The 72,089-nt window shown below is 33.1% G+C and overlaps 3 protein-coding genes across 4 annotated transcripts; 2 read left to right on the top strand and 1 right to left on the bottom strand.

The window, feature by feature from the left end:
• Positions 1-19,673: 19,673 nt before the first annotated feature.
• LOC120073282 (protein DMP2-like) lies at positions 19,674-20,240 on the top strand. Its single transcript, XM_039026031.1, has one exon. The coding sequence runs from the start codon at positions 19,674-19,676 to the stop codon at positions 20,238-20,240; it is 567 nt and encodes a 188-aa protein (XP_038881959.1).
• Positions 20,241-25,898: 5,658 nt separating this feature from the next.
• LOC120090398 (protein DMP2-like) lies at positions 25,899-26,969 on the bottom strand. The gene has a single exon (XM_039048036.1). The coding sequence runs from the start codon at positions 26,871-26,873 to the stop codon at positions 26,196-26,198; it is 678 nt and encodes a 225-aa protein (XP_038903964.1). The 5' UTR covers positions 26,874-26,969; the 3' UTR covers positions 25,899-26,195.
• A 24,229-nt stretch (positions 26,970-51,198) lies between these two features.
• Positions 51,199-54,849, top strand: LOC120071941 (uncharacterized protein At4g15545-like). 2 transcript variants are annotated; one of them, XM_039024383.1, is made up of 10 exons: positions 51,199-51,705; positions 51,780-51,848; positions 51,967-52,023; positions 52,156-52,225; positions 52,474-52,575; positions 52,926-53,165; positions 53,329-53,371; positions 53,564-53,642; positions 54,187-54,305; positions 54,593-54,849. In XM_039024383.1, exons 1-9 carry the CDS (start codon positions 51,427-51,429, stop codon positions 54,277-54,279), a joined length of 1,032 nt encoding a protein of 343 aa, XP_038880311.1. In that variant the 5' UTR covers positions 51,199-51,426; the 3' UTR covers positions 54,280-54,305; positions 54,593-54,849. The 2 variants fall into 2 exon arrangements, with proteins under 2 accessions (XP_038880311.1, XP_038880309.1); XM_039024381.1 differs by lacking the exon at positions 54,593-54,849 and having other exon boundaries at positions 54,187-54,374.
• Positions 54,850-72,089: the final 17,240 nt, after the last annotated feature.

The following is a 72,089-nucleotide window of genomic DNA, read 5'->3' as shown; positions in this document are numbered from 1 at the left end:
TTCATCTCCATATTGGTGTGACTCTGCTTCATCTGCAAAATATTGGTGCGAGTTCATTTCTCCATCTTCAATCAAGTGCGTTTTTTAAGTTGAAGTTGAAATAATGATAAAGTTGGGGTGCAATTGTTCTAACTCTCATAAAGAAAAAGAAAATGAGTTACTGTCACACCTCGCCTCAGACTACTCTCTGAGCCTAAGAAAGGACATGACTGCAGTAGTTATCAATTCTTTTGTTGACATTTACTGCCTAATAACTCTTGCGGAAATAACTCTGATACCAATGAACAAAATCAACAATCAACTGATTAAGTAAGCCTATTTTATTACAACAATGTAATGTTTATACAACTCCAAGACTAACAACAAAGTTTACAATAAAAACTCTTTAAAACCTTTTGGAAGTGTAACTTGTGGCTGGCAAATCTTGACCTTAGTAGCACCCTGGAACTCCTCACCTTTCGCTACCTGGGAAGAAAACATTTGAAAAACGGGATGAGCTTGATAGCCTAGTGAGTGACCAGAAAACTGATTCTTATCAAAAGAAGTACCCCATGCCTTGGGTACTTTTGCTCAGATACCTTCTCAAAACTGTGTCCTTCAGTATCGAGCTACTCGGATACCTTCTCAACTGTCCTTCGGTATCAAGTTTCAAGCAAAACTAGTCATACAATGACTTTCTTTAATAAAACATAGAAAACATGTCTTTATCTGAAAGATCTTTCTTTAGCACATAGTTTATTAAAAACATTGTAAATATTTTAGTCAAACATTTTAGTCACTCACCTTGATCGTTTAGGAACCTTTCTCTCTAGAAGTTCCTTGGTCACCTCGGGCTCCCTTTTGGATCCTACGATTCAGAATCAATTTAAATCTTAGATTACTCATAGTTATATGCTTTACCTCGAGATACTAGTTATATGCTTTATCTTGAGATACTTTCTTCTACAAATATGCTCTAAAATGTCTCAAGAAGCTTACCTCAAAATCTTAGCTCATAAATTCTCGTGGTTTGGCCGAAAACATCAAAACATCAAGACTGGCTTAGCTTACCCGACAGCTCGACCCCTCTGTCTTGTCCTCATTTTCCAGCCCAATTCCTTGGAGTTTATTCTTCAGAAGCCACATCATGAAAACTAGACTCTCATAGCTTTCAGGTGGCTTTGAAATCATATCAAACGCACGAGTATTTTGGGAGAACTCTTCGTTCCAATTTGATGCTACTTCATGTCTTTTTTGTCCGACAGCATCTCCCCTCTTAGAACCTCTTGACCAACGCATGGTCTTGCTACCAACGCATAGTATCCTCCCAATACACTCTTCTTTATGTCCTTTGAAGAGAATTTGAGTTCTCATCTGAAGTCCTTAGCCCTATTTATAGGTGTCTAAGATTTCTCTAAGGCCGACACCTCCTACTTAGCCGCATGTCCAAGTGTCTTTTCCTTACACTATTACCGCAATCTTGAATTAGCACAACCCAAGGTGTTTTGCTCCCCTTTTATCAACGCATAGTCCTCAACTTTTCATGTCTTCTTATGTATCCACCTCATTTTCTTAAGGCTTAAAGATGTCTTCCCAACAAGCCACATGTCCAGATGACGTCCTTAAATGCGTTCATCCAACCACAAATATGCCCACATGCCCTCGGACGTCCATCGCATAGCAAATCACCAACGTATAATAACCTTTGGGTTGACTTGGTTCTCAACTCAAAACCTCAAGGCATAACTCACCATCACCTAGGTTCTTGCTAACACATCCCTTATGACCAACGCAACCAATCCTCATGTCCTTATTACCGCAAGCCTTAACAATGCAAGGACAAATCATCATGCGTCCACCTTAGCTCGTTCCATCGCCTAGCTTATATCTTAGCAAGGCCGCCGCATCCATCGTATCCATAGCATCCATCGTCGCATGCCATCGCATGCCATCGTGCAGCATCACTGCATGCCATCGCGTAGCACTGCCACATCCATCGTATCCATCGCATCCATCGCTGCATGCCATTGCATACTACCAACACATTCCTTCGGTCGCATATGCGCATAACATAGGCCCCATCACCGCATGCCCTCGGCCGCACACTCTCGCATAGCAAGGCCGCTGCAATGCCCCCAACGCATAGCACCACCCCATGACGCACAACACATAGCACCGTCGCAAGATGCCAACGCATCCCTTCGGCCACAACCCATCGGCCGCATTGTAGTACCACCAGAACCATCGCGTCCATCGCGTCCATCGCGCCACATACACACATACCATCGTGTTTAACGTTCAACGCCTTTGGATGCGCAACTTGAGGCTACTGCATACCCGATCAATGCGTGTGCGTGCCTCCATGCCTTGCGCCCATGTCCACAAAACTTAAGGCTGCCACATGCGTTTTCTAACCTCTTCAAGACCTTGGCTGCTGCATGCACTACTAACCTCCCAAATAATCTCTCAAATCTAATGACCAACGCATGGCACACACTAACGCATTGTCAAATACTTGGTCATTTTTTCTCCTTGGCTTCCAACGCATGGTTACTCTGGTAATGCCTCTTGCCAAAACTTCGGTCAATCATGCGTCCAACCTTACAAACGCATGGTTGACTTTTTAACTTATGTGTTAATGTCTCCTAACTCTGTCCTTTTAACCTTACACTTAGCCAAATTTCATCAATCAAAACTTAACTCAAAACTACTCCAGGAAATCTATTCAATACTTAGAAATTTCTATCACTTCAACATAGGATTTAACTTTCACTTAGTTAATTTTCTTAACACCTGCTTAAGCAGGAAAAATGAAAATCTGGGTTTCACAGTTACTATTAAAAAAAAAAAAAAAAGAGTATAAAAAAGTGATGCAAACAAAGAGCTGGTAAAAGAAAGAAAAAAGTTGTAAAAAAAATTGTGAAAGAAAGCAAAAATAAAAAAAAAAAAATGAAAAAGAAGTTAAAAAAATAAAGAAATCAGGAAAAAAATTAAAAAGTTCAAAAAATATATATAATAAACGTTGTTGGAAAAAAAAAAACCTCAAAGAATCACCATCTCTCCCCCATAATCTGTCTCTCAATTTCTTTCATTTCCAAAAATCTTCGCCAAAAAAAAAATCTCTCAATTCTCTTCCTTTCTCACACATTATCTTGGCACCAAGAGAAACATGCGGTAAAAGAAATTTGGTCAAAACAAAAGTTGATATCGCCAGCGACCACACATCAAGTGCAATGTAATGCTAATGAGTCTTGAAGGAGATGATCAACCATTGAAGCGTAAAAAAAGATGAAGAAGAAGCAAAAAAAAAACAAAAAAAAAACAAAAAACAAAACAAAGGGGTGAGCTCCACTTTCAGTAAAGAAACCAAAGAAGACTCTAAAACAAAAAGAAAAGGTTGCACGTTGATGCGGAAGAAGAAGAAAAAAATTTGAAAGGTGACTGAGTTTCTCAGCAACAAGCTTCGAAGCTATAAAGAAAAGAAAAAGAAAATATTGACCCAAAGCGGCAACAAAAAGGGAGGAATTTTTTTTAACAATGATCAAATATTTCAACTGCTTGAAGAATTGAAGAATTTTGATTGTGTCCATTCCTATTTATAGATGGTGGATATGAAATGATGAAATGATAGAAATGACAACCAAAAGAGAGTTCAATTCTAGACAGAGACCAAATCTTTCTTAACCAAAATCTCCAAAATTTAAACAAGCCATAACCTCTGTGAAATTTTGCTCAAATTAAACAACATTCAAAGATCGATGAAAAGCCTTCTTGAAACAAAAAGAAAAGATGATGAAGAAAAAAATGGGTTGAAAGCTCGTTGATGAAATCGAAAAAAGCAGTGGAAGAAGTTCAAAAACAAAAGAATTGAAAAAAAAAAAAAAATGCTTGTGGGCTGAACTAAATAAAATGGTTGAAGGACTTCCTTTTCATTTGAGGTGTCGGTTCTAATAAAATTGTTGGACTAGATTTGTTTAGCCAAATCTTCTAAATTTTGGTTGGTTGAGATCATATTTGAGTTAAAATTGTGATTCTACTACCAAGTCAAATGTTCAAGATTAAAAGTTTAATATTTTTTTATTTACTTCAAGCCAAAATTTGGGGGAAATGTCAAATTATCCCACCTCACTAGGTCACAAATTTCACTCATTTTAGAGTAAAATTCAAATTAAATCCAAGTCAAAATTTGGGTTGAATTCTTTATCTCAGCTCAAGGCAAAATGGAGATATATTACAACATCTCAAATGTTCATGGAGTTTAATTCAAATTAAAACCATTTTTTTTATTAAATTCAAATTATATTCAAAATTAAATATTCTCAAGTCAAAATTTGACAATGTCAAGTTAAAATTGGAATAATACAAAAACTACCATTCCAAATCCAAGCTTAAGATATGGGTACCAACAAAATTTTAGCCTATTGTCAAAATCTTGACGTAATTTAAATGTTTTCTCAAATTAAAGTATGGAAACACTCTAAGAATTTTCCAAATTCAGAGTTGGAGTGAAATTCCTGTCTCTTATACACATCTAGATGTGTATAAGAGACAGATATGAAATTAAATTCATTATAGTAATGTGTTTTATTAATTTAATATTAGATATTAAATTAACAAAATTAATTAAAAGGTTTAATTAATTAGTTTTATCTAAAATTAATTAATTGAATTAATTTTTATAAAACTAAAAAACAAATAAATTAGTTTATTTATTAAATTGATTTTAGAACTCGATTGTTGAAAATACAATTTGAAAAACAAAAGGAAAATTTCCAAAAGTTAGAAATCTCCACTAAAGATGCAAGCACCTTATTCATCCAATTCTACTTAATTCATGAAGAAGGAGTTGGCCTTCATGCAAGCTTTGACATTGCATGTTGAAAGTTTTATAAATTAGAGTGTTAGGCTGAAAGATTAACGAGACATTCATAATTTCTACAAAAAAATTCTGCAGAATTTGAAACCCTCAGCACCCTTTTCAATTCTATTAAAACCAGCTTAATTTACTGTTTCCACCACACAATCCTTACAAGAGAATAATAGAAAAGATCTTTGTGATGGTCTACTTGAAGATTGAAGCATCTTTTGGTGGAGCTCAACTGGTTTTGAAGAAGATTCATTAAAGGTATTGTGTTTAGCAAACCCTCTTGTGAAATAGTTTTTCTAAACCATGTTTTAAACTAAAATTAAGTGTGATTAGAGTGTTTATTGATTTTGATTTTCTCCACTGAGTTTACTCCATCAAAATCTTCATCTTACTCTTTCCACAGATGGGTCAATCCACATGGAGATCATAGTAGTAGATATAGTTGTTGGCTAGTGATGTTAGTGATGTACAATCTACCTCCATGGCTGAACATGAAGTGAAAATTTTTTGTGTTGACTGCACTAATATCTGGTTCTAAACACCGAAAAATGATATAGATGTTTATTAGCTCCATTAGTAGATGATTTGAAAAAAAAAATTTTGGAAAGATGGGGTGGAATGTTACACATATGAAGAACAACGTTTCCCGCTTAAAACTATTTTATTTTGGACCATTAATGATTTTTCTGCATATGGAAATTTATGTGGTTGTATGGTTAAAGGATACCATGCATGTCCAATTTGTGGAGAGAAAACATCATCCACTTACTTATTGAAAGAGAAGAAGATAGCATATCTCAGGCATCGCAAGTTTCTACCACGTCATCATTCATATAGGAAACAAAAGAAAGCTTTTAATGGTGCATAAGAATTAGAATTTGCTCCAGAACCATTTAGTGGGTAAGGAATTCTTGCAAAAACAAATAAGTATCAGTATTCATTTAGTAAGAAAACTATCAAGGAAAAGAACAGTGGAGACAGTCCTTTAACTTATTGGAAGAAAAAATTTATTCTTTTGGAGTTAAAATACTGGAAGTATCTTGACGCGCGACGATATTGTTTAGAGGTGATGCACATTGAAAAGAATGTGTGTGCAAATCTTATTGGCACATTGCTTGATATTCTTGGTAAAACGAAGGATGGAATAAAAATTGAATTTGTTGTGACCTTTAAATTTTAATCATGGTGTGCATAACCATGCATCACATTTATTCTTTTAAATTTGTCAAGGGAACACCATGCCATTTGACTATAGGATCTCTAGATAACATTGTTACAGTAGCCACAGTATTTGATGATTATGTGGCATGTTCTACTGTTAAAGTACTTATAGACATTGTCATGAGAGAAGATTTGTCAATACCAATTCTTGTAAAGGGAAAAATAGAGACTTTAAATCAAGCAATGGAAAACTTCATAACACGGCCTTGTGAACTTGTAATTATGGCTGACAAGAAAAAAGTAGGCATCTTTTTCGCTCTATATATGAGTTTGGTTATTTATTATTTTTTGTATTTTGAATTTGTAACTTTGGTTATGGTAGGAACATTCAATAATTAAGAGTGTCGGGTGTTCCTCCAAATATACGTATTCCAATGGCACCATCAAGCTTTTGAATGGATATGTCATACACAACATGAACGATGTAAACATGATTCATATCAATTTGAACGAGCATATATTTGGAAAGGATAAATTTGTTTATTTAGATCGTGATGATCTGATCCATTATTATAGTATAGTTGAAATTGGTTATATGTGTGTACTAATATATATTGGATAATTATCACACTTCTTGATTCAAAATCTTTATGTATATTTTTTTTCCATGTTTAAATAATAACTTTTGCTTTGTTTAGATATCTTTGGGATGAATGTGGTCGTGATATTACCAATATATATATATATTTTTTTAATGATTGACCAAGCAAAAATATTGTCACATGTAAAGTCTCTAGATCTTCGATCTAGAAATTTAGCCAACCAACTAGAATTGACTAATTTAGACCAATTCGTTCTTATTCCATATAACACAAGACAAGTAAATGACAATTTCTTTAGTTATTTTTAATTTGTATTATACGTGTATTAATATTTCAAAATTGTTGCTTATTATAGTTATATTGATTGTAATCAATCTTTAAGAAAATTGTGTTTATGTTTTGGACTCTATTTAAAGTAAGGTTCAAGAGGATTTTCATGCAGTTATAAATATGTAAGTGTAATTGAACTTTATTAGCTCTTAATTCAAGTATTTATGTTTGGTTAGTGTTTTCAAATTCTTTAGTGGATTGAAAACATGGGAAGTCAAGCATGATCACTAATACCATCGGTCTTCTCCAAAATAGTGCATAATCTTAGTTCTCCCATTACTAGTCTCGTACATAAATTATTTATCTTTTATGTGCTAGATATAATTTAATAAATGATGTAAACTTATGTTGAATTTATTTATTTTTTCCTTTTTTGTAATTCAATACAAAAAATGCATATACCCAAGAAGAGATTAACGTAATTTGAATACAGTGAGCAAGTCTTGTTGGCCGATTTGTGTAAGGATGCACTTATTGTTTTTTTTGTCTTAGTAGAATGTAAATGCTAGTTTAGAATGAATCTTGACGAGTTTTGAGTAAAAGATGCAAGTTTAGAATGAATCTGAAGTACTAATCGTTGTTTGTGGATAGACAAATTATTATCGAACCATGATCTTTTTATTGGAAGATTTGTGTATAGTTTTTTTGTTTATGGGTATTTAGTGTAAGTACTCATGGAAGTACTAATTGATGTTTGCAAAGGGAGAAATGATTATAATATTAGAGAAGTGTTTGGTATTTCTAATTATAGTTTTGGAGAGGCAAGTGGTTCCATATGAGTGTTGGATATGATAATTTTAATTATTATTCTATGGAAGTGTATTATCGATATACAAGTGTTGGTTAGTGTGTTTATCCATATTTGATAAGTACTTATAGAATGGATTTGAAGTACTAATTATTGTTTGTGGATGGACAAATTATTATTTATAAGAAGTGTGCTTTATTGTAGTTCTATGGAAGTGTATTATTGTATTTTAGGTAACTTTGTATTTAGTTTTGTGGTAGAGTATATTGTTGTGTCGATTGTTTTATTTTAGGTTTCGGTTCTGTATATTTAAAGGTAGCAGAGAAATATTGTTGGCTTGTCATGTAGAACAGTAAACATGCATATAATATAATAGACACATATTACCACGACACATATTACCACAAACTATTTTTTTTATATATTTTTTAATAAAATATGATGAGGGACATTTACTGACCCAAAATGGGACATTTAATGTCTTTTTTAACTCTTTGACCGACATTAAAAATGGATTGGACAATTTAGAAAATGTGGCATTAAAAAATATCGGACAATGAAAAAAAAAATGGTAAAAAATCGACATAGAAGATAGTGTACAATGTCAATTTTCAACTGACATTGAAGATGGTGTACAATATCAGTTTTCAACTGACATTGAAGATGGTATACAATGTCCATTTTCAATTGACATTAAAGATGACATTGAAATTTCTATCAGCTATAATGTCGGTTTTACCGACATTAAAGACCTTTTATAACACGGTCTTCAATGTCGATTTTCAACTGACATTGTACCCCTATAATGTCAGTTTTAAACCAACATTAAAACTCAGTTTGGTAGTAACATCTCTTCCATGAAGTTGAAGGTCTAATGAATGTGTTAAAACTATATTAGGTAATAATTCCTTCTATAAATTAAACATAAACATAAATTTGTTTATTTGAGATTTTGATAATATTTTTCTGTACAATTAAATACAAAAATCTTATTTAAATATATATATTATTTTCCAGCATTTTTCGTCCACGAATATCTTGAACTAACAGAAATTTTTACTCGTCGTCAAAGTTTATGGATAAAACTTAATTTTTTTCCAATAAATAATTAAAATTCATTTATATATATGAGATTACTTCCAACTCAATATTTCTTTTTCCCTTTTTTTTTTTTTAGAATACCAAGAGAAAAAACAACTTAACAGCAGTGAGAATAAGTGGCTAACAACGAATCCGACCCTGGGAAATTATCAAGTCAAATCAACGAAACAACTTCGTGAGCCACAACATTAGGTGACGCTTAACAAAGAAGAACTCCTTAATGATACCTAAACATTGTAAATTATGCAGAGAATCCATGAAAAATTGAATCCCGTCTGAATCTCATAAAATCAACCAACCTTTTATTTAAGTCTAGGCACTAAATCCTAAAACCATAAATTAAAATTTTTAAATATTAATCAATTTACAAAATTACATATAATTTAGACATTTAAATATTAATCAATTTACAAAATTACATATCATACTCATATCATGTCAAGGAAAAGCTCAGCACTCAGGTCGTTGGTTGAGCCATGGCGCCGGAAGTTGCAGATGAGTCCATAGTACCTTGCCACGGTGAGTATTAGGGAACAGCATACTGCTCTGGTGTACGACAGCATAACCTTAACACTTACTCCTTTTTTATGTCAGAGGGTTGAAATTTTCATATCAATAAGAATATAGATCATATTTAAACATCTTACCATAAAAAGAGTATGTTACCGTATCTATCCTTTACAAATATATATATATATATATATATATATATATATCCCTGCCTTCTTTTAATAGTCCAATAGCATATATATATATATATATATAGTACCTACATAATTTTAAGTTACTAAAATCTTGTAATTAAAATGTGGAGTACCTACATAATTTTAAGTTACTAAAATCTTGTAATTAAAATGTGGAGGAATCGAACCTCAAACCACGAGATCGATAGTATAAACAGTATATCAGTTGAGCTATAAAAAATAATAGACCATTTGCTTATTAAAGTTATGAAAAATACTTAGATTAATTATAAAGCATCATATTTATATATGAGTCTCTCATTAAATTATTCGATCATAATTTGTTATATGATAAACACTTCTTATTAATTTTTTAATATTTTGTGATTGGAGTATGATGCACAAAGATGGGTGATCTAAATGGCTCTAAAGTTATTAACTATTAATTCTTATATATATGTTTAAGCTATATAACAAAATGATGATTCTTACATCAACTTTTTTTGGGCTAGATTTATAATATTTTAATAATTAAAGTTATAAATTTAGTCTCAAGCTTTAAGATCCTTTTTATTTGATTTCAATATTTTAAAATGTACGAACTTTAAGATATAGTGTGTCTAGCTATTTAGTTCTTGTATTTTTTTTATTTTTTTTTTATTTTAAAAAAGTTCTAACAAATTTATCAGGTACAGTTTCAAATTAAATTTGTGCCTAATTAGTTTCAAAATTTTTCTCAATCCACAACAAACTTTATGCTAGCGGAGTTATATATGCTGTTGTGGCTAATTTTTCACATCATTATGTAAAATATCTTATAAACTTTGTTCAAACTTAGCTCAATTATATTATAAATATTATAGAAAATAGATATCTATTAGATACTCATGCTTAGCGTCCATCAACCATGTGTCATGTCCTCATTTTCCAAAGGATTATCTATGTGTTTTGTAAATACTCATTCTTAGTGTCCATGTAATCCACCTCCTATTTGCCAAATTGTCTATAAATAGTGGCCTTTGGTGGATTTTGAAAAATACACATCGGGGAGTTCCGTACAAATTGGAGAAAGTGGAGAAATTTGAGAATTTTCTCATTTCTTACTTTGTTATTTTATTTTATTATTATATTATGTTTATTTTAATATTATATTTTATTATTATATGTGTTCCCATTGTTCTCCTCAAATTCACAATACGTTATCAGCACGAGCTCTTGTCGTTTTCCCCACTAAAAGTAGGTCCTAAAGGTATGTCGATTTTTCCATCTTCGTTATAATCAATAAATTTAATGTTATTTTGCATATTCAATATCTAATAAATTTCTAACATAAGTACAATATTTTATGATAGTGTTGCCATGACAAATCTCACAAAATTAGAATTTGCGTCTTGATATTAACGACAATAATTATTTGTCATGGGTACTTGATGTTGAAATCCACCTGGATGCTATGAATCTTGGGAAGACTATTAAAAAAGGAAATATGACATATAGTCAGGACAAAGCAAATGCTATGACTTTCCTTCGTCATCATCACCACAAGGGATTGAAAATGGAGTATCTTACAATAAAAAGTTCTTCGTATCTTGTGGAAAAATTTATAAGAAAGGTATGATCATCAAAAAACAGTTATTCTTCCTAAAGCCCGTTATGAGTTGATGCACTTGAGGCTACAAGATTTCAAATCAGTAAGTGATTACAACTCCGTATTTTTTAAAATCAGTTCGAAATTGTAGCTATGCAAAGAGAAAATTAATGATGTTGATATATTAGAGAAGATATTTTCTACATTTCATGTCTCGAATATGCTTCTGCAGTAATATCGAGAGAAAGGTTTTAAACAGTATTATGAATTAATTTCATGTTTTCTCGTGGCCAAACAAAATAACGAGTTATTGATGAAAACTCATGAATCTCGACCAACCGGAACGATATCATTCCCTAAAGTGAATGTTGTGAATGTTAATAATCGTAGTCGAGGTCGTGGTCAAGGTCATGACTGTGGTAGAGGAAGAAATAATTATTATTTTCGTGGTGGTCGCTCTAATCATTCAAATGTCAAAAGAACCATGCAAAATGATGATCACAAAGGAAAAGTACCACAAGATAAGAGTTCATAGAGTGTTGAAAATAAATGCTGATGCGGAATGACTGGGTATTGGTCACGTACCTGTCGTACGTCAAAACACTTAGTTGACCTCTATCAAGCCTCCCTGAAGGAAGAAGGAAAAAATGTGGAAGCAAATTTTGCATACCAGGATAATGATATATTTGACCCATCCCATATGACAAATTTGGACGTGGCAGACTTCTTTGAATATCCTGAAGAGAAGATTGACGTAGTTGATAGAACATCAAGTGTTTCTTTTAATTTTGAGAATATCTAGACTTAATGTTTTTTTTTTTTTTTTTTATCTATCTTCATGTTTTTTTTTAGTAACTTTTGTATATTTTAAGTGTTGTTTTCTTATTGTAATTATTTTTATTTAATGAAGAAACCTGGATCATTTCCATATGTTGGGTGACTAAAAAATGAGTAAAAAAGATATATGTCTAGCAGACAGTGCAACTAGACATACAATACTTACAAGTAAAAAATATTTTTCTAAACTGACAATGCTGGAAGCAAAAGTTAATACGATATCAGGTTCTACAAACCTGATTAAAGGTTTTGGAAAAGCAAATATTATTTTGCCTAGAGAAACAAAATTTATAATTGACAATGCATTGTTCTCTAGTCAATAAAAAAAGAAATCTTCTAAGTTTTAAAGATATACGTTGCAATGGTTATCATATTGAGTCTGATAGTAAGAATAATGTGGAATATATACATATCATATCCACTGTCTTCAATGAAAAACATATAGTGGAAGAATTGTCTGCTTTATCTTCTAGATTATATTATACTCATATACGAGTAATTGAAACATACGTAACAATGAACCTGAAGTTCATGAATCCAGACATATTTACAATTTGGTATAACCGATTGGGTCATCCAGAATCTATAATGATGAGAAGAATTATTGAGAATTCAAAAGGACATCCATTGAAGAGCCAGAGGATTATTCAACTTAATGAATTATCATGTGATGCTTGCTCTCAAGAAAAATTGATAATTAGACCATCACCAGCTAAAATGGGGATTGAATCACCTGCATTTTTAGAACAAATTCATGATGATATATGTGAACCTATTAACCCACCTAGTGGACTATTTAGATATTTTATGGTATTAATATATGCATCCAGTAGATGATCACACATTTGCTTATTGTCAAGTCGAAATCTTGCATTTGCAAGATTACTTGCTCAAATAATTAAGTTAAGAGCAAAATTTCCTGATTATACAATTAAGACCATTCGTCTTGATAATATTATGATGAATTTACATCCCAAGCTTTTGATAATTATTGTATGTCAATTGAGATAAGTGTTGAACATCATGTACCTCATGTTCATATACAAAATGGTTTAGTAGAATCATTTATAAAACGTTTGCAGTTAATTGCAAGACCATTACTTATGAGAGCTAAGTTTCATTCATCTATTGGGGACATGCTATTTTGCATACAGCGTCATTTGTATGCATTAGGTCAGTAGCTTATCATAAGTACTCGCTATTATAATTAGCTTATGGTCATGAACCAAATATTTTCTAACTGAGATTTTTTAGATGTGTAGTATATGTTCCAATTGTTCCACCACAATGCACTAAGATGATTCCTCAAAGGAGGTTAGGAACATATGTTGGATATGATTCCTCATCAATTATTAAATATCTTAAACCCTTGACGGATGATGTATTTATTGCACGATTTGTTGATTGTCAATTTAATGAAACAATTTTTCCAACATTAGGGGGAGGAATTAAGAAATTGGAAAAAGAAATTACATGGAATGCGTTGTTATTGTCTCGTTTAGATCCCCCTATAGATCATTGTGAACTCATTCCAAAAGTAATTCATTTGCAAAAAATAGCAAATCAATTACCAGATTCATTTATAGATGCAAAGAAAGTAACTAAGTTACATATATTAGCTATAAATGTTTCATAAAAAATTGATAGCTCAACACAACAAGTTGTCACTAATGAGTCTGAAACATACCAATAGCGTGGTAGACCAGTGGATTCCAAAAATAAAAATCCTTGAAAACGAAAAATAATTAATAATGAATAAGGGTTGGTTGATGATGTAAACCTATGAAGAAATCCTCGACATGACTAGTGAGAAAAGTGAAATACCTAAAGATAATAATGAGATTTCAATAAACTATGTCATGACAAAAAAAAATAAAAATAGAATCGAATTAATGTAATTATTGACAACATTTTTGCGTATAATGTAGCTCTTGATATTATATTTGAAAATGAGGATCTTGAACCAAAATCTATTAAAGAATTTTGACATAGAAAAGATTGGCTTCAGTGGAAAGAAACAATCGAGGAAGAATAGGTAGAATTGAACTCACTTTCAAGACGTCGGGTTTTTGGATCAATAGTCCCAACACCAGAAGGTGTTAAACCTATGGGATACAAATGGGTATTTGTGAGGAAAAGAAATGAAAATAATGAGGTCACAAGATATAATGCAAGAATAGTTGCACAAGGTTTTACATAAAGATTTGGTATTGATTTTGAGGAGATGTATTCTTCGGTGGTGGATGCAATTACATTAAGATATTTAATTAGTTTGACTTTGTATGAAAGTCTGGATATGCATCTTATGGATGTAGTACAACATATTTATATGGATTTCTTGATAATCATATTTATATGAAAATCCCAGAAGGATTTAAGGTACCTGAAACATATACATCAAATTTTCGAGAATGGTATTCAATAAAGTTACAGAGATCATTATATGGATTGAAACAATCAGAACGGATGTAATACAATTGCTTAAGTGGATATTTATTGAAAGAAAGATATCAAAATAATCCAATATGTCAGTGTATTTTTATAAAGAAATCACAATCAAGATTTGTTATTAGAACTGTATATGTTGATGATTTGAATATAGTTGGAACTCCTGAAGAGCTTTCAAAGGCAATAGAATATCTTAAGAAAGAATTTGAGATGAAAGATCTCGGAAAAACAAAATTTTGATTTAGTTTGCAAATTGAGCATTTAGCAGATGGAATATTTATTCATCAGTCAATTTACAGTAAAATTTTTGAAAAGATTTTATATGGACAAAGCACATCCATTAAATGGAAGTCCATTCATTGGATACAAGGAAAGATATATTTCGACCTCGAGAAGGTAATGAAGAACTTCTTGGTTCTGAAGTATCATATCTTAGTGCAATTGGTGCACTTATTTGTATCTTGCGAATAATACAAAGACCAGATATTGCATTTTTAGTAAATTTATTAGCAAGATATAGTTCTTCTCCAACAAAAAGACACTGGAACGGAATTAAGTGTATACTTCGTTATCTTAAAGGAATGATTAATATGGGTTTATTTTATTCAAATAAATCAAATTTTGATCTAGCTGGTTATGCATATTCTGGATATTTATCTGATCCACACAAAACTAGATCTCAAATAGATTATCTATTCACATATGGAGGAACTACTATATAATGGTTGTTGAGTTTTATGTCCTAAAACTCGTGGTATGTAAACAATTGAACTTATTCTGGAAATTCAATAAAGATGTTATTCAATAAATCTATTGATTGAATAAAAATCCAATAAACTTAAAAGTCACTTGACTATTGGATGAGTACTTGAACTTTATGTGGAGACATAAAGGTGGATCAGGTTCAAGTAAATAGTCAAAATGATCTATAGTATATGGATAAGGTTGGGTACCTTATTCTGGTAACACTATTAGATGCGGCTTGCTCTGTAGTTGTTACAAGGAGTTGTAAAGTGCTACAAACAAAGTGATCCTAATTCGTTCATGTTGGACATGAGGAGTGGGGGTGTCCTTGTGCAAAAGAGTTTGTACAAGATCGGACCACGAAATGAGTCACTCTTACTTTATAACGTTGTTTATTGTTTAAGACTGACTATTTCAAAGCGATGACCTAGGTAACTTGACCTTAATTCTGAGCTAACAATGAACTCCTGTTTATTCGAGATCGCCCTTAGATTTGCATAGGTGAGGGTTGGCTCAACAGTGCCGGCTCAATAAGACTGTCATTTCAAGGGTAAGACTGGATAGATAGCTGGGGACATAGGATTCAAGAGGGAATTCACTCCTACCCGTTTTAGGGATAGTAGAGAGATTGTTCCCTTAAGTGCTAATTCTAGGGTCTTAACAAGGGATCTCGCCCTCTCATTTGATATGAATGGGACTCAGTTTTGTGATTTGATCACAAAACAATTGTTCATTAGAGGATCAGTGGGGACTTAAGGAACAAGAGGTAATTTTGTGGGTAAAACAGAGATTTGACCCAGCCGTTATTACGAATAACCTGTGAAGGGTTAATTTACTAATCATGGTTATATCGAGTCAACATAATATATCTACAGTGAGGGAAGTTCAACTATGGGTTTTAGTGAAGTGACCCATTAGTTAAGAATGAGGGTTAGATCGGTCTAATTAGTTTAGTCGATTAATCTCAGATCGTTGGAGCCCATGATCTGTAGGTCCATGAAGTTCCTCTACTAGCTCATAAATGAATTAGCTCTAGAGTAATGTGATAAGTTAATTTGAAACGTTCAAATTAGAATCAAATGAAATTGGAGAAAATATATTTAAATAAGATTTAAATATTTGAAGATGAATTTATGTAAAAATTAATTTAATATTGGATATTAAATTAATTAGAATTATTTAAATTATTTAAATAATTATTTATTAATTTTATTAGAAAATTTAATTTATGAAATTAATTTGTAAAAATTAATAAATTTTTATTTTAGAAATAAAATATGATTTAAAAATCAATTTGGATTTTTGAAATTGAAAAATTACATTAAACTTGAAAAATGGGTTTTTCAAGTTCATCTTTAACTCATCTCTTCCTTGATTTACTCCAAGCATGAGCTGCATCCCATGCAGCACATCTCTTTGCATGATAGTCTGTAATATATTGAAGAGATTGGAGTAAAGTGAACATTGATGAAACCGAATGAATTTTCTGAAAATTCAGATGAAGAAGGTGTTCTTCATTTTTGGTTGTTGCAGTGAGCTATCTTCATATTCCCTTTGATTCCGACTTATTTTGAGTCCTACAATTCAATCTAGAGCACCAAAAGGATAGTAGGGAAGATCTTGTGGTGGTCTACACAAGGATTTGGAGGATTTTTGCAGTTGAAAATAGAGATTTCAATGATTCGGGCAGGTATGTTCTTGAAACCCATTAAACTCTGTTTTTAGCATGTTTCTTTTTAGCCAAAATTAATGAATTAGAGTACTTATGGATCTTGAACTCTTCTGCTGTGTGCTAGTGTTGATCCAACAATTGGTATCAGAGCATCTTATAAGCATTCAATTCGGATTAATTCTGGTTTGGTGGGTGTTTATATTGAAAATATGAAACTGTTGTATTGATTATAGTTTTCTGAGTTTTGGCCTTTAATTTCTCATTTAAATTTGTAATTGGCTCTTGTTTAATGAGCTTTAATGTGTTCCCAAGAGTCTATAATTTGTTTGGAGTCATTAGAATTGAAATTAAACTGTAATTCAAAGAAACAAGCGAAGAGGCCGAGTTGCAGATTCCAGACGATCAGCCTCTGTTCATATTGTCGTTGAGCTTCAATAGCTAAGCGATCGTTTAGCTTTATGCGTTAGACGATGTGAAGGAAAAGCTAAACGATCATGTAGCTTTGGGCATTGATCGTTTAGGTGTTGTGCGCTAGACAATCGTCTACCTCGACAGCTAAGCGATACATTGTATTGCTATGCGATGGCACTACACGATCGGTTAGCTTTAGGTGGGAGCTAAGCGATACAGTGAAGAGCTATGTGATGGCGCTGAGCGATCACTTACCACGATCGTTTACCTTTGATCGGGAGCTAAGCGACGACACTAAGCGATCGTTTACCTTCATACGGTATCTAATTGATGCGTTGAAATGCTAAACGATAGCATTAAGCGATCGTTTACTTATGCGCGACAACTAAGCAATGCGTTCAAATGCTAAGCGATCGTTTACCTTTGAGCGGCAGCTGGGCGATGAATCGAGAGCTATGCGATAGCACTAGGCGATCGCTTACCTTGGGCCCACACTAAGCGATCAAAACGCGGCACTAAATGATCGTGTAGTAAATTGTCTGTATTAAACGATGGAGCTATGCGATAGTATTGGACACTAAGCGATCGTTTAACGTCCTCCGACACTAGACGATAGGACTATACGATAGAAGATAAACACTGCATGGTCGTGTAGCTTTGTTAAGCAATAGGCGTTGGTTTCTAAACAATCAAGCAAACATTAAACGATCAGGCAAACGCATGACGATGGTCGTCAATGCTAAAGGATCAGCCTTGATGAGATTTTAGGCGAGAGAAAGAGAAGCCGGTTCAGCCGGTTCTCTTGAGGTCTGGTCCGGTTAAGCTTCAAATGGTTTGTGGTTGGTCTGGTTCAGATAGTTCGGGTCCGGTTCAAGCAGTTTTGAAGTGGTTTGAGCGGTGTTAAAGCTGTTTTTGTAATAGTTAGCCTTTTGTTTACTTGTTTTTACCAAAACTAAAACCATATCAGTCTGTGTTTAATTATTTATGCATTGGATGTGTGTTATAATTAAATCAATCTTGTATGTGCATATAGTATGCCATTTAGATTTAAAATCTCACCATAGGAAGCATGCAACATGCATTGAAAGTATGTTATAATATATAGTAAGTATGTTAGGGTTTCTTGTATTTAATATAAGTGTTATATTAGATATTGAATGTTTGTATGTTGTGGATATTTAGCATGTCTAAAGTTTCTAAGCTGTTATAAAATTGGGTTAGACATTTAAAATCCATAACGAAGAACAGTTGCATACTCACGTAAGTTAACCACTTATTTCAATTAGTTAAAATAGGTCATTAAACTTATAAAACTAGGGTTACAAACTCAACCGGTATACAATCTTGTCGAAGACTAGGGATATTTAAGTTGACGGTCTACGGAACACCTCCTACCTGGGGATTATAGCCGAATAATTAAGAGTTGGTAACCAGTTTTATGAGTATTCGTGAGCGATGTGAGGTAATAAAAGTGTTTATCACCTAGACATTGTAGGTTTAAGTCCAATTATAAGAGTTATACTTGGATAAACTACATAGACTTAGGGTTATTTTTATTTAGCCGGAAAAGAACCTAAGTACAAGGTTACCCAAATCATTAGAACACTTCAGTGGTAGTGAATAACTTCTATATGATAGAGTTATTAGAAAACTTCAGCAGGAGATTAATAAATGGCATACTACACTTAAGTGGTAGTGAATAACTTCCATTGACCATGTATCATGCCTCCATTTTCCAAAGAATTATTCATGTGTCTTGTAAATACTCGTTCTTAGTGTCCATGTGATGCACCTCTTACTTGTCAAATTGCCTATCAATAGTAGCCTTTGGTGGATTTTGAAAGATACACAGTCGGAAAATTCCATACAAATTGGAGAAAGTGGAGAAATTTTCTCATTTCTCATTTCTTATTTTATTAATTTATTTTATTTTATTTATTTTAGGAAAATTATTTCAAATGATAAAACTGTTAAAAATATTTATAAGATATAACAAAGTTTTAGAACTATCAATGATAAATAGACATTGATAGACACTGATAGATTTCTACCAATGTCTATCAATGTCATTGATAGACACTGATAGAAGTCTATTAGTGTCTATCAGTATCTATCATTGATAATTCTAATTTTTTATATATATTTTATAAATATTTTGGTTTATTATACTTGTAAAAAATTTTTTTATTTTAATTATTATATTATATTTATTTTAATATTATATTTTATTACCATCCGTGTTCCGTTATGCTCCTCAAATTTACAACAAATTACTTATAATTAGATTGTACAATTTTAAAAAGTCAACGAGCAAGTATATATTACAATATTATTAATCATTACCATAATTATTTTTATCACTCAAGAAATATATATATATATATATCATGCTGTTCTTAACTCAAAGGCCAAACCAATTTCCCAAGTCCTTTCAATCCACTATTTATATGTCTTCACGACACTCTTTGTTAAATCCAAAATCAAAATAAAAATCCCTTAGAAATGGCCACCTCCCAGCTTAACCAAAAAACCCTCACCGGCGCCGGTGACCTTATCAAAATCCTCCCCACAGGCACCGTCTTCCTCTTCCAATTCCTCAGCCCTGTCCTCACCAACAGTGGCCGCTGCGAGCCGGTCAACAAAGTCCTCGTCCTAATTCTCGTCATCCTCTGCGGTCTCTCTTGTTACCTCTCTTCCTTCACCGACTCTTACGTCGGCTCTGACGGTACCATTCAATGGACCATCGTGACGCCCTCCGGCATGTGGCCAATGCCGCCGACATCAGTGTCGTTGGACTTGTCAGCGTACAAGCTTCGGTTAGGAGATTTCGTCCACGCGACGTTTTCGGCGGCCGTGTTTGCCATTTTGGTGGTGATGGACTCCAATATGATGCAGTGCTTCTTCCCCAGCTTGGGGGAGCAACATAAGGTATTGGTCCAAGTTCTACCCCCAGTGGTCGGAGCGGTTTCAAGCGTCCTGTTCGTCACGTTCCCTAATACTCGCCATGGCATAGGGTACCGTTCTACTTCAACTACCATCGGAGTTCAGAAAGCAACTTCTACTGCCTAATATGTCTCTCTTCTCAGTCGGCAGCTACCATCTCGTTGACTTTAAACGTTGTTGTAGGACATGCATGTTTGCATTATTTACCTTGTTATTTTTTAGGTAAAAAACAAGTGGAGGCCACCTCTTATTGGTCGTAGGTAATATGTCTTAACCAACCATTTAAGTTATGTTCAAATTGAATATTATATCGTCGATATTGATTATTATTTTATAGGACTAATTTTAAATATAGAAAAATAAACCAAAATATTTACAAAAAAAATAGCAAAATTTTAAAACTACTATTAATGATAAATGCTGAGAGACTTCTATCACTATCTATCAGTAACATTGATAAATACTGATAGAAGTCTATCAGTGTCTATCATCGATAGTTTTAAATTTTTGTTATATCTTGTAAATATTTTTAACAGTTTTACCATTTGAAATAATTTCTCTATTATATATATATATATGAGTACGTGAGCGTGTTAATCGAATGTTATTTGACATGGAACAACTAAATTATTCAACATGTTCTTCAATTAAATAATTATTTTTTTTCCAAATTATTAAAATATTGTTACATTCAAATGTGTTTAAAAAAGGTGAATTTTGAACCGACTATTAGGAGGTAAGGATTGAAATATTGTTTTCAATATCGATTTTGGGATTTCAATTTTACGGACGATAAATTATTGATATCCATGGATATTTGAGTAAGTCGGTTGTTCTACTCTCAAACTAATTAAGTTATGAATATTATTATTAAAATTCTTATTTATATTAGACAAAATATAAGTTGTTTTTACAACATTTAGAAAAGATGTTAAAAATATCTATGGATATATACTTAATATTGACGTCGAGTTTTTTGATTTATGGATATATTAATATTCATTCTTGGAGGCAAACATGCACCCAATAGAGTCTAGAAATTTAAATTTTCTATTTAAATTATTGATACAACTATGTATTCTTTAATATATTTTCAATAGGATAGTATTGACCATATAATTTAGATTTAGAAGAAAATTCAAACCAAGACTCTAATTATAATATAGGCTTTGAGTAATTAACTATAGCATTTGTATACTTCATATTTTTTTGGGTGGATATAAACTTTATTGTTACTTATAATTCTATTAACAAACAATAACTATGAAAATATAAACATAGATGCCAATGGTATTTACATATTTAAATTTTCTATATACGAATAGTATAATACCTATAATTTGGGAAAGGAGTCGGGTTGAGTCGAGTAATACGAACTCTTTACTTGGCCATTGTACCCACGATTTATTACCAACATCATTGAGAAAATAAGCTTTTTGTGAAGTAAATCAGTGTTAGTTAAATTTTCAATTTTCAATTTAGAAATTTAGGTTATATTACTTGGTAAATTTATAAATATAAAAATGTTGAGAGATAGTTAAAATGACATATTTCAATTACGCATCAGCTTGTAAAAAAAAAAAAAAAAAAAAAATACAAGCAAGAGCTAATATAATTCAAATTAAAAGTTATGTTAAAAAAAGTTATAAAAATTGTGTCAAACAAAATCGAATTCGTGTTTAAATACAAAAATAGAAAGAAAGATAAATGTTTAAATTCTATTGGGTCAAACTCTGAATCTCGATTTATTTTGGTCCCTAAACTTTAAAAAACGTCTATTTTAATTACCTAAATTTTCAAAAAGTGCTTATTTTAGTTACTGTTATTAAGATTAGGTTAACTTTTTAATAGCATTGTGAGGTGGCTTGTATTTTAGGATGAATGCCAAATAAGTTAACTATCCTAAAAAACATATAGGATTTCAATTTTGAATTAGACGGTAAATCAATTTTGAACTCAAAAGTCATTTTACCTTCAAGATTTTGGTTGTTCAATATTTTGACATATTGCTTATTGACATCCTAGTCAAGTCATTTAATAGTCATCTAAAAATAAAGCCATCTCAAATTTCTGATAAAGAGTTACCATGAGACTTAAATAAGCATCAATTAAAAGTTTAAGGTATAAAACATATGATTTTTAAAATTTTAGAGATGAAAATAGAATGAGATCTAAAGTTGATGATCGAGGTAAATTAAAAGCTTAATGCTTTAAGTTTAAAAATAAAATGATGATCAGATGAGATTAGACTTTTTGTTGTCTATGTTAATGATAAAAAAATAATAAAAATAAATAAATTTTAATTCTATGGAAGCCAAATATAAAACTAAACTTAATTAGTGATATTTTAATCATTAAACAGTGAGGAGTTGTTTCTTAGTTTATGTTTAAAGGAGAGATTGGTAGAATAATTAATCCCCATTTTGTTTTTGTTTTTTTAAATTAAGTCTATAGACATTATTTTCACTTCTAAATTTCTTCTTTTATTATCTACTTTTTACAAATTATTTAAAAAAACCAAGCTAAATTTTAAAAACAAAGAAAGTAGGCCCCGTTTGATATTTTGCTTTTATTTTTTTATTTTTTTTTAAATTAAGTCTATGGACACTACTTCCATCTCCAATTTTTTTTTTTTTTTTGTTATCTACTTTTCATCAATAATTTAAAAAATCAAGTCAAATTTTTTAGAACTAAAATTAGCTTTCAAAAAGTTTTTATTTTTGGAAATATGCAAATCATTGTAAGAAATATACATAAAATAGGCTTAACTTTGAAAAACAAAAACAAAAAACTAAATTTTTATTAAACGATGTCTAGTGTTTAAAAGTTTGTTTTTGTTTTTATAATTTGATTAAGAATTAAACCATTATTTTAAATGCAAACCATTGTAAGGAATTGAGAGAAAGAAAGTTAAATTTTCAAAAACCAAATACAAAAAACAAAATGTTACCCAGCAGAGCCTAAATAAAAAATAAAATAATATATATTATCCATTTATTAACGTATTAATTGTTATTGTGGACTTGACTCATTGAATGAAATAAAACATGTTTTCAAATGTGTACGTAAACCTACCAGCTATTACCATAGGGTATATACGAAACTAATATGTACTCAATCTACTTGTAATTAAATTATTTATACAACCATACATTATTTAATATAGATTCAATAGGATTATATAGTAACAATAATTTATAATTAGAAGAATATTCAAATCAAGACTCTTTCTAATTTAGACTAAGGATTTTTTTTTTCTTTTCTCTCTTTGTTTCCGGAATAATTTAGACTAAGGAATTAAATATATATAGCATTTGTACACTCCATGTTTTGTCCCAGTGGATACTAACTTTCTTGTATATGTAGTTGAAATGATAAATGTTATAATATCGAGTTTGAAGTCAAATGTTCGATTTTCCTGCCTCACATATTGTTACAAAAAAAAAAAAAAAGAACGAGAAAAATACAATATAACTAAATATTTAAATTTTCTATTAAAATAATTTTTATGTAATCATACATTATTTAATACTTTGAATAGGACAGAAAGTATAATTTATAATTACTAAGAAGACTCAACGAAAGTACCCTTTTCTCTGATCGTGACTTTGAGCAATTAACTATAGCCAATTGTGTAGACTTCATATTTGGTTTGGTGTTGATATAAATTTTCATAATCTTTTGGTATTATATATATATATATAGAATAATTAGCTCAATATGCCAAAAAAATATTTAGAAAAGGTGGATTTACTTTCTCGGAAAAAGAAGGTGGATTTGAACTAGATTTGTAGGTATTGAAGTGACATGCTTGCCAATAGGCTAAGTTAAAAGTACTAAAAAACACAAAAGTTATATGTTTTGTTATTAGGAAAATTATTTTAAATGAAAAAATGTTTGAAAATATTTTTAAATATAACGAAATATAATGTCACAGTTTATCAGTAATAGATATTGATGAATATTGATAGATAGACACGGATAGATTTTGACATTTTGTCATTATATTTGTAAATATTTGGACAAATATCAAGTTATATCTATGAACTTTAGGTGTTGTATTAATTTAAACTCTAAATCAATAATTATATCAATTTAAACCCCAAACTTTCGGAATTATATCAATTTAAATCCTTATATATTTTCTTTTTCCCTATATATATATATATATATATATATATATATTGTATTTCTTTTATAATTATTTATTTCGTTTATTTGTATTCATTTTCTTTATTTATTTTTATATCTATATGCTAATTTAATTTTTAATTTTTAATTTTCAAATATTTAGTTTTAGATATTATTTTGATTTTCAAATTTTAAATTTTTGATAGAGTTGTTTTCAAATATAGGAAAATGAACCTAATATTTACAAATATGGAAAATTTATTTTTGAATTTTCAAATATTTAGATTTATATATTATTTTTATTTTCAAATTTTTAATAGGATTATTTTCAAATATAAGAAAATGAACTAAAATATTTACAAATAAAACAAAATTTCACTGTCTATATACAATATATCACGATAGATTAGTATATGTATCTATCTGTATAAGTCTATCATAGATAAACTATAATATTTTTTATTATTTATAAATATTTTCAACAGTTTTGTTATTTAAAGTAATTTCCCTTTTTAATATGTATATATAAATATTTTTTGAATTTTGAATTTTAAATCTTGTGATATGAATTTTTGTATATATTTTTTAAATTTATTTTCTTTTATTTTTCTTACATATGAAACCCGTTATAATTTTGTAATATATAATTTTTTTTTACTAGATATTCATTTAGGTTCATTTTAATATTTTATAATCACGACATTTACATAATAATATAATTAACTTAGATTTGAGTCTACATCATTTAAAATTTAAAACAAATGACCTGAATAGGAAATAATATTGTAAATCAAATTTTAGTGACAGAAACAATTGTGTTATTGTTATCAATTTTAAATTGGGACTTATGTATATTTGATAATTATTTTTTTCATTTAATGCATGTTATATATTTTTTATTTTGTATAATTAGATTATGTTTAAACTATAAAATATATATAAAAAAAAAAGTAAAGAAAAAAACACAAGAAATGAGAAACAAGAAAAATTATCAAACAAGTTTTTGTTCTTGTTTCTTTTTTCCAGAAATAGGAAACATAAATAGTTAACCAACATATTATTGTTTCTTGTTCTAAAAAAAAATAAGAAATAAAAAACAAGAAACAAGAAATAGAAAATAGGAAATGGGAAACGAGAACATTATAAAATGAACCCTTAACTTTCCCAAATTCTTAAGAAAAAACTTTACGTGTAATGTCTTAATAAGATTATTAAGAGTATAATAAAAAATTTCCATGATTTTAAGGGCTGTTTGGGGCACCAACTAGAAGTTAGTGACTAAGTAGTTTATTATAACTCACCCTATGTTTGGAATATAATAGTGGTGAGTACAACTATTTATAACCTACAATTAAGTATAGTAAACACTATTTAAAAATCCTATTTGCTACCATATTTATATATAGTAGTTACAATTTGCCACTCATACTCTATTTTCTTATTTGTTACTGTGCTTACTATTTCAAATCCAAACTATAATTTACATCCCAAACATAAATTATTATAATTTAAACTAAAATAATCTATATTTAAATACTAATTATTATAATTCACTGACCACCAACTATAATAATTAACTCTTGCATCACAAACAACTCGTCAGGCACCCAAATCCAACAACCTAAACCAAAGGTCACAGATTAAAAGTATAATTTTCCACGATTGTTTTAGCAATCTTATTTTTAAACATATTATTTTTTATGATAATTTGAAGTAGAAATTATTCATGGATGAAACTTTATTTTAACTCTTCTTTTAAAAAAAAAAGTAAAAAAAAAATAACAATAAAAGACATTTTAGGAGTATTATATGTGGAAATCCAATCACCCAATACAACCCAATTAAAATCCCATAAACAACCCATTTTCTTGGGCCTAGACCCTAGAAAACCATAAACTAAAATTTGTAACTATTAATCCATTTATAAAATTACATATTTAAGCTCTGCCGTCAGGCTGCTCGTTGAACCGCCGCGCCGGGAGTTCCTGCAGAGGAGTCATAATACCCAATGCCATGGCGAGTGTTAGGGAACATTACAAACACCACGCTCGACACCGCTCCGACGACCGGCGGCACAACCTGAATCAACAACTTATCCGCCTCCGCAAAGCTCGGGAAGAAGCATTGCATAGTATCGGAGTCGAGAACCACCAAAGCCCCAAAAACCAGAGCCGAAAAAGTAGCGTGTACGAAATCCCCTGCTCTAAGCTTGTAGGGTGAAAGATCCACCGTCTTCGACTCCGGCGACGGCCACATTCCTGACGCCGTAGCGAAACCCCAGTGCAGAGCACCATCGTCGCCGGTGTAGGAATCGGTGAAGGAGGAGAGAAAACAGGAGAGACCGCAGAGGATGATGAGGATAATAGAGAAGGACTTGTTGATTGGTTCGCAATGGCCGCTGTTGGTGAGGATTGGGCTGAGGAATTGGAAGAGGAAGACAGTGCCGGTAGGGAGGAGGCGGATTAGGTTTCCGACGCCGGTTAGCGTTTTTTCTGTGGCGGAGGAAGCCATGAATTGAATTGGGGATTTGATTGATTTTGATCTGGTTTTACTTGATTTTGATTTTGATTTTGATTGAGGCATATGGGTGTGATTTGAAGAAGAATTTGGAGATTTAAATAAAAGCATTGAAGAAGAAATTGGGGGAGTTTTGTTCTTCAGTGGATTTGGATTGGATTTTGCTTATACGCAAATGTATGAAGAAGACGATGGTGCTTGGTTTGCTTTTACTTGCAGAAAAGGTTTAAGAAAAGGTTTGAGAAAAAGGTTTTTTAAGAAAATGGGATGGATTTTTTTAGGTTCAAAATTCAATTTTGGTTCTCGAACTCTCGATTTTGTTTGATTTTGGTTCTGAACCTTTTAAAAAATAAAGTTAAAATATAATTTAGTTACGAATCACTCCGAGTCTCCACTACACATTACTATTTCACAATTGTGAATTCTACTAACATGACTAAATTATGAGCATGACTACAGGGACAATGACCCTCCAATATCTTCATAATAATATGATATTGTTTCACCTCAAAAGCCTCTAACAAATGCTTTAGAATTTATTCAATTTTAGTTTTGATATTTTCAATAAATCTTGAATCTAACATTAATTTTTTTTTATCGAAATAAGTTAAATAGTAATAATGATAATTTTCATATAAGAAAAAACAATGTGAATATGTTTACATATCTTATAGTAAAAATGATAATAAATAATAACAAAAATTCGATAAAACAATATCAACTAGTAATAGGGACTAAATTTAAGATGTATTAAAAATTCGTAGACTTATTAGAATATTTGAAAGTATAGGGATCAAAGTTTAAGGAATCTCAAAGTATAAAGATTGAAATGACATTTCAACATAATCATTTTAGTTCTTACTTTTATTTTAATTTTTAACATAAGAATGATGCAACTTTGAACCAATATATTATTGTATATTTATATATGAGTATGGTTTCAAGTTAAATAAGATACAGACTTACATTAGACACAATAAATTTAAAATAGAAAGGAAATGTAACGATGATAAAAATGATTGGTTTTTTAAAATTTAGAAATTGAAGTAGACATTTAGAAAGTATATAAACAATGGTAGAACCTAACTTATAAAGTTGAAATCACTTTAAAAATCTAGTGACAAAAACAAAACAAACTAAATATGTATTGTACATAGTCCGCGACAATTTAAAATAAATTAGCTAATTTGGATTTGAAGGATGGAGTTTAAATAGAGTTTCGATCTGGCAACTAAAGTTTTTAAAACCCCATTTTAATAGAGAGTTTTAAGTATTGTTCGTATGTAAATGAATTAACTAATTTGGGTTTTGGATTTGAAGGATGAAGTTTAAATTGAGTTTCTATTTGGCAACCAGAGTTTCTAAAACATAATTTTAATAAAGATAGTTCTAAATAGTTTTCGTATGTAGTTAAAGGTTTAATTGACCTAATGCTAACTAAAAAATGATGCATGACAATTTTAGTTTATTGGATTTTACATTTGGAAGAAGGTAAGGATGATCATAGTTGAGAGGGACAAACATAAAAGTAAATTAGCAACAAAGGCTATGTTAAGTCAAATAAAGCTTAGTTCAACGATAATTTACATGTTTTACTTTTATGGATGTCGAATGTTTAATCTCCATAATTTGTTAAACTAAAATAATAAGACTGGTGCTACTATGTTAACCATTTCATGTGTATGTGAATATATATGTCAGTTGAACAAAACATTTTTTTCAAGTTTAATATAGGAGTGGGAATATTCAAACCTCAGACATTTTAGTAGAGGCTTCAATTTTGTAGAAATATCAATGTGATAGATATTTTACAAAAATTGACAATATTTGAAATTTCATAAAGAATATTTAAATTTATTATGAATATTATAATAATAAATAGATGCCCATTGCGTAGTGTCCCAAAGCTATGTGTAACCCTTCATGTTGTCCATGTACCTTGTAATTCGATTCTATTTCCTCGAATTGGCTTGTTGCAATTGGGGATGTGATTGAAATTCGTCTTTTCAGTCCACTTACAGTACAACCACAAGACGATTGGGTCATCCTAAAGTTTATGAATCCATATATATTTACAATTTCACATGATCGATTGGGCCATCCAAGATCTATAATGATGAGGAGAATTATTGAGAATTCAAATGGACACCCATTGAAGAACCAGAAGATTCTTCAATCTAATGAATTATCATGTGATACTTGCTCTCAAGGAAAATTGATAATTAGACTGTCACCAGCTAAAGTGGGGACTGGATCAGATGCATTTTTAGAACAAATCCATGGTGATAATGTGGACCCATTAACCCACCAAGTGGACCATTTAGATATTTTATGGTATTAATAGATGCATGATGAGTGTGAATTGTAATGCGTTATGGTGTGAGTTTGCGGTGATATGTTATGCGGTGAACATGCAAGTTTTCCAAACAAGACCTAAGTATAAGCCTTCTTAGGTTTCCTGGTAAGTCCAGGGTCGAACACAGGGACTACTAAGTAAATATGCGACAGACTCTTCAATTCTATTGCGGTGATAAATAAATGAAGTGGATAGTGTTTTGATTGAGAATTTTCCTATGTGACGGAGTTGAATGCAGAGTTGATGAAAGCGTAGAGTTACAATGAGTATGCGATGAAGGGGGTGAGAAGGGGTTTAGCTAACATTTCCTAAGATTGTGCACAAGTTATGCGATCATGCTACACACAAATATTAGTACTACATTTCTCAATGTTGAATGTCATTATTCCTATTTCTAGGACGCATGCGATATGTATATGAAACAGTCGTTAGAACTTATTCTAAGTCTCTACTCTTGTCTATGCAATGATGAATGATGCACAGATAAAACAAGGTGACCACATACAATCATTCCTATTTCTAGGGTGCATGCAATGTGTAGATAGCAATAGAGCTTATGTCTAAGTCTCTATTTCTTGCTTATGCGATTCTAATCCGACTCTCTCAAGCCTAGATTCTAATCTGACTCTTTCAAGGCTAGATTCTATCTTTAGACTACTCTCTCAAGTATGTCCAAATAATGAATGACATATACATAAGACAAGATGATCGCATAAAATGTAAATCTTAAGTCATGCTAGCTAAGTACTTCTCAACCCATTCAAAAATTTAGCTACTCATGCGTGGTATGGAGAGATTGAACATAGATTGAAATGAGATTTTCATTTTCTGTAAATAAAGTACTGAATACAAAATATCAAATGGATTTGAAAGATAAAAAGCCTGGTAAGCAATGTCTTGCTTCCTGTGGCCTTTTACACTGTTCTTTTTCACTATAACTCCGTTCTAGATGTGTATTCTTGCTCTCGTAAGTGTTAGCCCTCTCTCCTTTGTAATGCTTTCCGGCAGTTTCTCGATCTGTCCGGGAATGATCTCTTAGCTTCCTCGTCTTCTTTCTCTTCTCCGTCCTCTAAGTATCTGTACGAGTATGTGCGTGAACAGACTAACTAACTATCTAACTTGCTAACTCGTAACCCCTTTTTACACTGGTGGCCTTCGGTATTTATAGAGCTCAAGGTGAAGCAGTCTTTTCTTGCGAATGATTGCAATGATGAGCGACATTAATTCCCCTAATCTGATGCACCGATTAATGGTCACTGAAAGTTGAGTGTACTTGCTACTAATTCCCCTAATCTGATGCACCGATTAATGGTCACTGAAAGTTGAGTGTACTTGCTACAATGTGGCTTTTAACGGCTTGTCAACTAAATTCGGATTCGACCATTATCAGCTTTTCATTCCATCATGATTTATTATGCTGTCACCTTGATGTGCAGTCTTTATATGGCCACCTTTCTAAGAAGCTTCCCACGATTGCATGACTTGCGATCACAATCTTCAAGCGCACTGACGACTTGTTACTTTCTTATGCGCCATCACATTGTTCCTGCACAAAATAAGTAAATTAACTGTTTTTATGCGATGGGCGCTTGCAATCGCAATTCCTTTCAGTTAAGCGCTTTCGGACACGATATTGCTTATTTTACCGTCGCATTCTCTTATAGTTTTACTTATTTGAGCTGTAATAACGTTTATTTCTACCAGTTATCAATGCATCCAGCAGATGGTCACACATGTGCTTATTATCAAGTCGAAATTTTGCATTAGCAAGATTACTTGCTCAAATAATCAAGTTAAGAGCACAATTTCCTGATTATATAATTAAGACCATTTGTCTTGATAATGCTGGTGAATTTACATCCCAAGCTTTTGATAATTATTGTATATCAATTGGGATAAGTGTTGAACATCCTACAGCTCATGTTCATATACAAAATGGTTTAGCATAATCATTTATAAAATGTTTGCAATTAATTGCAAGACCATTACTTATGAGAGATAAGCTTCCTTCATATGTATGGGGACATGATATTTTGCATGTAGCGTCACTTGTACGCATTAGGCCAGTAACTTATCATAAGTACTCGCCATTATAATTAGCTTATGGTCATGAGCCAAATATTTCCTATATGTGAATTTTTGGATGTGCAATATATGTTCCAATTGCTCCACTACAACACACTAAGATGGGTCTTCAACGGAGGTTAGGAATATATGTTGGATACGATCCCCCATTAGTTATTAAATATCTTGAGCCCCTGATGGGTGATGTATTTACTGCACGATTTGCTAATTGTCATTTTAATGAAACAAATTTTCTAACATTAGGGGGAGGAATTAAGAAGTTGAAAAAGAAAATTACATGGAATGCATCGTTATTGTCTCATTTAGATCCTCGTACAGATCAATGTGAACTTGAAGTTTAAGAAATAATTCATTTGCAAAATATAGCAAATCAATTACCAGATGCAATTATAGATGCAAAGAAAGTAACTAAGTCACATATACTAGCTGCAAATGTTCCATAAAAAATTGATATCCCAACACAGCAAGTTGTCATTAATGAGTCTGGAACACACCAGAAAGTGGTAGACCAATGGGTTCCAAAGATAAAAATCCTCGAAAACAAAAAATAATTAATAGTGAAAAATATTTGGTTGAGGATATAAATACCCATAAAAAATCCTTGATATGACTAGTGAAGAAAGTGAAATACCTAAAGATAATTATGAGATTTCAATAAACTATGTCATGTTAGGAAAAAGATGAAATCGAACTAATGTAATTATTGAAAATATTTTTGCGTATAATGTTACTCTTGATATTATATATGAAAATGAGGATCCTGAACCAAAATCTGTTGAAGAATGTTGACATAGAAAATATAGGCTTCAATGAAAAGAAGCAATCGAGGAAAAATTAAACTCACTTTCAAAACGTCAGGTTTTTAGACCAATAGTCCAAACATCAGAAGGTGTTAAACCTGTGGGATACAAATGGGTCTTTGTAAGGGAAAGAAATGAAATTAATGAGGTCACAAGATATAAAGCAAGACTAGTTGTACAAGGTTTTTCACAAAAACCTGGTATTGATTATGAGGAGACATATTCTCCAGTGGTGGATGCAATTACATTAAGATATTTAATTGGTTTGACTGTGTATAAAAGTATGGATATATATCTTATAGATGTAGTCACAACATATGGATCTCTTGATAATGATATTTATATGAGAATCCCAGAAGGATTTAAGGTACCTGATGTTGGGATTGATGTCTTAAATCTCCTTGTAATCTCGTAGTTTGTAAACATTGTATAAACATATTGTTGTTAATAAAATAAGTGTTATTTTATAAGCATACACTCAATACAATAAGATCCGAGTTTATTTCATGTAATTTAAACAAGTATATAGAGATATATAAGTGGATCTTGTTTAAATAATAACCTAAATGGTCTGTAGTAGACAGATAAGGCTGGGTACCTTATTATGGTGACACTACAACCCGTTTTGTAGGTGTTACAAGTGTTATAAAGTGCTATAAATGATCTGATCCTGATCATTCATGTGGAGACATGAGAGCGGAGGTATCCTATACAAAGTGTTTGTCTAAGATTGGACCACAAAATGATTAGTCTCTTTATATAACGTCGTTAATAATATAGACTTACATTTCACTAGGATGACCATAGATGACATGACCTAAATCCTGAGTGAGTTGTGAACTCTTGCTTATGAAGGCGATCATTTGATTTGTATGGGTGATGTTAGGGTTGATGCCCTAAACTCTCGTAGGGTCGTGTAGTTTGTAAACACTTGTATGAACAAACGCTTATGATGTCATAATATGAGATATTTTATTCACTATTGTCTATGAAACAAGAGATGTTTTATTTGCATTTACCACAAACCAATAAATTAAGATCCCTTGTAATGACCCGACCTTTTGAGTACTCTGATAATGGCCGTTACTCATAATTACATATTTACATTCAAAATATTTTGACCATTGAGGAAAATAAATTTCATTAAAATAATAAAGACAGTTTTCCAAAATAAATAACAAATAAGTAAAACCTTTATTCGGGATCCCTAAAATAACGAAAAAAAACTTAAACAGATAAAATTTTGACCAACATCGAGTTTCAAATCGAAAATTTTAAATAGCTTGAAAACGTAAACTAAGCAGAAGCGATTTACATGTCCCATATGGCATGATCACAGGTTCCTCTCGTCGCCTGCCGATTCATTCCTATCCTTACCTCAAAAACATAAATTAAGAAAGGTTGAGTATAAAAATACTCAGTAAGTGATCCCATTACCGAGATCGGGCCATCCATGAGCAGAGAATGATGGGCCTGTGACTCAAACAATTACATCTGTCTTAGATGATGAAAAGAAACCAAAGGACGTACTGTCTTGCCTTGATACGCATGTCTAGCGGCCTGTAGGCACACCGTCAAACATGAAAAATAACATGAACATGAACCTGTCGACTCGAGCATGTCTAATGGCCCGTAGGCACACTGTCCAACATGAAAATAACATGAACGTGAACCTGTCGACTCATGCATGTCTAGCGGCCCGTAGACACACCTCAAACATGAAACTAGACCTATCGATCCTCTGAAATAAAACATGCATCAAGGCGAGATGGTAAACTACCCTATTGGTCTATTCATGCATCACATACATAATTTCAGTACTGATTCAAAATTCGAACATGTTCATAATACTTATAACTGTCATGCAATAAGTATATCACAAAGATAAAATCATGCTTTTAAAGTCATTAATTAACTTTGTAAATCTAATCTAGGCCACCTGGCATGAAGGCACCGGTAATAATACCATTTACCTCAACTTGGTCACAAAAGTCCACGCAAATAATTCCTTAAAACCTTTAGAAAACTTGAATCAACTCAAAGTTGTGGCTTAGTCCAAGACAAATTCCAAAACTTATTCAATTAGCCAATCTGATCAAGAATTAAATCCAAAATCAATAACTTAATTTTACTCTCAATCCAAAGGAATAACCAACCAACAACTTATCCAAAAACTTACCGATCTTTGTCAATTTTCTGCAAAACGAAAAACGGTCTCTAGCTTTATGGTCAAGACCTCAAAACTTTCAAATCTTGAATCCAAGATTTTTCTCAAGATTCCGGCAAAGATCAGGCAGTGGCGACTGATGGTGCATCGGCTCGTGGCTACCATAGACAAGCAGCGGGTGTTGCTGTCGGACGACATAAATTGTTTAGGCTCACGATTGGTAGTGAGGGCCTTGCATGAGGAGGGTTTGCGAGAGTGAGAGAGAAGGGAAATTTCTAGTTTTACAAATTCTATATAGCAGTGATTACAAAAAAACTAGACTTCAAACAATGATCCAACCGTTCAAAATGAAACTTTATATATCTCGAACAGACTGACCAAATTTGAGCATTATCCAACAGTTCAAACTTTGGCAATCGATAATTTTGTAGAAGTTATCGTTGAAAAATCGAATTGATTTTTTCCCAATTTTTGACCTCTTTTCACTCTCATTTAATTTTGAAAAAATCTCAATTCTTTTTTTTTTTTTTTTCAAATTTTAAAAAGATAAATTAAATATTTTATCACAATATTTCCAAAATCTCCAAAGATTCTATTAAATTTATAAATCAATTAACTTTTCAAATTATCATAATTTAGGCTTTAAAAACCAAAATTAAAGGGCATAAGATCCATCAATTTGATACAAATTAAATCCTTCCAAATATTTAAATCAATTCAAAACCACATGAAATTAATTATCTCTTTTAATTTTTTTTTTAAGTTGGCCCTAAAATCCAAAATCAAAGGATGCAAAATTCAATATTTTCAAGAATCAGTTCGAATATCTAATCAATTAAATTCAATTTAACCAATAAAAGTTTTTTAATTATTTCAATTTAATCCTAATTTTCCAAATGAAAGGAAAATTTAAACTCAATAATTTTAGATAATTAAATTAAATTTTCTTAAAATTCGGGATGTTACATTATTCCTTCCTTAGGAGACTTTCATCCTCGAAAGTTCAAGTCCTTAAAGGCTTGTGATACTTAGTTCTTGTCTCATCCTCATGTTTTCAAATCGCTTCTTCAGACTGATAATACTGCCAAAGAACTTTTAATTAGCGCTAACTCCATGTTTCAGAAAATCTTCATCTTCTATCATGAATTGTATAACTTATCTGAGACAATATCATGTTACTCTCTAATCTTAAAACAAACACATATCAACATTTAGACCCTCCTATGCATGAGTCTGAAAATCTCACTTAAATGAAGCTCTTGAAGTCCCCATATACTGTAGAGCATTTGTCATTCCAAAATACATCACCATAACCTCGTAATAGTCGTAACCATTACCTGGTGTCAATTTCTAAGATAAATACCTTCATGAATGCATATATCTATATTGAGAATGTTCACACTCCATAGAGTGGGTCACCTCACTGTCCATGCAATAGAAAACATATCTCTCATGGCATCTTAAGTCCAGTATTTAGAATTCGGATTCGACACCTAATTTCCCTGACAATCCCATACAACCGAGATACACTATCATATTCAATCCGTAATAGTTGATACAAAGTCGCGTGAATCATCTTTCTTTCCTAATAAACAAAGTTGATGTGCTCTAAGGAAAAACATTAAGGCACATATGAAACACTTTGCTAAATGGTTCTTGTATCAGTGACTTAGGTTATTCTAACTCTACTAGAGTCCTTCTATGAGGAGCCTTAAGGATAGGAGTTGCTCTCAACTCAAGTTCATCTCTAGTGTTAGGAGTCATTCTGGAAGATCAAATTTACTCAACCTTAATACTCATATAGCTTGTTTCTTACTTAGAGCTAGATTACTTTCACCTTCAAATCAAATCGACGGCTTCATTAATTCCTTGTTCTAGATATTTGTATCTACAATCAAAACCTCTAAACCTTGCTAATACCTTTCAACATCTTTCCCTTCTTTAACGAGGTCTTACCCTTTCCATTTCCATAGTTTCTAGCAACTATTGCTACTAAACATCCTTTCATAAAATGTTATTTCTTCCTACTCTACTATAATTTGAAGAAGATTTCTAAGCACTCTTCCTACGCGTGATAGTCTGGCTTAATCAAATTCTCATGCTAAAACTGTGTTCCATGACCAATAGCTTAGGCAGGATATCCATTCAACCAAAAAATACTAAGATCCATAGTTCCAAATAGTAACAAGATTGTTCATACCAACTCTAAAGGTTCGTAAACACATATTTCCTATCTTGGAAACCAAAGCAAACCTTTGTTCTTAATCTCAAATCATTAATCCCCATTACCTTCTCAAAACAATAAAATATTTCTCAAATCCTTTCATCTTCCCTTATCTTTTCCAAGACCAATAAATCCAAGAGGCTCTTTTTCACTTTCCTAGTGAAATATATCTGTACTAAAACATGTGACTGTTCGAATCCCCTTTCACATTCTACAATCTAACAACCTAAGCAAGCTATATTTTTTTTTTCCGAACAATGCATACTGCAGTACAAAGTTCTAAATGGTAATGAGAAATTCTTATTTTACACCAAACCATGCCTTGTATCCACCCATATCACGTCTTAAAATCCAAACCTTTCTTAACTATTTTAGAATCTTGAACACATTAATTTCCATTTATCTCCCCAAATTAATAAAACCTTTCCTTAAATACTATTATTTTCTTCACATTTATCCTTGTTTAACCCAACAACTTGAAGGTGCACTTTTCACTTTCCTAGTGAAAAATAATCCCTAAACCAAGACATTCGACCCTTTATAACCTTTTCCATCAATTTAAAATTTCATTCCAAACTTGGAACTTTAGTAGGGTATCCCCACAAGATAACATTGCTTTTAAACTTCAAAAAGTTTATCCTTCCTCTTGGTATGGTTAATTAAACTTGAACCTTTTCATTGCAACAAACACATAGTTTAAACCCAAGCACCTTAAGAATTTTTCAATCTAACAACTCATTTTCTCTCATCTAAAGGCAACTATAATTTCAACCGTCTTGCCATTCCTTGACCAATTCATCTTACCTAGGTCTTGTAAAGAGTTTCTCATACTATCGCTTTATGCTCCTTCTAGTAATTCTTCTTCTTTTTAGGCACATTACATAAAGAACCAAAACACCATACATTACTCGCTCCACCAACTTCGATATCATGAAAGTGATCATGACCTATTAATTCTTTCAAAATTTTTCTTGGAACATTTTGACTTTAATATTTAGTAATCCTTAATAGAATTTATAGTCTCTTCTTCACCTCTTTTTTACCTTATAAAGAAACTTTAATCTCGTAACTAAGAACGTGTGCCTTGTGATAAAGTTCCTTGTAGCACCACTAGTTTTATTCTCGTAATGCAAAACTTAATATTATTCCTCAGTGAATTTCCAATTCACCTACCTTATTCTATAGCTTAACCAAATACATCCATTTCTTTCTTTCATGTCATAAGTGCATAATACTTCATAGTTCGATTAGGTTTCGATATCCTTGAACAGAAATATATGTCTGTTTCTTACAGTCCTTCCATGAATTAAACTAACACCAAATAGCCTTATTATGATCATTCTTTCTTTCCATAACACCAAAGCAAAATAGTCATCTCATATTAACTTCTTTCAGGTCGTTAAACTAGCAATAACAATCAATCAATACATAAGTTTAGACATGAAGACTTTTAAAGTACACATTTTACATAAAACATTTAATGAAAGAATATACCTGACGAGGATGAAGGATCCATGAATAGCCATAAAGGATACAAAACGAAGACTTACATCGTAAGTCAGTCTACAGAACTTAAAACTTAGGCTTTGATATCAATTATAACGAACCGACCTTTTGAGTATTCTGATAACGATCGTTACTCATGATTACACATTTATATTCAAAACATTTTGATCATTGAGGAAAATAAATTTCATTAAAATAATAAAGACAATTTTCCAAAATAAATAACAAATAAGTAAAACCTTTGTTTGGGGCCCCTAGAATAATGAAAAAAAAAACCTTAAACGGATAAAAATTTGACCAACATCGAGTTTCAAATCAAAACTTTTAAATAGCTTGAAAACGTAAACTGAGCGGAAGCGATTTACATGTCCCATATGGCATGATCACAGGTTCCTCTCGTCACCCGCGGGTCCATTCCTATCCTTACTTGAAAAACATAAATTAAGAAAGGTTGAGTATAAAAATACTCAGTAAGTGATCCCATTACTGGGATCAGGCTATGCATCCACGAGTAGAGAATGATGAGCCCATGGCTCAAACAACTACATCTGTCTTAGATGATCAAAAGAAAGCAGAGGACGTAGTGTCTTGCATTGACACGCATGTCTAGCGGCCCATAGGCACACCGTCAAACATGAAAAATAACATGAACGTGAACCTGTCGATTTACGCATGTCTAGCGGCTTAGGCACATCGTCAAACATGAAAAAATAACATAAACGTGAACTTGTCGACTCACGCATGTCTAGCGACTCGTAGGTACACCGTCAAACATGAAAAATAAAATGAACGTGAACCTGTCGACTCACACATGTCTAACGGCCCGTAGGCACACCGTCAAACATGAAAATAACATGAACGTGAACATGTCGACTCATGCATGTCTAGCGGCCCGTAGGCACACCGTCAAACATGAAAAATAATATGAACGTGAACCTGTCGACTCAAGCATGTCTAGCAGCTCGTAGGCACACCGTCAAACATAAAAATAAAATAAATGTGAATCTGTCGACTCACGCATGTCTAACGGCCCGTAGGTACATCATCAAACATGAAACTAGACCCATCGATCCTCTAAAATAAAACATGCATCAAGGCGAGACGGTAAACTGCCCTATTGGTCTATTCATGCATCACATACATAATTTCAGTACTGATTAGAAATTGAACATGCTCATAATACTTATAACTGTCATGTAACAAGTATATCACAAAGACAAAATCATGCTTCTAAAGTTCATTAATTAACTTTGTAAATCTAATCTAGGCCGCCTGGTATGAAGGCACCGGTAATAGTACCATTTACCTCAACTTGGTCACAAAAGTTCACGCAAATAATTCCTTAAAACCTTTAGAAAACTTGAATCAACCCAGAGTTGTGGCTTGGTCCAAGAAAAATTCCAAAATTTGATTTAATTAGCCAATCTGATCAAGAATTAAATCCAAAATCAATAACTTAATTTTCTCACTATTACTCTCTATCCAAAGAAATAACCAACCAACAAATTACCCAAAAACTTACCGATCTTTACCAATTTTCTGCAAAACGAAAAATGATCTCCAGCTTGATGGTCAAGGCCTCAAAACTTCAAAATCTTGAATCCAAAATTTTTCTCAAGATTCTGGCAAAGATCAGGCAGTGGCGACTGATGGCGCATCGGCTCGTGGCTACCATAGATAGGCAGCGGGTGTTGCTATCGAACGACATAAATTGTTTAGGCTCGCGACTGGTAGTGAGGGCCTTGCATGAGGAGGGTTTGCGAGAGTGAGAGAGAAGGGGAATTTCTAGTTTTACAGATTTTATACAGCAGTGATTACAAAAAAACTAGACTTCAAACAACAATCCAACCGTTCAAAATGAAACTTTATATATCTTGAACAGACTGACAAAATTTGACCATTATCCAACGGTTCAAACTTTGGCAATCGACAATTTTGTAGAAGCTATCGCTGAAAAATTGAATTGATTTCTTCCCAATTTTTGGCCTCTTTTCACTCTCATTTAATTTCGAAAAAATCTCAATTCTTTTATTTTTTTCAAATTTGAAAATATAAATTAAATATTTTATCACAATATTTCCAAAATCTCCAAAGATTCTATTAAATTTATAAATCAATTAACTTTACAAATTATCATAATTTAGGCTTCAAAAACCAAAATTAAAGGGTATAAGATCCATCAATTTGATACAAATTTAATTCTTCCAAATATTTAAATCAATTCAAAACCACATGAAATTAATTATCTCTTTTAATTTTTTTTTAAGTTGGCCCTAAAATCCAAAATCAAAGGGTAGCAAAATTCAATATTTTCAAGATAATCAGTTTGAATATCTAATCAATTAAATTCAATTTAACCAATAAAATTTTTTCAATTATTTCAATTTAATCCTAATTTTCCAAATGAAAGGGAAATTTAAACCCAATAGTTTTAGATAATTAACTTAAATTTTCCTGAAATTCGGGATGTTACATCCCTGGCTGTCGTTGTAACTTAAGCATGTATGTGGAGACATCCAAGTAGATCATGCCTTAAGTGATAACCTAAATGGTCTGTAGTATATGGATATAGGAGGGAAACCTTATCATAGTTACACTAAGGATGCGGCCTACTTTGTAGATAGTTACAAGTGTTGTGACGTGGTACAGATGGTCTGATCCTGACAATCATATGGAGACATACGAGCGGGGGTGTCCTATACAAAAGAGTTTGTATAAGACCGGACCACGAATGTTCAGTCACGTTATATAACACCGTTCATGACAGAGACTCCATTTCACTAGGATGACCATAGGTAACATGACCTTAATCCTAAATGAGTTGGGAACTCCTGCATCTGAGGGCGGTCCTTTGATTTGCATGGGTGCGAGTGGCCAAATTGTCGACTCAAACCTACCACTTTGGAGATTCGTCTGATTAGGGAGTTGGGAACTCAACTACACAATATGAAATTCACTCATTCCTCGAAGTAGGGGTAAGTAGATAGATTGCTCCCTTAAGAGTTGATTCCGGTGCTTGAATGATGTGGCGCCACACACCTTCTCAATGCCCGAGAGGTGTCCACTCATAGTAGGACTATGATGTATTATTCATTAGAGGGATCAGTGGTACTTAAGAAGTTAGATGTAATATCAGGTGCAAAATGGTAAATTGGCCCAGCTGTACTTACGAACATTTGTGAAGGATTATCGTATTGTTGACTGGTTATATCCGATGGACATAAAAATATATATGTAGTGAGAAGAGTGCAGTTATCGGTCTTTACTGGAATGCCCGACAGTTAACGGATGGTGGATCGCGTGACTAAAGAGTTTAGTCAGTTATTCACGTACCATGAGAGCTTCAAGCTACTAGTTTGTATGTTTGTGAATGCTAGTAATTTTGTCATAACGAATTTGGATCGATCGTGCTTTCGCTCATGGGTTCTCTTTGATAAAAGTTCCTTCAATTGGTATCAGAGCCAGGTTTTAATATTCCAAATCCATTGATGTACAGAATAACATTTACATTCTTGGTGGGTGAAAGCATGTCTGCATTCTGTTTATGTGTTAAATAAGTTTGTGGGTGTGGATTAATGGAGTTTTCTGGGATGGTTGTCTCTGGTTGTTGAATTCTTTTACATTCAAAGTTAATTGTAAGGGTCCCTGTGTTTTTAGGCATATTAACTTGCTATCGAGTCTGTAATTCAAAGTGTTTGAGTCAGTTTGAGTCGCTCGTGATGAAGTTTCAAGGCATAGTGATTCACAGTACTTCGAGGATGAAGAAGACCAAGCGTTGGTCAGATCGTGTAAACGATGGGGGTAAGCGATAGTTGAGCATGGGATACTCGGCAGCAAGGTAGACGTGCGTGCACTAAACGATTGTGTAGCTCAGCAAGCTTCATCGCTTAGTCATTGACTACAGGATCGCAGAGGAAAAGTTACTTAGCGCTTGTTTTATGAACGTCCAGGCGATCGTGCTTTACAATAACGTAGTTGTTTATACGATCATTTAGACTTGCATTGTTTAATTAGTGCGCTAAACGATTGAGTGGCTTCATGCTTCATCGCGTTATAAATGATACTCGATCGTAGCTAAGCGATCGTGGTTACTCGCCCAGTTTTTTAAACGAGAGGTGTCCACTCATAGTAGGACTATGATGTATTGTTCATTAGAAGAATCAGTGGTACTTAAGAAATTAGATGTAACTACAGGGGCAAAATGGTAAATTGGCTCAACTGTACTTACGAACATCTATGAAGGGTTATCATACTGTTAACTGGTTATATCTATTGGACACAAAAATATAATTGTAGTGAGAAGAGTGCAACTGTCGATCTTTAGTAGTGTGCCCGACAGTTAACGAATGGTGGATCTCGTGACTAAAGAGTTTAGTCAGCTATTCATATACTGTTGAAGCTTCAAGCTACAGGTCCATAAGGTCCCCTTGGTGACTCAATGGATTCAAGTTGAGAATAATTTTTTGGGTCAGTTTTAAATGTTCAAATTGACAAAAGGGAGTTTGATTATATATGATATGATTAAACTGGTTCAATTATATGTGATATAGTTGACATGATGTATAAGATACATTAATTGGAGAAAAATAATATAAATATAATTTATATCGAGTAAAGGAGAAAATTTCTATGGTTTAAATGTTACATATGATGTGATATTAAAACTATAGGTTATAAATATAATATGATAAGTTAGTTATTATATTTATTTATAATTAGAACAATTATGAAATAATTGTTGGTGGTTTCTCCTTTAACCGTGCGTGAAAGTGGGAGGTTGTATTTAGTTTTCATAATAGAAGGATAAAATGAAAAATATTTTCATTTTGGAAGGGTATCGCTGAGTCGCTTCATTAAGTACACAGCTTATCGTTTATCTCACGAGAGACTACATGATAGCCATCAAGTGTTTGTCTAAACGATCGTATACACACACCATTCTCTAAACTATCGTGTAACTTTTTACTAAACGAACGTGTGGCAAGCGAGCTTCATTAAACGATCGTGTAAATGATCACACCTGATTTCCTAAACGATTGTGTACCTGCTAAAATCTTACTAAACGATCAAGCACAAAGTCTATACGATAGATACTATACTATCCAACTTACTTGGTTGTTGGGTTCGATCGTTGTTTCCTCCAAACTTCTTCCAAATCCAACAGAGCCCACACCTCCTGGATTCTCACTCCGAGAATACCAAGGTTACTGAGTGGTGGTTTCCGAAAGGTTACCTGTTCATGGAGAAGTTGGTTCGTGATTGACCAGACGATTGGGTAGGCGATCGTAGAGACAGCAAGAGGCTAATGTTCTAGACTCCACGAGAGCGAGAGAAATTTAGATGAAAAGTTCTTCAAAGGTAAGTCTCTCGTTCCCTTTATATTTATTTATGAAAGCATGCCGTAATTTGTTAGTAGATGCATAATTAGTTTGTATGTTTGTGAATGCTTATAATTCTGTCACAATGAATTTGGATCGATCGTGCTTTCATTCATGGGTTCTCTTTGATAAGAGTTCCTCCAATTGGTATCAGAGCCAGGTTTTGATATACCAAATCCATTGATGTATAGAATAACATTTACATTCTTGGTGGGTGAAAGCATGTCTGCATTCTATTTATGTGTTAAATAAGTTTGTGGATGTAGATTAATGGAGGTTTCTGGGATGGTTTCCTCTGGTTGTTGAATTCTTTTACATTCAAAGTTAATTGTAAGAGTCCCAGTGATTTTGGGCATATTAACTTGCTATCGAGTCTGTAATTCAAAGTGTTTGAGTCAGTTTGAGTCGCTCGTGATGAAGCTTCAAGGCATAGTGATTCACAGTACTTCGGGGATGAAGAAGACCAAACGTTAGTCAGATCGTGTAAACGATGGGGGTAAGCGATCATTAAGTATGGGATACTCGGCAACAAGGTAGATGCGCGTGCACTAAACGATTGTATAGATCAGCAAGCTTCATCGCTTTGCGGTTGTTCTATGAACGTCTAGACAATCGTGCCTCACAGTAACATAGTCGTCTATACGATCGGTTAGACTCGCATTGTTTAATTAATGCACTAAACAATTGAGTGGCCTCATGCTTCATCGCGTTATAAATGATACTCGATCGTAGCTAAGCGATAGTGGTTACTCGCCCAATTTACTAAACGAGAGGTGTCCACTCATAGTAGGACTACGATGTATTGTTCATTAGAGGGATCAGTGGTACTTAAGAAGTTAAATGTAACTACAGGGGAAAAATGATAAATTAGCCCAGCTGTATTTACAAGCATCTGTGAAGGATTATCGTACTATTGACTGGTTATATCCGATAGACACAGAAATATATTTGTAGTGAGAAGAGTGCAACTGTCGGTCTTTAGTGGAGTGCCCAACAGTTAACAAATGGTGGATCTCGTGACTAAAGAGTTTAGTCAGCTATTCACGTACCGTTGGAGCTTCAAGCTACAGGTTCATAATGTCCCCTTGGTAGTTCAATGGATTTAAGTTGAGTATCAGTTTTTGGGTCAGTTTGAAGCGTTCAAATTGACAAGAGGGAGTTTGATTATATATGATATGATTAAACTGATTCAATTATATGTGATATAGTTGACATGATGTATAAGATATATTAATTGGAGGAAAATGATATAAATATGATTTATATCAAGTAAAGGAGAAAAGGACCATGGTTTAAATGTTACATATGATGTGATATTAAAACTATAGGTTATAAATATAATATGATAAGTTAGTTATTATATTTATTATAATTAAAACAATTATGAGAAAATTGTTTGTTGTTTTCTCTTTAACCGTGCGTGAAAGTGGGAGGTTGCATTCAGTTTTCATAACTGAAAGGAAAAAATAAAAATGTTTTCATTTTGGAAAAGGATCGGAGTATCGCTTCATTGGTTGTAACACTGCCTATCGTTTAGCTCACAAGAGCCTACACGACAGTTCAAAGTGTTTTCTTAAACGATCGTGTACACTCACATTTATTTAAACGATCATGTTGTTTTACTAAACGATCGCGCGCCTGAGCGAGATTCACTAATTGATCGTGTAAACGATCAAGCCACATTACCTAAACGATCATGCACCTTTTCTAAATGATCAAGCACAAGTTCATACAAATAGACTCTAATCTCTCCCACTTGCTTGGTCATTGAATACGATCGTTGTTCCCTCATTCTCTCTACCAAAACCAACAGAGCCCACATCTCATGGATTCTCACCTCAAGATAACAAGGTCACTAAGTGGTGGTGTCCAAGTTGCTGCTTGTTTGTGGAGAAGACTGTTTGGTGTTGAGCGACAACGAGAGTTTTGGGTAGACGATCATAGCGATAGCGAAAGGTGCTGTTCCAAACGAGAGCAAGAGAAAGATAGAAGAAGAGTTCTTCAAAGGTATGTCTCTCGTTTATTTGTATTTGTTTTTGAAAGCATGTCGTAATTTGTTTTGAAATGCATAACTTGTTTGTATGTTTGTGAATATTTGAAATTCTGTCACAATTAATTTAGAACGATCTTGCTTTCGCTCATAGGTACTCTTTGATAAGAGTTCCTTCACTAAGGTTATGCATTGGTCATGCATCATCTCTATATTGTAAGAGTATATGATATGATTAAGCTGATTCAATTATATGTGATATAGATGGCATGATGTATAAGATACATTGATTGGAGGAAAATGATATAAATAAGATTTATATCAAGTAAAGGAGAAAAAGACTATAGTTTAAATGTTACATGTGATGTGATATTAAAACTATAGGTTATAAATATAATATGATAAGTTAGTTATTATATTTATTTATAATTAGAACAATTATAAGATAATTGTGGGTGCTTTCTTCTTTAACCGTGCGTAAAAGTGGGAGGTTGTATTCAGTTTTCATAACTGAAAGATAAAATGAAAAATGCATTTTGGAAGGGTAGCATTGAGTCGCTTCATTAAGTACACAACCTATCGTTTAACTCATGAAAGACTACACGACAACCATCAAGTATTTGTTTAAACGATCGTGTACACGCGTCATTCTCTAAACGATCGTGTAGCTTTTTACTAAACGACCGCGTGACAAGCAAGCTTCACTAAATGATCATTTAAACTATCACACCTGATTTCCTAAACAATCATGTACCTACTGAAATCTTACTAAACGATCAAGCACAAAGTCTATACGATAAAAACTATACTCTCCCACTTACTTGGTTGTTGAGTTCGAGCGTTGTTTCCTCCAAACCCCTACCAAATTCAATAGAGCCCACACCTCCTAGATTCTCACTCTGAGAATACCAAGGTTACTGAGTGGTGGTGTCCGAAAGGTTGCCTGTTCATGGAGAAGTTGGTTCGTGATTGACTAAACGATTTGGTAGACGATAGTAGAGATAGCGAGAGATTGTTGTTCCAGATTCCACGAGAGCGAGAGAAAGTCAGAAGAAAAGTTCTTCAAAGGTAAGTCTCTCATTCCCTTTGTATTTATTTATGAAATCATGTCGTAATTTGTTAGTAGATGCATAAATAATTTGTATGTTTGTGAATGCTTGTAATTCTGTCACAATGAATTCGGATCGATCGTGCTTCCACTCATGGGTTCTCTTTGTTAAGAGTTCCTTCAGGTGAAGTGGCCAGATTGCCAACTCAACAAGCCTACCATTTTGGGGGTTCGTCTGATTGGGGAGCTGGGAACACAGCTACACAAGATGAAATTCACTTTTTCCCCGATGTAGGTGTAAATAGATAAATTGCTCCCTTAAGGGCTGATTTCGGGTCTTGAACATAGTGGCCACACCTTCTCCTGGCCCGAGAAGGACTTGGTCATAGTGGGATTATGACTTATTGTTCATTAGAAGAATTAATGGTACTTAAGGAGTAAGTTGTAACTATAGGGGCAAAACGGTATTTTGGTCAAACTATACTTACGAGCAATTTGTGAAGGGTCATCGCACTGTTGATTGGTTATATCCAATGGACACAGAAATATATCTGTAGTGCGAAGAGTGCAGCTGTCGATCTTTAGTGGAGTGTCCGACAGTTAACAGATGGTGAATAATGTAATTAAATAGTTTAATTAATTATTCATATACCGTTGGAGCTTCAAGCTACAGGTCCATGAGGTCCTCTTGGTAGCTAAAAAGGATTTAGTTGAGAATCAACTTTTGGATTAATTTGAATTATTCAAATTAATAGAGGGATTTAATTATATATGATATAATTAAATTATTTCAATTATACGTGATATAATTGTCATAATGTATTTGATACATTATAGCTTAATGAGAGAAAATAAATATTTGAATGAGATTCAAATATTTTTTCTATGAATTAGATTCATAGTTAAATTTAATATAAAATATGATTTATATTAAATGTCATATAATAGAGAGAATGAACTATAGTTTATATTGTATGTGATACAATATTAAAACTATAGGTTATATGTTATATTTGATATAACATATAATTTAATATAAATATAATATGATAAGTTAGTTATCATATTTATTTATATTATATTATTATTTGAATAATAGGGAAGGGAGTTCCCCGTCTTTTCTCTCCAGCCACTTTAGTGAAGGTGGTTATCTTTTATGGCAAGAGGAATAAAAGAAAAATAGTTTATCTTATTCCTCTACGTTTTGAACGTTGTTGTTGAATGATTGAGAGAAAGACAGAAGAGTTCTGTATCTTTGGGTGTTCATGTGAAAAAGCTCTCAATCTTTCTCCTCCATATTAATCTTCCCCTTTAAACAAAAATAGCCAGAGTCCACTACTCCTGGGTTCTCACCCTGAGAATACCAAGGTAACACTGTGGTAGTATCTGGGTTTTTGTTCGAGATCTATCTTGAAGGAAGTCTTCAAGTTGTACGTGACTGTTCGGGGAAATTCACGAAGAAAAGGTTCTTCAAAGGTAATATTTCCTTAACTGTTTTCCTGTAATAGCATGTTGTAATTTAATTTAATGCATATCTATTTGTATGTTTACTATAAGCTTTGTATTCGATAATTAATGGAATTTGGTCGATCCGCTTTCGCTCAAGGTTCTCCTTATACGAGTTCTTTCACCTGAAACATATACATATAATTCCCAGGAATGGTAATCAATAAAGTTACAAAGATCACTATATAGATTGAAACAATCAAGATGGATGTGGTACAATCAGCTAAGTGGATATTTATTGAAAGAAAGATATCAAAATAATCCAATATGTCCATGTGTATTTATAAAAGAATCATAATAAGAATTTGTTATTATAATTGTATATGTTGATAACTTGAATATAATTGAAACTCCTGGAGAGCTTTTAAAGACAATAGAATATCTTAAGAAAGAATTTGAGATGAAAGATCTCGGAAAAACAAAATGTTGCCTTGGTTTTCAAATTGAGCATTTAGTAGATGGAATATTTATTCATCAGTCAACTTATATAGGAAAAATTTTGACAATATTTTATATGAACAAAGCACATTCATTAAAGATATTTATTGAAAAAAAAATTATGCTTGTGCCTATGCGTATTGTGCACTCGAGTCCTGATAGAAAGGTTAATGGTTCACCTAGGGGGCCCAGTAGTGGGTTGCCTACTGGGTATATTTTATACTCGTTCTTTTCTTTCCATATTTTTCAGGTAAGGGAAGGGGTCAGACGACAAATGACTAGAAGAATCCATGACTCGACCGTTGGGACATGACGCCACTTCCTCATTTGCTCATTTCTTTAGTTTGACATGATTTAGTTTAGTAGTTTAGTTCTTTAAAACCCTTGGTTATTTCATTTATTCATTGATTAATTTATTCTAAAACAAAATCAGGGGTACCCCCGAAACGGTGTTTTTAGACTTTTATTATTTGAGCTTTATTTAATGAAATAAAAATGTTATTTCTTTTATTTAATTTTTTCTCGAGAAATTTATTGTCAAACCTATGCATGCATATAATAGCATCCTACAAGTATAATAGAAAGTTGGGTGATTACATTTGTTGTGTACTACTATTGCTTGTTACCATAGTTTTCTAAGTCTCTTTATTGGAAATGAAAACTTTCGATGGTAAGCAAAACTCACATCAATTCAATTTTGAGTTAAAATGATGTGAAAATTCAATGAAAAAATATTTGAATGAAATTGGATATATATATACAATTTTGGTTTCTTAGAAATGAAAGTTTTGGATGGTAAAAAAATAAAACTTACATCAACCCAATTTTTAGGTGAAATGATGTGAAAATTCAATAAAAAAAAAAAAAAGGTTTGAATGAAGTTAAAAATAAATATATGATATTATTTTTCTCAATTTTGGTTCCTTGGAAATGAAAGCTTTTTATGGCCAAAAACCAAAACTTACATAATTGAGTTTGAGGTGAAGTTTTACATTGGTGTGTGAAACTATACAATTCGTGTAATCAAGACACAAGTCTATAAACTTTAAAAAACTTCCATTAAGCCTAATTGCTTAAAAAAAATCGAAATGTCCATAAAAAATTTCAAGAATGAGGGGAAAATCGAAGTTTTTCCCATAACGAAATTTCAAACTGGTTCAAATCTCGAAATTTCGAGGTTTCGACCAAAATTTTAAACTATGCTTAGATGTACAATTATTGATATAATAAAAATTGTCAATATTGTAATTTTATTTTAATATATAAAATTTTGCTATATTTGTGAATAAGTTGACTTTTTTTTTGTTTGAAAACAATCCATGATCTTTTAAACAAAAAATTAATGTAAATAAAATAATAGTAAAATAATTTAAATTTATTATTAGCTGTTATTATTTTAATAAAGAATATATTGATAACTTTTTTAGTGATGCAAACAATGATTAGGTGCAACTTACGCTATTAGTCTCATGTTTCCCTTTCTTTTACACATAAATTTAAAAAAAAATCATTTAAACAAAGGGGTCTTTTTAAATATAAATAAATATTTAAAAATATTTATACTTTATATCAAAAAGTTTAAAAAATACAAACACTTTAAAATTTTTTTACTATTAATTGTAAATATGTTTGAGATTTTTTTTATTTATAAGAATTTCTCTTAATTTTCTCTTAATTTTAATTCATATTTCAATTTCTCGGTCTCTACTAAACATTATTAATCAGCTTTTAATTTTAATTTGAGACAATTGGTAAATAATGATAAAAGGTGCCTTTTCATTTGTTTGATTTTTATTTCAATTTGAGCTTGATTTAATTATTTTTTTAATCAAAGGTTTATTTAAATTCTTGACAAATAAACGAATAAGGATTTTTATACCCAAATAATATATATATATATATATATAAATACTTTCAAAATTTAACTTGGTTTTTTAAACCATTAGATCAAAAAAAAATTTGAAGGTGGAAGTAGTGTTTATAGGTTTAATTTTCAAAAACAAAAAATAAAAAAGCAATTGGTTACCAAACGGAGCGTTAAGTTTTCAAATTTGATTTTTTTTAAAAAAAAAATATTGGTAAAAAAAGTGTATAAAAAAGCAAGAAATGTATAAGTGAAAAAAATATTTATAGGCTTAATTTTAAAAAACTAAAAATAAAAAATTAAGGCATCGTTTGGTAACCATTTTATTTTTTATTTTTGTTTTTGAAAATTAAACTACACTACCAATACCTTGTTTGGTAACCATTTTTTTTTTTTAAAAAAAAATTAAGCTATGGACATTACTTCCAACTCCAAAGTTCTTTTGTTATTTGTTTTTAACCAATGGTTCAAAAAATCAAGCCACATTTTGAGAACTAAAAAAGTAGATTTCAAAAGGATGTTTTTGTTTTTGAAGTTTGGTTAAGAATTCAAATATGCAAATTATTGTAAGAAATATAAATGAAATAGACTTAATTTTCAAAAACTAAATGGTTATCTACGGGCCTAAATTATTACCAAAAAAGGCCAAAGTTGTTACTTAATAAAGTTGACATTTAATTTTGATGAAATTTAACACGACTAAATTGTTACAAATTGTAGAGTACATTGACTAAATCGTCAATCATTATGGTTTAAGAACCGTTACAAACTTGAAGTACAACGACTAAATTGAAACTAATAAAACTAAATTATTATTTTTAAAAAATAGAAAGACTAAAAAAAATTACAACAACTAAAAGTAAAAAAATCATATACTTTTTCATTTTCCACGAACTCTTCCAATTCCATCGGAGATTTTTGCAAAGAAACAAGGAAAACGACTTGGCCATGCAAAGGCCAGAGGGGACCCATAGCTCAAAAATCAGGCAAAAGACCCACGCGCCGCGAGTGAGTATGAGAAGAACTCGCACTTCCTATCCATGGGATCGTAGGCCCTTCGTTGAACACCACACGTTCCAATTTCAGAGCCCCTTCCAGTCTCCTTTCCCCCAATTCTCTCTCTCTCAATCAATCTCTTTCATCTTCTCAATTTGTCCTTTCTTCTCCACTCTCAATCTCTTGCTGTTGATTATTCCTCGTCGTTATGCTTTCCTACAATCGCAGTCCTACCAATGCCGGAACGCAAATGAAGGCTATGATTTGAAGTTACAAGAAACTACGTAGAAAGACAGAGACTGGAAAATGCAAGGGAAAGAATCTGGCGCTTCCGGCTTCGCTCTTCCTGACGGAGTCTTGCAAGTCCTGCCTTCTGATCCTTTTGAACAGCTCGATGTGGCTCGCAAAATCACTTCTATCGCTCTTTCGACTCGTGTCTCGTTGCTTGAATCAGAGTCCTCTGTTCTCCGCTCTAAACTTGCTGAGAAAGATGAGATCGTTGCTGACCTTCGGTTCCAGATCGAATCACTCAACGCTTCGCTCTCTGAGATTGCTGATAAACTCGCCCAGGCAGAGGAGAAGAAGGTTGGAATTGAGAGGCGTTTGAATATTATTGTAGAAATTCTATTCGTTTTTATCGTTGTGTGTTGGTGTTGTAGGAGAGCTTGGAGAAAGAGAATGCCTCATTGTCGAACACTGTGATGAAGCTTAGTAGAGATGTTGCGAAGGTGCGTGAAATTGCTTGATTATATTTGTCGTTTTAATGAATTCATGTCCAGTTTGTGAATGATGTTTTTATTTTCTGTTTTTGTGAAAATGGACGCGTAACGATCTCTCTCTTTCTAGTTGGAGGTTTTCAGAAAGACGCTAATGCTATCACTTCAAGAGGAGGGAGATAGCTCTGTAAGAAGCACATTTCTTATCAGTTTTGAATGATTTGTCGAGCTTCTTTAGTTTAAACAGGCTTCGTGTTTAGTGGACATTGATTTATGTGTTCTTTGCTTCGTGCTGTTATTGGGTTTGGTAATGCCGCAGACAGAAGTTCCAGAAGTTGTTGCTAGGATACAGAACCAACCAAGTGAATCTACTGCTTCACAAATTGAAGGCATTTTTCTTAACCTTTATATCTTTATGGTTCCTTGTCTAAGCTTTTCATGAATGGATTAGGATGAGGGTGACCCTTTTTGTTTGTAATTTGATGTAAACTTGTTCGTGTAGTCATTGAATTTTGTGTTGCCACTGTCAATATTGTGGAGAGTTCTTTCTGAAAAATTTTGCATTATGCCTGTGTTTTAAGACAAATGCTTGGCCTGCTTATTGTCTTTGACATGTACAGAAAATTATTTCTTTCAGAAGAGGTTTCATCCTTGCCGCCCTCTAGATATTCATCGGTTCAGAGCCAGGTTTCTGAAGTAGGAAGTTCGTTAGCAGAGGATCATGATTCAGATAGAGATAGTAAGTACAAGTTGAATTTACATGTCAGCTACCGATTTTAATTATTGGTGATTCTAGTTGCTTCCATAATTAATTGAGCAGAGTTGAATTGATATCAATGAACTAATATGCAAAGGACTTAAACAGGTCATGAGTTTAGTCCACAAAAACCATATACCTAAGATTTAATATCTTATGAGTTTTTTTTGTCACTCAAATGTTATAGAGTTAGACGGGTTGTTCCTTGAGATACACGTAAGCTAGCCCAACCATTCACGGATAGAAAAAAAAGTGAACTAATTTGCAAAGATTATAAGAGCTTTGTAGAAAGCAAAAGAAAACTACACATAATTCTAATATCTTTCTTGTAGGTATACGACCTCGTATTGCGCCTGGCCTCCTGTTAGCGTCCCAGACAAGTACACCTCGGTTTACTCCCTACGGTTCTCCTTCACTATCAGCATCAGTATCCCCAATGAGAACATCTAGACCTGTGTCACCTGGGCGACATTCAATGTCATTTTCAACCTCCAGGAACATTTTTGAAGATAGATCTTCAGTATATTCTTCTGCTCCCTCAAGCCATTATGGCTCAATTTCCTCCAACCAAGGTTTGCTGATTGCATTAGTTTATATTGATTCATAACCTGCAAGTTAGTGATCTAAATTGTGATGCTGCTAATAGTTTATATTGTACCATAACCTCCAGCTTCAGTGATTGGCTCTATCATTGTATTTCCATGATGAAGGTTGTTCTTGTTTGATCTTTTATAGGGAGAACTCGGGTCGATGGGAAGGAGTTTTTCCGACAAGTCAGGTATTCATACTGTATTATTAAGCTTCAACGTTTGTGTCTATTGCTTGTAAGTAATGGCTGGTGTGGCAATGTATACAAGATCGATAATGCTATTTTTGACCACTTGCTGTTCAACAGCACAATTTGCTGGAATTTCGTTTCTGAATTCTCATAGGATTTGTTTTTTGTTTTCCCGTTCCCCTCCCCTTTCAGGAGCCGTTTGTCTTATGAACAGTTTGCTGCATTTTTAGCAAATGTGAAGGATCTAAATTCCCACAAGCAAACAAAAGAGGTTCGCTCTCTCATGCTAGAAGATGACACTGCGTGGTAACGATGTGGTTGTAACTGGTAGATTAGAGGCATGAGAGAAGAAAGGCTAAATAAAACAGAGGGAAAAAAAAAGAAAAAAGAAATTTGCCCTTTATTTTAAACATACCTCAATATTTTTTGAAAGTTGCAATATTATTATCTTTGACATGAATGTTTTCAAACTGCCTTTTCTGTTGATATCCTTTTGATGGTGTGATTGTGACTTAAAATGGCGTGACAATCTAAATTTATGTTCTAGGTCACTGTTACATCATTCCAAATCCCATTTTCGTATGAGATTTTAAAGAATTTCTACTCTAATAGTAGTTTTGAAACGTTTATGGAAGATGAAAAGTAACTATGCAACTTTTAAATGTATGAGTATTTTTTAAATAAATGGCTAAGTTTTGAGATATTTCTTATAATTTAATCTCCTTTTAACAATGTCTAAGTTATAGATGTGGCTGTTGCTTCCGATAATTTCTTGTTTATAGCACGGTGATTGATCCTGTTATATGTGCTTTCAGGAGACTCTTCAGAAGGCAGAGGAGATACTTGGCCACGATAATAAGGATCTTTATGCCATTTTTGAGGGATTGATTAATCGCAATCTCCCGTAATGAAAATCAAACCAGAAATAAAAAATGTGGGTTCCATTTGATAACTATTTGATTTTGATTTTTTATTTTTTAAAATGAAGCATATTTCCTCTCAATTTCTTACAATAGTTAGGTAAAATAATTTGAATTCTTAGCTAAATTTCATAAACAAAAACTACTTTTTTTAGTTTTAGAAAATTGATTTGATTTTTCAAGTCATTGATAGAAAGTAGATAACACTGTTAAAACTTTTGAAATGGAATAAGTATTTATAGATTTCATTTTGAAAAATTAAAAAAAAAAGAAATTAAATGATTATTAAACGGGATCGCAGTTAAAAGATTGGGACTACTGCTATCAGGATCGTTGGCAGCAACTGTACGTCCAGCAATGCCCTGTGGTAAATTTGTCATGAAAATGTGTTTTGAAATTGTTTCCCTAATTTCTGTCATCAAACTGTGCAGTTTCTGCTAGTTAACGATGGATATTAACTTAGAATCGAGATGGTACCTTGTGAATAAACATCTGATTTGTTAAAAAAAATATATGCACTTTATTATTTAATAGAAAAATAGGTCTATTCTTTCAGAAGTTACAAGTATTATTCTTAATCTTTTATAAACATCTTAAAATTACATTGAAAATATAAATTCTTAAAAATGTTGATAGAAAATCGACGTGTTGGTAACTGGGATACTTGCTTGAATTAAGTTCAAAAGAATGACATTCGGTTATGTGGACTTTTCATTCAATATTCTAATGATTTTTCTATTTCAAGAATAATTTTAAATATTTATGAAATATCAAAAGTAGTATCGCAATTTTGGAAAAAATAAGGTAGTTTTGAAAAAAAAACAAAAACAAAGTTTGGGAATATTTTTTACAATTTACTCTAAGTGTATGAGCTGATAATGGGATGATAATTGGTTTATGTTTATTGTTGCTATAATGTTGTAATAATAAATATATAAGAGTAATTTTCTTGTGATGAGGGTTTGTGAAGGAGTGAGGAATAATCCTAGTATACGAGTGAGGAAGGGAGAGTCTTAATGTGTGAGAGCATTATTATACAAATGATTTTAATTTCATGCTCTCTAAAATTGCAAGGAAAAGTATAGATAGTATGTTTTGACAATAATAGAGGGTCATTTTTCACTATTTTCAAAATTTTAGACAAACAACATTACTATCGGGAAATTAACTCCGTACGAAAAAAAAAGAAACATAGAAAGAAAACCAGTTATAGAGCGATAGACCGAAAAAGGTAAAGATCTTGAAAATGGTAAGATTAATTTGATGAATTAACTTATAAATATCATGTTATTTTGGAGAAATGATTAAAAAAGTAAAATTCATTAAATAAAAATTATCATTGTTCAAGGAGATTTTTGGAGAAATTTGATTCATGGAATTTGAACTTTGTATTTGTATTAATTTCTTTAATATAGTGAATATATTCTCTAATACATAATCCTTTGATGTTTTTCCTAAAAAAATAAAATTTAATATTAAACTTATTGATCTTCTTGAATGATCGATTTTTGGACTTGATGATCTTATTAGAGGATCGATATAGTAAGCCCTTCCCACGTGTAAAGTTTTTTAAATGAATGCTGCCTCAAGAAGGAGATCTTGTCAAGCGCACTGGATCGATTGTGGATGTTCCTGCGGGAAAGGCTATGCTCGGGCGTGTGGTCGACGCGTTGGGAGTCAAGTCATCCAAAGGATTCAAATCTTGCCCTATATACTTATGCTCCTTAGGAGAGATTCCCGCATCTCCCGCTTCAACAACGGCCCCGTGGGAGTCCGGGCCGTGTCTCAGTCCCAGTGTGGCTGATCGAGAGTGGATGGTTGACCGCCGCCCCTTGTCCTCCAAAGCAAGCCACTCCTGAGAGAAAGACTTATTATCAGCGCTCCGCCTCTTAGCTTAACTCCCGGACTATTCGCCCAATCCACGAAATAATTTGATCTATGGACAGCATCGTTGTGGTAAAGGTCGTAATGCCAGAGGAATCATTACCTTGGCTTGTTGATTAACTTGGATCGGCTTTCGACTTGTTGATCGAATTGGATCGACTTTTGGCTTGTTGATCGTCTTGGATCAGCCTTTTGAACTTCAAACTTCTAGTTTTTATACTTGAGAGTTTGAGAGCTTTTGTCTTTAGAATTTGAGAGCTTCATGTCCTTAGTGTTTAGAGCTTGAAAACTTTTGTCTTTAGAGTTTGAGAGCTTCACGTCCTCAGTGTTCAGAGCTTGAGAGGAGTTGTATTCTTTTAGATCTTCAAAACTTGAAAGGAGTTATATTCTTCAAGTCTTCAGAGCTTCAGTCTTTGGAACTTCAGATTTTTAGAGAGCTTTGGCGTTCAGTTCTTCCAACCTCCAGGAAGTAGTAAACTTGAGATCGATAAGTGCTTTAGCCTTCTGGAATCTAAGGAAGTTTTATTCTTTTAAGTCTTCAATTTTCAGAAGGTTATAATCTTGAGGTCGATTAGAGCTTTCGAGTCTTGAAATCTTTAGAGCTTTAGCACTTCGTTGTCAATGTATCCAACCTCCCTTCAAATGAAAGGTCAGGACCTCTTTTTATAGACGATTTCCATGGGTTTTAGTGGGCTTGGGCCCAAATATTGGCTTGAGCCCAATCTTTAATTTGACCCAAATTTTCACCATGGACTTCAATTGGGTTGGGTCCGAGCGACTTTAGTTACTCGGCCTGATCCAACTTATAATTTCCACAATGGGTTGGGGCTTTCGTTGATGATGAGGCAACTTGTGATTAGCCAAAATTTCTCATTCAATAAATATCCCCTTTTTCAAGATTTATGCATGTTTATATGGTGGGTGAATCTCAAAAAATATAATTCGAAATCAAAGTATGATTTTGACTCCTCTTGAAGCATCTTTTGATAAAAAATATGAATTTAGCTCAAAGTTTTGATTTGAATTTCCTTTGCTTGATACGTTTTTACGCCAAGTAAATAAAAGATGAATTTTACTCACTTACTTATTTGTGAGTAAACTTTAATTTGAACTAAATTAGAATTTATGCTCCACTTTAGTTGCAAATTGAATTTTTGAGTAGTATCCCAAATTCTAACAATCAATTTTTTAAGATTTGGAATATACTTAATTCTTCATATGAATTTAAAGTAGAAATTTGACTTCGTATATCTCTTTCCTCCAACTTTGATTTGGTGGATGCTTGGAGTGTGCCTATATTTTGATTTGAGACAATACTTAGATTATGCCAAAGTCTTGATATTGGGATGAAATTTTGTTGGTAACCAAATATTGTGTCACACTCCCTCCCAGATTTACCTTTTTCACCTAAAAGGAGGTGTGAGGACAATTAACACCACTCTTTTGGGATACTTACTGCCCCTTTGACTTGCTTTGCCTATCACTTTTACATTTTAAGTAGATAACTTACTAAGAATAAGTTATTTTATTACAACATACTCAATGTCCATACAAATTGTTTTACAGACTCCAACCCTCACTTCAAAATTCCTAAACTCTTCAAACTGACACTTGGAAATAAAATAAGACTAATCCTGAGGTGTGGTGTGGCAAACCTTGTCTTCTAGCAGTAATATGAAACTTAACTCTTTTTGCTACTTAGGGGAGGGGAATAAAATATTTGGAAAACATGAGCTGGGAAGCCTAGTGAATGGTGAATTTAATACGAACATAGGTTTTCTTTGGAAATATTTTATAAAATCATTTTTAATTAAAACAACAACCATGTATTGAAATAGCCAGATAAGTTCCAAAACACAAGCATCAACATATAAGACATGGCAAAAAGTGAAATGACATGATCGTAACTTAAACATATTCGAGAATAAAATCCACATAAACCCCATATAGGATATGAAAAACCACAACAAACCTTGTACTCAAACCTTAGTTGGAGTATAATGGACCCACGACACCAACGTTAATGTCTTGATCTACGTGCAAACAGTCTTATCCTCAAAGGGTTATACACCCATGCATACGGCCCAAAGCCTATGTGTGTGCCAAGGTGGGTCCCAAAGACATGTACTATACTTCCTCGATACCTTAATCTCCTTAAGTATCGGAAGCCCTGGATTTCCCATATACCTTCTCTTTGTCCTTGAGTATAGGAAATCCTTATTTCAGGGTACACAGTTTGAAAACCATTTTTACATTGTAGTGTATTGAAATCCATTTCCATCAAAACCACTATAAATTCGAGTTTTCCAACTAAGTCTAGATATTTTAATTCAAATCGTTATTTTCAAGAAATCATGTGGAAACAGTAGATAAATTCCATTGTAAAACATGTTTTCTTGAATATTCAAGGATGGAAAATATTTTTCAACTGAAACGTGTAAAATAAATCATGCCAAAGTTTTTCCTCAAACATACACACTATAATAGCATATACATAGATTATAGGTTAAAACAGTTGACAATAAAACCACCCACTGTTCACCACCAAGGATTCTTCTTCTTCAAGCCTCCTTAGCTTCCTAGTCTCTTCTTGGATTCCTAGTTTCCTCCAAACAACAACTTCCCCTGAATTTGTCCAAGTTTAGCTTAGAATCCAAAATTAGGGCTAAAAATAACGTTAGTATACCTTATTGGCCTTACATTTATCTTACCAACTCCAATAGATGCAAAATTAGGCTTTTGATTAACCCAAGACAGCAGTGTGCGCAAGCTTACCTTTCCTCAGATTAGTTGGGTGCATAGCTTGTCTTGTTGGGCACATCCTCCTTCAGTTGGGCACATAGTTGGTATTTCTCAGCTCATACTTAGCTTGTTGAACGCATCTCAGATTCTAGTTGGGCACATAACATGTTAACAAACGATGTTGGCGACAGTTGACCTTCTCTTTGGCGATAGTTGACCTTCTTTTTCTCATCTTAACTTCCTAAGTTCTTCCTCTCACACATCCCTTTCGAGTTTTCTTTAAGAGTTTATGAAATTATGAAGTAAATGGCCTCTTTCTCTTGGTATTTGTAGGCTTTTCCAAAGCATCCTTGTCATCCCCAGCTCACCTCTTTGTTTGACATCGTCTATTAAAATTTTGTCTAAATGTCAACTTCTTATGTATTCTCACCTTTGAGTTGACCATCTCAATTGCATGCACCAACTCATGCATCTAAGTTTCAGCTCCTAATAGTTCCTCATCTCGAAGTCCACCACCTTCTTCTATACTTAGCCAACCTTTCTTCTTCTTTCGCCACCTCCTACTTCCAACTCCAACCTTTGTGGCTTCACCTTCACCATACATCCAACATACTTGTGTTGGATGCATGGACCATACTATGCGCCAAACTTGTTCTTTTTCTTTCTTAGGTTTTTGTCTCTTTCTCATAGCATGATTTTTCACTTGATTAATTTCCTAAGTGTCCAAACTCATTCACCCTCCTTATTTCTCAAGTATGCATCCAAGCATAGTTCTCTTACGCTTCCAAGATGTCTTCTATATGTCCAAGGTGTTTCAAAATTAACTTCTTAGGGTCATGCATCCAAGATGACCTTCCCTTCTCTTGTTTAGTATTGATATCTAGTGTCATACCTCAAAATATGTGTCCAAGCTCCCATCATTCTCCTAGTATACACCCAAATATTATCATTTTCCTCAAAGCATGCATCCAAGAAGTCTTCCTAGGGTTGCTTAGTGCAACTCTTCTAAAAGTAGTTGTTTCATGCTTTGTTTATGTTTCTCATGTGTCCAAGATAGAGTTCAAATAACCTTCTAGGCGTTCAAAATACCCTTTCATATATCCAACATTGTCTTTCTATGAATTTACTCACTTTGATGAGTTGAACCTACATATGTTTGGTCCAACACTTATCCAAATTATCATCCCTTTATCAACCATGTGCCCAAAAGTACTCGTACTATGCATCCAATGTGATATCCAATGCATCCTTCCTTCATTGATGTGTTCAAGACCAATCTCTCCTAGTCATATTCCCAAGATGATCCACCATGTGTCCAATATAGTGACCTATGCGTCCAACTCGACCCTAGGCGTCCAGATTGGTCCAACCATGCGTCCAAGTGATCCTTTCTGATAGATAAAGCTGACATACAACGAAAGAAATCATAATCAATAAGTACTTTAATTACATTTAATTTGAGTCTTAAAGCATGCAATGAAACTGTCATAAAATAGGGTTGCATGAGAGTACTACCTTTGATGTAACTCTTCAAATCCTTACTCCTCAACACGAGATCAACATCCAAATGTTTAGTAGACCACTAAGAGGACTTCTCTACTATCCTCTAACTTGGATTAAGAGGTGAAATCTCAAATTGAGGTCAATTTGTTAAGGGATGAGGAGGGTTGTTAGAGAGAATAGTAGAATTTCAGCAAGAACTAAAACCATCCACTTGCCCACAAAATTCTTAGCTTATTTAACCATGAAGAACATGCAAATTCTTCAACTTCAACTCATTGACACCTCAAGGAGCTAAAGTTTAATGGGCTAGGTGTTTGGCTTGGAGGAAAACACTCCATTTGAAGATGCAAAATTGGAAAACTCCTCTCAATAGTGGAATTTTCCAATTTTTGCTTTTCAATTTTTTTTTTTTTTTAAAGAGTTTTAATCTAAATTCCATTGAGACTAAAATTAATATTAAAATCAAATATGAATTTGATTTTTAGAATTGAAAACAATTTATTTAAATTAATTAAATATATAATAATTTAATATCAAATATTAAATTAATCAAACACTTAATTTATACATGAATCCTATTCATGCAATTCAATATTTAAATATTTCAATCTCTCCAATTTTGTTTAATTTCTACAAAATTAAACGTTTTAATTGTACAAATACAATTCATTAAAACCCTAGTTGAATTTGCACACTTCAAATTCAAGAACCCTAAATTTCAATTTTGAACATTTCAAATCGGCTCAATTCACTAATTGAAGATATAATTTTACAAACTAGTAGAGAGACCTTATGGACCTACAAATCATGAGCTCCAATGATTTGAGATTAATTGGCTAAACTTTTTTAAACCAAATTAATCAATATTCGTTAACTACCAAGACACACCACTATGGCTCGATAGTTGCACTCTCCTCACTGTAGATATATTTTTGTCCATTTTAACCATAATCAGTAAGTCAATCCTTCATAGATTGTTCGTATTTTCAGTTAGGTCAAAATTACCGTTTTACCCCTGTAAATACATCTTGCTCCTTAAACTCCCACTAATCCTCTATTGAACCATGGTTTATAGTCTAACTTATAAACCATGTCCCTCTCGATCATGAGAGGGCAGGGCCCATTGTTCAAGACCAGAAATCAGTGCTTAAGAGAACAACCTATCTGCTGACACTAAGTGGGATAGGAGTGAATTTTATCTTGCAGAACTATCTCTCCAGCTATCTATCCGATCTTATCCCTAAAATGGGAGGCTTATTGAGCAGTGCTGATGGACTACTCTCACCTATGTAGGATTCAGTCACGTTTTCATTCATTTGGAATCTGGGCTCTTCTACGTCATTTTTATTTACTTATTTTTCCCTTTTTTTTTTCTTTTTTTATTCCCTTACGGGAAAATTCTCAGTTTGATCTTTTTGTTGCGATAGTTAGCTCAGGATTAAGATCGAGTTACCTTAGGTCATAAAATTTGAAATAGTCAGTTTTATAGTAAACGGTCATTATAAAGAAAAGTGACTATTTCGAGGTTCGGTCTTATGAAAACTCATTGCATAGGATGCCTCCACTCACATGTCTTCACATGAATGATTTTGGGATCACATCATTTATATCAATATACAAAATAGGCCGCATCTAATAGTGTCACTAGGATGAGGTACCCAATCTCATCCATATACTTATAGACCATTTTGGCTATATACTAAAACTTGATCCTCTTTTATGTTGCCGTAAAGTTAAAGTATTCATATTATAGTCATGGATTCGTTTATTGGGTGTTTATAATAGAATGCAATATCAATAACAATTTATTGAAAAAATACTCAATAATACTTTTATTGATAAATATAATATGTTAACAATATTTACGAATTGTGAGTTTAGGACATTCCCAACACTTTCCTTGACCAAAAGTTGTGTCCAATGCTTCCAAGAAGTAACATAAGTTCTTTTGATAAATGTTTCCTTCGTCTACAAGATTTTGAGTCCAACTTCTCAACCATGCTTCCAACCTTAGGATGATAAGTTGAATCTCCTCAACTACGCTTCCAACTTTAGGATGATGAGTTTAATCTTCTCAACTACACTGCTAACCTTAGGATGATGAGTTAAATCTTCTCAAATACACTTCCAACCTTAGAATGATGAGTTGAATCTTCTTAATTACGCTACCAACATTAGAACGATGAGTTGAATCTTCTCAGCTACGCTATTAATGTTGAACCCTACTTCTTTCCTACTAATACTTAGTTAGATATCCACTTCTCTAGTGGACTATGCGTTCAACCCTTCCCCTCCAATCTTCTTCTACTAATACTTAACCAAAATTTTCTCCTCTTTCTCCTCTTTCTCCTCTATTCCCATGCGTACTTCACTCCTAAGTTCAATCGCATGGTCTCAACACTTAAAAATTTTTCTAAGTACCACTGCTTCCTTTAAAGCATAGTTTGAACACTTAGCCAAATTCTTACCCTCCACAGCATATGTCCCACCTTAACATCTTGGCTCAAGTGTTTTTTTAGTGAAAACCTAAGCTTAGAGATCGAGGGCTTACAAACTACCACCCTCTTAAAAGAATTTCGTCCTCAAAATTCAACTAAGATTAGTAAGGATTCCTAAATTGTCTTGGAATCTTATGAGAGAATGTGTAGATTCTTTTTAATGACATTAGCAGCAGTCAAGATGTTGTAACAAACTTAACTTTGTATTTATTCATATCTTCCAACTTTACAAGATCCCAAAAGGTAAAAGTATAATTACAACTAAACTTCTCTCTATTTCTCATAACAAACTTTTTCAGACTACCAGTAACTTCTTTGGCAACCCCTTCCTCTTATTGGATAGTGACATGAGAACATCCCACTTTGAATGACTTCTTCATCCTCTTGCAGTAGTCGAGGGAATTCCTTACAAATGTGCCCAGTTTTATGGCAATTATAGCATAACTTGTACCTCCTCAAGCACTGCCCTTCATGTTCACCTCTGCATTCCTCACATGGTGGTCTCTTGATGAATTCAATGATAATCCTCGTATATCCATCTCTCTACTTCCTGCAAAACCCCTCAAGTGGTTAGAGCTTCCAAACTTTTGTGTTCCACTAATCTTAAAACTTCAACTGGATGATACCTCGAGGACGAACCTTCTATTTTCACTATGGGCGGGTGCAAGTTGGTTTTCTATTGGCAGTATTACCAACTTGCGTAATTCTCTCTTGTTGAAAAGATTGAGGATAGTGTTGTAAGTAGCAAACAATTAACGGAAGAATTCAGGATCATTAAGTACTCTAATTCATCAATTTTAGCATTAAATCAAACATGTTCATCGAATATCAAGAGGGTTTCATAATAACTCACCTTTTGAAGAGTTCAATCCATGAAATCAACTGCAATCTCCTCAGCTACAAGGTGTAGACTACCAATAGATCTTCCCTACTATTCTCTTGGACCTTAGACTGAGTTGTGGGACTCCAAATGAGCTGAATCTAGGGAGATTGAGAGGAGAAAGAACTTTTTGTAGAAACTTGAAGAACTCCTTCTTCAATATCTAATTTTTTTTTTTTTTTTTTTAAAAAAAAAAACTCAGCCTTTCCATGCCCATTTCTTAGCTCAATCTTGTGAGTTTTATTCATCTTCAGCATGTTGAGAACCTTCATCAAATGAAGTCACCACCCACTTCACCAATTTAGGTGGATTTTGAGTGGAAGCTAGGTGTTCATGAAGTGGGAAAAACCCACTTTTAGTGGATTTTTCCGAAATCCATTTTTTTGTTTTAATTTTGAAATTCTTTTCAAAACTAAAACCAAATTTTAGTTTTTAATTTTTTAGGTAAACTGAAATTTTATTAACCTTGAAACTATGATAGAAAGTGAAGAAAATCGAATATGAGGATTTCCATGAGCAGCGGAATAGATCATTTCAAATTACAATCATGTATGAACATTACAATTACAGTCGTATACAGAAACAAATAGTTATGCAATCAATACAGAAATTACAGCTTGAACAACAAGAAATCAAGGAGAAAAGCCACGAACGTTTGTCGACTCGTCTGCACGCTCCTTGCTAAAAAACGCTCGAACATAGCAACCTCGAACGCTCGAATAACATGACCGCTCTGCAGCACGAACATCGCGTATTTGTCCTCTACGATCGCCTTGGTCATGAATAGCCTCCACAGAACCTCGACGATGTCGAGTTGAGAATGATACCACCAAGAAGGCTACCTTGGTATTCTCGGTGTGAGAATTCAGCGGGTGGGCTATGTGTGGACTTGATATGAGGCAGATGAAAGAGGAAACACCGATCGTGTACACGATTGGGCAAGTGGGAGATGACTGAGACCTATCGTATAGGTCGATGCCTAATTATTTAGCAAAAGCTAAGCGATCGTCTAGTAAAAGCTAAGCGATCGTTTAGCTCAGTGTCTGTCGTTTACAAAATACTACACGATCATTTACTAAATCAAGCTGTCACTTTGTAAATCGGTATTTACTTGACAACTTCCGTTCCATGAGATTCTTTTTCCGAGAGAAATCTCAATACTACTTTTGCAAAACTTAAAAAAAAAACTTACTAAAATTAGGAAAAAAAATTTTCCTTTTATCTCACGGTTACCATGAACCACCAATAACCTCCCACTCAATTGGTTATTAGAGAAAAAAATTTAATTATCCAATAATTAATATTATTATAAATATAAATGATAACCAACTTATCATACTATATTTATACCTATAGTTGTAATATTTCATCTCATGAAACATATAAACCATAGTTCTTTTTCTATTCCATGGTATTTGATGTAAATCTCATTTTCATTAATCCTCCACTAGATGTATCTCGTACATCATACCGATCATATCATATATAATCAAATTACCTCTTGTCAATTTGAACATTTCAAATCAACACCAAGAACTGATCCTCAACTGAATCCATTGAGCTACCAAGGGAACCTTATGGACTTATAGCTCGAAGCTCCAATGGTACGTGAATAACTGACTAAACTCTTTAGTCATGGGATCCACCATTTGTTAACTGCCAGGCACTCCACTAAAGACTGACAGCTAAACTCTCCTTACCACAGATATATTATGTGTCAATCTTAACCAATTAGAAGTGCGACAACCCTTTACAGATCGCTCGTAAGTACAGCTCGGCCAATAATCGTTATGCCTCTGTAGTTACATCTAACTCCTTAAGTACCACTGATCCCTCTAATGAAAATAAGTTATAGTCCTACTATGACTAAGTCTTCTCTTCTAAAGAGAAACTGTGGCTACTATGTTCAAACCCTGGAATCAGCCTTAAAGGACCAATCTCTCCACTTATCCCTGTTTTGGAAAAGGAGTGAATTCCATCTTGAGAATTGAGTTCCCAGTTTCTAGATCAGACAAGTCCCCAAAAAAGGTAGGCATGTTGAGTTGGCAATCTGGCCACTCTCACCCATACTAATCAAAGGACCGCCCTCAAAGGCAGGAGTTTCCAAAATGCTCAGGATTGAGGTCATGTCACCTATGGTCGTTTAGGTGAGATGTAAGTCTCTAGTATCAACGGTGTTATATATAGAGTCTAGTCATCTCGTGGTCCAGGTCTTATACAAACTCTTTGTATAGGACACCCCATCGCACGTCTCCACATGAATAGTTAGGATCTACCATCTGTAGTAGTTTACAACACTTGCAAACCTATACAAAGTGGGTTGTATCCGTAGTGTCACCAGGATCAGGTATCCCACCTTAATCCTTATACTACAGATCTATTTAGGTTATCATTTAAGGGATGATCCACTTGTATATCACATATACATGCTTAAGTTCACATAAGAAAACCAAGGAGCTTTGTTTATTATAAATGAGTAAATGCCAGAATTAAATAACAATTATTTTATTCATCAAACAATGTGTATCTTTACAAAACAACGAGACTCTGGGAGAATTAGGACACCAATCCTAACAGAAAGTCGTTTGCTTGTTGCCAAAAAACCTTTCGCCTTTCTTTTGAATCAAAGTAGGTCAAGGGAAGATACCATTTATAAGACAACTCCGCTTCCTCGTCTTACTTCTGGCAAAGCTTTAGCTTTGCTTACTTGTGCAAAGGCTAAAAGTCCTTTTCGCTAGGTCCAAAAGCTTCTCGAAAGAACAGATCCAACAGAAATCCCGCATATTGAGCACAACTGATATGCGACTATAGTTATGCGATCATATCATGCCATAAAACGATTTTATATGTATAGAGAGATCCCCTATCTAACAAAATTAATTCAATTAATTAAAATTAATAATTAATTCAACAAATTAATTAATTTTGTTAATTTAATATCAAATATCAAATTAATCAAACACCAATTCCACAACCATGAATCCTTATTCATGTAATTAATATTTAAATCAAATTTAAATATTGATTCTCCAAATTCGTTTAATTTGATAATTAAATGTGTAATTATATCGCATATAATTACTAATTCCCTTAATTCAAGTTTGAACGTTTCGAATTCACTCGTCATGCTATTCTAAAGCTTATTCCGTTTGTGAGCTAGTAGGGGGGACCTAATGGACCTACAGATCATGTGCTCCAACGATTTGAGATTAACCAGCTAAACTCTTTAACCTAACTAACCACCATTCATTAACTATTGGGTCACTCTATGAAATCCCAGTAGTTGCACTTCCCTCACTATAGATATATTGTACCCACTCGATATAACCATAATTAGTAAGCTAACCCTTCACAAGTTGTTCGTAATAACAGCTGGGTCAATGGTTGTTTTACCCCTGAGATTACCTTTTGTTTCTTAAGTCCCACTGATCCTCTATGAACAATTGGTTTGTGATCCAATCATCAAAACTGAGTCTTTATCAGGCCAATGAGAGGGTGGAGCCCCTTATTCAAGACTCAGAGTCAGCACTTAAGGGAACAACCTCTTTATTATTCCTAAAAGCGGGTAGGAGTGAGTTTCATCTTGCACCCTATGTCCCCAACTATCTACCTGGTCTTACCCTTGAAATGGGAGGCTTATTGAGCCAACGCTATTGACCCAACCCTCACCCATACAAATCTAAGGATAATCCTGAATAAACAAGAGTTCATAGTTAGCTCAGGATGAAGGTTAAGTTACCTAGGTCATTGTTTTGAAACAGTCGGTCTTAAACAGTAAACAACATTATAAAGTAAGAGTGACTTATTTCTTGGTACGATCTTATACAAACTCTTTGCATAGGATGCCCCCACTCACATGTCTCTACATGAACGAATCAGTATCACTTTGTTTGTAGCACTTTACAACATTTGTAACATTTACAAAGTGGGCTGCATCCGATAGTGTCCCCAGAATAAAGTACCCAGTCTTATCTGTATACCATAGACTATTTTGGCTATTTATTCAAACTTGATCCACTTTTATATCTCCACATAAAGTTCAAGTACTTATGTAATAGCCATGGATCTTAGTTTATTGGATTTCGATTACTTCTAAAATGGAATGAGTAATTCATATATTCAATAACAACTTTATTGAATTAAACTTCAATAACATTTTTATTGATTAATAGAATAGGTTTATTGATTACAAACGACGAGTTTATGACATAAAACCCAACAAACTCCCACTTTGACTAAAACTCCAATGGCGACATACATATGTAAACATAATGTTTAGTTTTTAGAGAAATACAATAAACTAGGGTATCATATACCCATAGTTTGTCTCCCACTAAGTATCATATACCTATGGATTTTTCTCTCACTTGTCCTAGATTATATAACTCGTAGTCTTAGTCTCACTAAGTAACCCCCAAATACTTTAGCTAAGAGGATCACTGTAAACATATCAATATACAGTGGGCTTCTTAACTGTCAATTAATAGGGAAGGCATCTTATACCCACAACTTCTTGCTTCTCGATGCCAACACCAGATATTGGTGGTTTGAGTTTCAACTAGACTTAAGTTATGATTAGGCTGTCAAACAACTCTTCTAGTATGTCGAGGCACCCTCAACTCTTTGAGAAAGATGCGTCTGACCCGTCTTAACAACTTTTCTTATAGGGTCAGCATAATTAACTAAACTCAAGTTATGATTAGTATAACTTATTCAAATCTCATAAGATATTCTAACTTGTATCCTTGCACCTTAGTTGAAGTAGAGTAAGCTCAATACTCTTAACATCAAAAACTCTCATACGTACACGTAAAAATGCCTCCAAAAGGCTAATCACCGGCCACACGACCCAAAGCCTATAGTTGTGCTAAAATAGGTCTCAAAGACCTTCATATGTATATAAATAATAAATTCCCTGGATACCTATCTCCTTGAGTATTAGGAATTAAGGTACATGAAACATTCCTTTATAAATCATGCTTGAATATGAATTCATTTAGCACTCCATAAATAACTCAACATTTTAAATAGATAATCATAAACATGAGGCCTTAAGAAACATATTAGGAATGCTTGTCATCATTGAAATCATGCTTAAAACATATCATGAGAAAGATAGCATTTAAAGCTCATTTAAGAGAAATTCTTGCCTTAACCTATCATTGGAAACTTTGAAGCATATATCTTATGTAATAGAAATTCATGCTTTAACATACTTTAGAAACATTTGAACATATGGCTCACAAATCACATTGTCAAGAGTTAACTTATTTCACATAAAATCATGCATTAAAAACATTTAAGGAAAACATTTTAAATCATTTGTCACTCACTGTTACTGGTTAGCTTCCCAAGGATTTATAGGCTCTTCCAACCTCTGTTTGGCATGTAGAAATTAGTAACCTTTGGTCAATATCTTTTAGCTAACCCTTGACTTCATTAGCTTCAAATAAACCTAGCCTTTTAAGTTCTTTTCTTAATTTTACTTAGTTCCACATTCTTCTTAGAGTCCATTTTTAAATATCTTTATAGCTTAAAACCCCTGATACTTCTTGAAGGACTTAACAATTGTTCACCAACTTCAAATTCTCAAGATTAGGCCAACCTCAAGCCCACAGGCACACCATTAGGCCAGATGTGGGCACTGGAACACGCACACGGGTGCTTGGGCGCACACACAAGGCTTTAGATGAGCGATAAGACTAGTAGCACGCACATGCATGTGTTAGGCATTGAGGGCATGCGGACTGGGCAACGAACGCATGTTGGTTGGGCAATGAATGTGCGTGGGGCGCTGAGTTAGTACGCATCTGGGCATTGAGCGTGGCAAGCAACCGGGCTTGAGCGTGGGTGAGTAACTGTAGCCTTTATCGCCTAGTTGGGTGTTGTTGCCCACATAATGGGCATGCTGCTGAGATGGATGCACGTGAGGCACCTCACCGACAACCCAACTTCTCGCGTGCCTTTTTTAACCTTCAGCCAACTGTTTGCTTTTTTAACACCTAATTTTCATATCTTACTTTCAGTACTCAAAACACCAATTTCAACCATTCTAATTTGATTTTTCTTCCTATAATTCTCTTAAATAATCTTTAAACTTACTTGCCTCAAAATTGGAGCTTCTAATTCCTTTAATTAGCTCAAAATTCACCAAATTTCATAGGTTGCCCGACTAAGCCTAAAATTTTGACTAACCTTGAATTTTCTTAAGTTTTTAGCATCAATACATTTGAATTCATCCACTATAGCCCTAGGTCTTCTTCTTCACTGATTAAGCTTCAAATTGCCTATAAAATATTTTCCTTTACAATAGTAAAATGGCTAAAACCGACTTCCTCTTCACATCTATTATTTATATTACCCCTTGCATGCTTTATTTGCATAATAAAATGATATCTCATGCCACTAACCCTTGTGTTAAGTCTAATATTCTGCCATTTAGCTCACTAATAAAGATTAAAAAATTGTTCTTCCTAATTAATTCAACAAATAAAGCATAAGGGAAGTGGCCTTCACTTACATGCCTCTCTCAACCATAGGACTCTTCTCATCGCACAAGGCTAACCATATCTCATTGCCTCATGCCTCACCTCCTCATCACCTAGTGCCTGACTTTCCATCATCAGCTAGTGCCTCTCTTTCCCTCGTCGCCTCATGTTAGACTCTCATTCAAGGCCTCCCGTGGCCTTCTCGTATATTTCTTCTAGCCACATTTATTTCCCTCACATGTTCTTATAACCATCGCCTAGTCCCACACTTATGCTATACCTTCCTCTACTCTTATCAAGTTCCATGCTTAGCTTCCCACTAAATATTTTAAACACTTAATCTCCGAGAACTTCCTACACATGATTTCACTTAGGCCTTTTCAGACTTAACACTTAGAAAATTCCTTATTGTTTCCTTACTTTACTAAACTTCTACATGTACACAACAATTGTTAAATTTACTAAGTATCTTAAGACATTCAAGCATCCAAGTTAACTTCAAATTAAAGATTCTTAGGTACTTAAGTTCTAGGGTTTACAATTTACCTCCTATTTAAAAGAATTTCGTTCTCAAAATTTCATTGTATATCCTCAAGTGTACTCTTCATCTAGTCCTTGTCTCCTGAGTGGCCTCTTCTCCATGGTTCTTCCACAAGACCTTCACTAGAGGAATAGTCTCGTTTCTCAACAGCTCTTCTTTCCTGTATTGGTTTCACTTGGTGGGGCGGGAATGCCTGAAAACTCAATTTATCTGATAAACTACTAGAGGCTCATGTAGCCCATGCTGGATTAATCGTATTATGGGCTAAATCAATGAACCTATTTGAAGTGGTTCATTTCGTACTGGAGAAGCCCATGTATGAAAAAGGATTAATTTAACTTCCTCCCCTAGCTACTAACGGATAAGGGTTAGGTTCTAGTGAGGAAGTTATAGACACCTTTACTGTACTTTGTGTATGGACTACTTTACTGAATTTCCTCCGTGGTATTAAGATTTGGCAGTATTTATCATGCATTTCTGGGACCCGAAACCCTTGAAGAATCTTTTCCATTCTTCGATTATGTGTGGAAAGATCGAATTAAAATGACTACCATGTTGAGAAAGCACTTTTTATAATAGAGATATGTGAATGTAAGTGTTAATAACTTATTCTAGTGCTCAATGTAAGTTACTTACAAGTGGCAATAACATCTAAATTACAGTTACAATCTAGTGTAAATAGAAATTATTCTAAGGGCTTTTTCTTTATTCTCTCTCCTTCTTTGGAACTTCCGAGTCCACAACAGACCTAATCTTCTCTTGATCCATCTAAATCACAACCTTGTTGATCTAATGGCCAAGAAATAACACTTTTGTCTAAGTACCATTTCACGTACTGCTTTTTTTTCTACTACATCCGGAACACTGTACTTAGGGTTTTTCAAACCTCAAGACTTGAATTGATTCCTCTTCATATGTCTGGTTCTCCTTTAACTAGAATGGTCATGCTTGAAGAATATGGAATGGATCGAGTACATACTTTCTCAATGTGGATAAATGGAAAACATCATGTATCTTGGACAACTTCATAAACAATGCTACTCTGTAAGTTTTCGATCTGATTCATTCTATAATCTCATAGGGTTCAGTATACTTCGTACTTAGCTTTCCTTTTTCTATTTAAACGTAACACCCCCTTCCATGGAGATAGCTTGAGGATGACCTAATCTCCAACATTAAACTCTAATTCTCTTTGTCTCTTGTCTACATAACTTTTCCGACATTCTCGAATTATCTTCAAATTTTACCTGATTAACTTAACA

The sequence above is a fragment of the Benincasa hispida genome, chromosome 1 (assembly GCF_009727055.1).
Source record: "Benincasa hispida cultivar B227 chromosome 1, ASM972705v1, whole genome shotgun sequence".
Classification (NCBI taxonomy): domain Eukaryota; kingdom Viridiplantae; phylum Streptophyta; class Magnoliopsida; order Cucurbitales; family Cucurbitaceae; genus Benincasa; species Benincasa hispida.
Note: the sequence above shows the minus strand (reverse complement) of the source record. Positions and strands in the feature narration are given on the sequence as shown.

What these genes read in the sequence shown, in the direction of transcription:
- LOC120073282 (XM_039026031.1), top strand. Translation starts at nt 19,674, where the DNA reads ATGGCCACCTCCCAGCTTAACCAAAAAACCCTCACCGGCGCCGGTGAC.
- LOC120090398 (XM_039048036.1), bottom strand. Translation starts at nt 26,873, where the DNA reads ATGCTTTTATTTAAATCTCCAAATTCTTCTTCAAATCACACCCATATG.
- LOC120071941 (XM_039024383.1), top strand. Translation starts at nt 51,427, where the DNA reads ATGCAAGGGAAAGAATCTGGCGCTTCCGGCTTCGCTCTTCCTGACGGA. An exon ending in TCATGATTCAGATAGAGATA is followed by an intron (nt 52,576 to 52,925) that starts GTAAGTACAAGT and finishes TCTTTCTTGTAG; the next exon opens with GTATACGACCTCGTATTGCG. An exon ending in CTCAATTTCCTCCAACCAAG is followed by an intron (nt 53,166 to 53,328) that starts GTTTGCTGATTG and finishes GATCTTTTATAG; the next exon opens with GGAGAACTCGGGTCGATGGG.